Source organism: Tachypleus tridentatus, chromosome 5 (assembly GCF_004210375.1).
Source record: "Tachypleus tridentatus isolate NWPU-2018 chromosome 5, ASM421037v1, whole genome shotgun sequence".
Classification (NCBI taxonomy): domain Eukaryota; kingdom Metazoa; phylum Arthropoda; class Merostomata; order Xiphosura; family Limulidae; genus Tachypleus; species Tachypleus tridentatus.
Genome location: NC_134829.1, coordinates 40347864 through 40403303, shown reverse-complemented (window position 1 = coordinate 40403303; position 55440 = coordinate 40347864). Strand labels below are relative to the sequence as shown.

At 34.7% G+C, this 55440-nt stretch overlaps 1 protein-coding gene and 1 pseudogene across 4 annotated transcripts; both read left to right on the top strand.

The window, feature by feature from the left end:
• The first annotated feature begins 22042 nt into the window (after window positions 1–22042).
• LOC143250988 (protein C19orf12 homolog) lies at window positions 22043–53451 on the top strand. 3 transcript variants are annotated; one of them, XM_076502250.1, is made up of 3 exons: window positions 22043–22162; window positions 40656–40786; window positions 51717–51855. In XM_076502250.1, the coding sequence occupies exons 1-3, from the start codon at window positions 22144–22146 to the stop codon at window positions 51738–51740; spliced, it is 174 nt and encodes a 57-aa protein (XP_076358365.1). In that variant the 5' UTR covers window positions 22043–22143; the 3' UTR covers window positions 51741–51855. The 3 variants fall into 3 exon arrangements, with proteins under 3 accessions (XP_076358365.1, XP_076358363.1, XP_076358364.1); XM_076502248.1 differs by lacking the exons at window positions 22043–22162; window positions 40656–40786 and adding an exon at window positions 46633–46914 and having other exon boundaries at window positions 51717–53451; XM_076502249.1 differs by lacking the exons at window positions 22043–22162; window positions 40656–40786 and adding an exon at window positions 46953–47189 and having other exon boundaries at window positions 51717–53451.
• Window positions 22307–40706, top strand: LOC143250986 (paired amphipathic helix protein Sin3a pseudogene; annotated as a pseudogene). Its single transcript, XR_013028456.1, has 2 exons — window positions 22307–22462; window positions 31099–40706. The product of XR_013028456.1 is annotated as a paired amphipathic helix protein Sin3a pseudogene (transcript).
• Window positions 53452–55440: the final 1989 nt, after the last annotated feature.

The window sequence follows — 55440 nt, the reverse complement described above, 5'->3', positions numbered from 1 at the left end:
TTTTTCTTTGTAAATCTTTTACGTTGTTTAAATTTTGTAATTCCTTTCAAAAAATAAATTGGAACTTGCAAATCGTCCTCTTTCTTCATCTCACCGTTTTATTTGATTACGTATAATTTTTAATTCGACAACAATGTTTCACAAATCAACTTTTTAAGGGAATTTTTCCAATTTACTTATTTCACATTAATCGAAGAAACTTTGTTTAAAAACTGTACGAGGCGGTATTAATAATTAATTTTGGATGTTGTAACATGTTTCATTGATTTGTTACCCCTCATTTGCAATATAATTATAAAATACTTTATAAAAACACCTCTCTGAACTTCTAGTTTACATCATCAGATCAATATAGGAACATAATTTAATAATAAAATAAAAACTCAAAACGTAACTTTTATCTAACGTTCTTATTCATTTTTTATTGATATTTGAATTACAGTAAAGCAGTTTCAGGTCTTCTTTATTAAAAGCTATCCTTATGTTATTATACAGGGTGTTCGGAAAGTCACTGTGCAGTTTTGAAAGCAGCGATAACAGCATTCATTCAGTCTATTTTAAGCCAGCAACTGATAGCGGTGTTTAGAAACAAAATAAGAAGGATCCAAGCCTGTATTGATGCCAACGGGGGTCACTTTCAACATTGTTTATAATTGTCATTCATATTTATCTCCTGTATTCTACATTGAAACTTGTCTGTTAATAAATATATAAGTGCACAGTGACTTTCCGAACACCCTCTATAAATTCTTGCCTCACAGTGGCTCAGCGGTATGTTTGCGAACGTACACACGATAAAAACTTCGTTTTGGTGCTCGCTGTGGCCGCTGTACAGATTTCTGTAGCTTTATGTTTAACTAGAAACAAACAGAAATATTTCCTGGTTATGTATGTATGGTTTTGGCTTTATTGGAGTAACGAAGACATTGAAAGACGGATGGGGTACACTGATAAAAAAGAGCACTTTACAATCGTGTGTGTTTTCTTATAGCAAAGCCACATTGGGCTATCCTATGAGTCCACCGAGGAGAATCGAACCCTTGATTTTAATGTTGCAAATCCGGAGACTTACCGCCGTACCAGCGGGTGACCCCTTTAAAAGTCTCTTGAGGTGAAACTTTTACGGTGCGAAGAAAGAATATGGGTTAAGAGTGATACATGTGGGGTAGAAACCCATACAAGGCAGGTTCTCTTTTATTCATATTCAATCAGTCTTAAAGACGTTTAAAACTTTAAACTAAAACAGCTAATACTTGGGCATTGACGTTTAATAGATATTTCATTATCATTGTTTTTCACTACAAAGTCCTACAAATCTTTGTGTTATATTCATTTTAAAACTGAAATCTCTTCCTTGAAAACTCACAGCAAACAAGATGTGGAACCAGACGCATCTCTTAGTAGTTATAAACAATTTTAATGACTGAGGAAAAAAAAACAGCACTTTGGAGGCATAAGAGAAGGAAGACAGGGATTTGGGTCACCACCTGTGCACGTCACTGCTTTAATGGACTGTTCTTGCCGTTGGACGACGTTTCGGGTTTTGTTTTTATAATTTATGAAGCGTTCTTCATGTCTAACGTCACGAAACTGCCTTGAAGCAACATGTACGTCGTTTGTTATTATAAGGTTCGTAATAAGTCAAACTTAATACATCCAATACATTATTTAATTAAATCTAGCGATAAAAATATTTTTATTTATTTTATTCCTAATTTCCAATGTATCTTATTTACAATTTAATTGTAAAATATTTTTTATCTAGGCCAAAAAAAAAAGATGAAATTCAGCAGAATACTTCAGTTTTCTTAAATCTAAATAATTCAAAGTTTACACTCACTAATCATTATTGTTGACGTAAACATGGTTACATTTTGCACGAGACAAGCGCAAAAATAAAATTAGAATATAATATAAGTTATATTAATTAAACTAGGTGTGCAACTTAGTTTAAGTAGGTATTGGTCTTACTGGCCTAGATAGCGTTAAGGCGTTCGACTCGTAATCTGAGGGTCGCGGGTTCGAATCCCCGCCACACTAAACATGCTCGCCCTTTCAGCTGTGGGGGCATTATAATGTGACGGTTAATCCCACTATTCGTTGGTAAAAGAATATCCCAAGAGTTGACGGTGGGTGGTGATGATTAGCTGCCTTCCCTCTAGTCTTATACTGCTAAATTAAGGACGGCTAGTGCAGATAACCCTCGTGTAGTTTTGCGCGAGATTCAAACCAAACCAAATACTGGTCTAACGTTGCCCTATCACTACAAGTCCAATTTATGATGACAAAATGTTGACCATAACTCAGAGAGATCTCAGTGTACCAGTCACGTGTGTCCATTACCTTAATTATTTCTATAGCTACACCAATGCGCCATTTTCTTTGATTGACTTTTCTGTTGCCATTTCCCGAACTTAATTCATTTGAATATTTTTTAAAGCAAAAGGTTTCAACTCAGCTTCTCAGATTTGTTTTTTTTCTTCCTGTGTTTGTGCTGATAAAAGTAGAGTATTTGGTAGAAATATTGTCCATGCAGTAAGTGAGAATTAATATATATATACATAATACTTTTCTATAAGAAGCGGAATTATTGGGCTTAAGAGCTATAGGGCAGAAAATTAGCCAAAACGTATTTGAGTGAAATTTAAAAAATAATACTCAGGGGCACGTCCTCAAAATCACCTTTGTATACGTGCAAAGTTTTACGTCTCTAGGTCCTTTCCTCTTGGAGTTACGGTGGTCACATATAGACACAGACAGACTCCTTTATTATTATAGAAAAAAAGTCTAAAAATAATAAGCAGGTGCCCACCCTCAGGATTCCCTTAGCATATTTGCAAAGTTTTAGGTCTCTAGGTCCTTTTCTCTTGGAGCTATAACGGTCACACATATCTCTTATAATTACAGATGAGGTTTTCAGTTCGTTTTACCTCACCATATGGAAAGGAAATCTGTAAGATATACACATATACAATCAATAAACAATTGGTCCTTTGAATTTATTATCATTAAAATGACTACCGGTATCTCTGACTAAAATATACTCGAAGAATGATTCACGTTTGTGATTTTAGGGCAGAAATCCTAATAGTACTCAGAAAGTCTGTCATATAATGTCAGTTCTTAAACTATACAAGGTAGTAATGACAACATGAGGATGAACGTACTTACATAAGTGACTCTACATACTACTCAGTATTTTCTTTAAAATATCGGGTCAAAAACAACGTGAAGAAAACATTGTAAGATTTACAGTGTCGAATGATTACTGAAAATTGAAATGTAGCGTATACTTACACTAATTTCAAACTTATCTTGAAGTTGAAACAAATATCCATTTCACGATTTCAAGACTTTGTAGATGTAGATACGTAGAATGCGTAGTCGTGTATCGAAAATATAAATAACATTTAATGAGGTCTTATCGAGACTCGTAATCTGAGGGTCGCGGGTTCGAATCGCGGTCGCACCAAACTTGCTCGCCCTTTCAGCCGTGGGGGTGTTATAATGTGACGGTCAATCCCACTATTCGTTGGTAAAAGAGTAGCCCAAGAGTTGGCGGTGGGTGATGATGTCTAGCTGCCCTCCTCTAGACTTACACTGCTAAATTAGGGACGGCTAGCGCAGATAGCTCTTGTGTAGCTTTGCAATAATTTCAACAAACAAAAAAACAAACTTATCGAGACAACGTCATTTCTACATAGATGTATTTCTGTTAACGAACTGAATCCACCAAACTGTTGGAAGCATAAACATTGAAACATCGTTGTATTATTTTTTAATGTAGTGAGTGATATCTGTAATAATTTTCAGTTGAAGATATCCATGTTAACATAAATATACATCAAATCAACGTAAGCCAAACCAGTTTTAAAATAGAACTAAAACTGGAAAAATCAGTTACTAATTAACTACAGTTTCCACACTTTGAAGAACTCTTAAATCTTCAGTAGTCTTTTTCGCCAAGTTTTCAGTTTTCACAAGTAACCACAAACATCACGAATACAAAACACTTTACTAATAAATGAAAATAATTAAACAAAGATAAATTCCGCGAAAAGATGTAATAGAAAGTTTCTAAGCTAGTTTACATTCGTCTGATGGAATATATAACTTTATTCTGTCAAAAGTTTCTTTATCTTGCTGAAATTTGGACAACACATCCGATATATAACGTATGAAATGTCTATACAATAACTCATTACACTGTTCTCTAATAGCAGTATGCGTCTGGACAGAATCTCTTATGTTCTTGTAATGTCAGAGATACCTGCTGGGGTAAAAATAGAAGCTTCTTTAATGTGATTGCGACTGGTCGCACGAGGGTCGACTATTTCTTTCTGATAATGGGTGGAGAATAGCTAGAATAAACCTGGCATTTCTTGGAATTGTCTAACGATAACCAACTTATAAAATAATATACAGGATTTTCCAACTTGCTGTTAACACGTAATCACTTTGAATAAACAGCATGAAATTAGAAAGTCTAATACATCAGAGCTTATCAGCTCAGAGGGATAACGGAAGGTGAAGTTTAATCCCTTCAGCACAAAACCAAACCAGAATCCTATACTATCTATAAAGATATTGGTAGGCGTGAAGAAAGAAGCCGTGTACAATGTTCATATCCCGCGTTTAATGATTCATAAAAAGAACAAACTATAATGACTCTTCAAAGCATTTCTCAGTTTCGAGTATTAAAAAAGAAAAGAAGAAAACAAGTGTCCCCAAAACGATCCTCCTGTAAAAAAATCAAGTGTCCCCAAAACGATCCTCCTGAAAAATCAAGTGTCCCCAAAACGATCCTCCTGAAAAAATCAAGTGTCCCCACAACGATCCTCCTGTAAAAAACAAGTGTCCCCAAAACGATACTCCTATAAAGAAAACAAGTGTCCCCAAAACGATCCTCCTGTAAAAAAAACAAGTGTCCCCAAAACGATCCTCCTGTAATTAGTTTGCAGAACAATGCTGGTCGCCCTTTTTCTGGCTTTTTACCTTTTATTTGACATTCAGGCTAAGGCAAGAAACCATTTATGATTTTAACAAAAATGTGTTATTAGCAGCAAATTACTGAGAGGCACAAACACGCTGAGGTCAATTAGCAATAGCTTTGGATAATAGGGTGTATTGTTTTATTACCGTTCTCCCTTTCAGTACAAGCCTCCATACCAGTGGCTCACCGGTAAATCTGGAGGGTTGTAACGCTACAAATCAAGTTTGGATACCCGTGATGAACATTGCACAAACAGCCCATTTCGTAGTTTTGTCCTCAAAAACAAACAAACCATTTTGAAATGATACATTTTACATGTTTCGTTTCTCATGTTTGATTTCATAGCTAAATCAGTGAATAGTTCGGTAGGCGAATCTTTTAACTAAAGTTCTTTTCTTGGCAATAGAAACGGTCTACGAAAAATAAATAAATATATATATATACATATATTAGGTGTACTTCCGAGGGCCCTTTAAAGTGTTCTGTTTTTTTCAATAGTAAATAAAAACAAAATTGAGAGTCACAAATATTTGTATTTTTTGGTTTTGAAGTTTATATGTCATGTTGTATGTAGCCTACAGTGTGCGTAATTCTTCTCGTGATTCTTGGTACGCTCACGTTTTTCCTGACGTCACAGTGGCACAAAGTGCAACATTCATTATCAAGACAGAAGACATAAGTCGGCAAAACGCCACTTTAATTTCATCGAAAGGAGGCCGATGGCTACTTGGAGGTGGTCACATGCTTTAATCACTCGCACCGCTTTACAGTAATGTATTATCTGTCAGTCAGTCAGCAGATGCTAAAGTGATGTCACATGGTAGACGCTTAAAGATATTTAGTTGCAGAAGAAATAAACTGAGGAAAGATTGTTTTATGAAATAGTTGGGAAATAAGTTTTATTAAAAGTATCTACCTTAATAGTAATGTTTTACTTAAATCTTATAAACCGATATTTATTTGAAAACATTTGAACGAGTCCATTAATCATTTTTGTTTATTATATGTATATAATGTATCTTCAATATTAAAATGGTTATAGAAATCACCTTTAAGAACTAATCTTGTTGTTCGAAAAAAACACGAAGCTACACAAAGATTTATCTGCGCTCTGCCTGCTACAGGTATCGAAACCTAGATTCTAGCGTTGTAAATTCGCAGACATGCCACTGTGCCACTAGGGGGGAGCAAAAGCAGATGAAGCTTTTTCATGTGCAGAAAATAAATATCCAACATAATTTCAAACATCTAAGATTTTTTGAACAATTTACAGACGTAATTTAACATAATCAGATGACTCATAGCATATACGGATACACATTTTTACTGTGGTTGGATCCAAATATCGTTTATTGATATGACATAAATTAACTTTAAAACGTTATGCGTTTTTTTAGAAAAGGCTAAAAACGTTGTAACTCTATTAATTAAGCATATTATAAAACATAAATATATTGAGTTTTACTTTCAAAATCGTTGGCGATTTTATTATCCTTGGGTCGCGGGTTCGAATCCCCGTCACACCAAATATGTTCGCCCTTTCAACCGTGGGGAGTTATAATTTTACAGTCAATCTTATTATTCGTTTTTAATAGAGTAACCCAAGAGTTGGCGGTTGGTGATGATGTTTAGCTGCCTTCCCTCTAGTCTCACACTGCAAAATTAGGGACGGCTAAAGCAGATAGCCCTCGTGTGGTTTTGCGCGAAATTTAGAAAACAAGAAACAAACAACGCGCATTTTAAATAAATACACGAGGACACGTTGACTTTTTTGTTGTTGTTGAATCTTGGGCAAAGCTGTTCGAGGGCTACTTTATATAGCTGTCCATAATTTTGAAGTGATAGACTAGAGAGAGGACAATTAGTCGACACAACCCACCACTAATTCTTTGGTTATACTTAATCAAGGGACGAATGGCCGTCACATTATAACTCACTCCTCAAAGGCTGAAAGGATGAGCATGTTTAGTGGGACAGATTTCAATCCCGCTATCTACTAGTTGCAAGTCGATTGCCCTAATAACCAGGCCAACAAACTGAGAAAAATGAACCTGTACGTTTTGTGATTAGGTTTATCAAAAATACAGACCTCGAATTATCAGACCAAATTACAATAATATACTATTTTAAACAATCTGTTTTGTCAGCACTTGTTTTGCTACATGAGCACTAAGAACATCTATTATTTCAAATTTAACATTCACTAAAATGTTACTGATCTGTAGATTAGTGTATACTCAATAATTTCGCATTTCCTCTTCTTCTAGGTAGATGTACACTGCTGGCCAAAATCTTAAGGCCAATGAACATAAAGAAAACATGTGCATTTTGCGTTGTTAGACTCGACCACTTATTTGAGTAGAGCTTCGAAAGATGAAAATAAGAAAAGGGAAAATAAAAATAAAAAAAACATTTTAGCATTTAATAGGGAAAATATGAACACCATGAAATTAGCCTAAATACCAGCTGGTCAAAAGTTTAAGACCATACCAAAAAGAAGTCCTAAACAGGGTAGGAAATGCCCAACAAGAGGTCTCAGTAGTGAGTTGCACGGCCGTCATTGCGAATAACTTCAAACATTCGCTTTGGCATGGTCGATATAAGCGTTTGCAGAAGGCTGGCTGGAATGTTATTCCAAGTGGTGAAGGTGGCTTCACGAAGATCATGCATTGTTTGGAATTGACGTCCATTTCTATAGACTTCCCTTGCCATCCACCCCCAAACATTTTCAATGTGTTTCAGTTCGGGCGCATACGCACGCTGAATGGTCCAAAAGAATCACGTTATTCGCCATGAAAAAGTCTTTTGTCCTGCGGGCATTGTGTATTGCAGCGTCGTTCTGCTGAAAGATCCAGTCATTTCCACATAAGCGAGGGCCTTCAGTCAATAAGGATGCTCTCTCCAACATGCCAATGTAGCAAGCTGCTGTTTGACGTCCCTGTATAACCTGAAACTCCATTGTTCCATGAAAGGAGAAAGCACCCCAGATCATGATGGAATCTCCTCCACTGTGTCGTGTAGAAAATGTCTCTGGTGGGATATCTTTATCGTACCAGTAACATTGGAAGCCATCTGGACCATCCAGGTTAATTTTTTTTTCTTATCAGAGAACAAAACCTTCGTCCATTTTTCTACGTTCCATGTTTGGTACTTCTCAGCAAAGTTTAACCGAGCTGCTTCGTGGTGTAGAAGGAGGCGTGGCCTTTGAAGACGTTTACGGTTTTGAAAGCCTTTCTCTCGTAGATGCCGTCTTATTGTTCTTGAGCTGCATTCTGCGTCCGTAAGGGCCTTAATCTGATTCGACGATCGGCTGGTGTCTTGCCGGACAACCCGTCGAATCCTCCTGCTCAATGCTGAAGAAATTTTCTTGGGCCGACCACTTGAAATTCTCGTTCCGTATCCCTCAGGGTCTTTTAAGAAATTTGTAACAGCAATTTTACTACGCCCAGTCTCATCAGCGATGGCACGTTGAGAAAAACCTTGCTTTTGCAGCTCGGCAATTCTGTCACGTTCAAACTCTGTCAACTATTTAGCCTTTGCCATGTTTTTACCCAATGTAACAAAGGAGATGTCAGTGGGAGATGTTGACAACGCTAATGCTTGAACACAAATGACTAAATTTTGTAACGTGTTTACCGATTAACGCTTCTTTTCAGGATGGTCTTAAACTTTTGACCAGCTAGTTTTATAGTGTTCACATTTTCCTTATTAAATGCTAAATATATATATATATATATATGTTTTCTCTTTTCTTATTTTCATCTTTCGAAGCTCTACTCAAACAAGTGGTTGAGTCTAACAACACAAAATGCATATTTTTCTTTATGTTCATTGGCCTTAGTGTATAGTAGTTTTCAAATGCCATAAACGTATGAAGACAAAGGGTTGAGTATTTTATACTACAAAAATTTCAGATATGCAAAATAATAAGTCGTGTAACAACTACAGCCAATACAAAGTCGCGATGGAATATCACGTATCACACGTGCATTTTGACATTGTTTGCCGTTTTCTGAAGGATTTGTAAGAGTCTTTTCAAATTCAATATATTATTACTTAAATCTTTAGACGTGTTCAGAAACAGAATTTAGAATTTCCAAAACGGGAATATCTGTTGTACTTAATGGTATTAGAAAACAAAAGGATACGGATTGACTTGATAAACCAAATCTTGACGTCTTGTGACATGTAAGAATCCATAAACACAAAGTTGAATGCAAGAGCCGCTTACATGCCCCACAATACACACACACACACACATAACTGAATTCTTCAAGATAGGAATCACAATCATATCTCGTTCGTGTACGTCAAGTAGGTTTAAAATGAAACGGATATTAATGTTATTTCATAGAAAGATATACGAATTAAATCGCCAACTTAAATATATTTATTTCTATCCCATCATGCTAATGAAAAAATGCGCTGAGAAACTTATTTTCGTATACTAGACAGATATTTGAAAGTAACTGGAGATGAACGGTATACTTAACAACGGTATACGTAACAACCTTACGATTAAGCCTTTTGAAATGGAAACTTAGCTGCTGGTCTACTGTCAAGACGCACGGTCGTAAGCTAGAGTACGACAGGGTATGACGTCATGAACTGTAACAACGTAGGGTGTCTTCAAAATAGCTTTGACGTAACATACTAAATATTTGCGTTATAAGCCAAGGTTTAACCTTTTGAAACAAATATAACGTCAGTAGAGGATCGTAAACGTTAATTTGAATTAGTCAATGTCTTATCACTGCATCCTTGAAATAGTGTGAAGTTTGAATCTCAGTGGTCCACTGAACTTAAACCTGATAAAAGTCTGACGGTTAGTTTTGGAATGAATAAGTAGTCAGATGTAATCACCAACAAAACGTTAGACGCCACAGTAACCTCTGTTTTCGTGTAAATAGGCTCTAATTTCGGAGGAACGTAAATGTGTAGGCCCACTGTTTCGAAATTATACGTTTTGTTTGCTGTTTTATTATACAATGCCCGCAGTCCAACCCTAATAATATCATATGATGCACCCACTTTAACCGACCCACCTAAGTTTATATAATATGCCCATTGCGACTTTACGTCAGCTTAGATGAGGGGTGGGCAAAATACGGCCCGTCGACACTTCTGTCCTGCCCACCACAACTTCAAGCAATTGTGAAAAGCACACATAACGACAGTTTAATTGAGGTAATTAAATGAGCGGCCCACGACGACTTATCAAAAATCCGTGATGTTGTCCCCATGCGAAAACTGGCTTAGGTAATGCACCCGTACTCGTGTACTTTATACGTGTATTTTGAGACGCACGCTTACCGGCTAACATTCTAGTAAAATGAAAAAAAGAAACGTCATTGCATGACCTGGTGGTTAGGGTGCTCGACTCACAATCTGAGGGTCGCGAGTTCGAATTGCATCCCAAAACATGCTTGCTTGCTCCTCTGAACGTGAAGGTTCTATAATGTGATCTTTAATTCTGGTATTCGTTGATAAAGGGCATCTTAAGACATAGTAGTGGGCGGTTTTCAATAGCCTAGGTACCACTCCAGTAGCTATGAGTAAAGTTCCAGGCGATGAAATCAGAACCTAATGTATCCTGTTGTGTGATACAACTAAGGTGTAAACTTTATATAAAGCCTTCAGAGAAGTATTACTATATGCCTTTATAGTTTTCGTTGATTACAATAGGTTTTAAAACACACAAAATAAAATGTAAGCAAAAAGTAATGACACAATAATGTTTGGAAATACATATAAAGGAAACAATAAGTTGTAATTTTCTGTGTCATCTATCCTTCAAAACCACACATATCCACCAAAATTGAAGTGATTATTTAAATAGAGTTCAAGTAACAAATTTTAGAAAAATCTTCGATACTAATGGACTCGTAGGTGCAAAAAAGTAAGTTAAAGACAAAAATAGAAAATCTAATAACTCGAACACTTTCGAAAGGTTTTCATAAATTCAGCAACAACAGAAAACAGTGGAAACTTACCTTCCAGATTGGTGATGAGGAACAACCCATTTGAAATAAAAATGTATTAACAAAAACCTGAAGATGGCCTAATAAGGTCAAAACGTTGTTATGTCCCTCATTGTAATTAAAGTTTTAATACCCAAACAAGCCGTCTTGAGAATTTAGTGAAGGATAATTATTTCATTTTGAAATTCACATACGGTAATACACCTGTATTCATGCGCCTTAATATTTTTCTAATGGGTACATTGTCCTTCTTCTAACCTTTAAATAACTAGAGAAACCCATTATCCTAATAAAAGGCATTATAAAAATGAAAAATATGTTTTCCAGAAACATCCCGTATTTGACGGGATTGTGTTTGTTTGGTTTCTGAATTTCGCACAAAGTCGTCCCTAATTTAGCAATGTAAGACTAGAGGGAAGGCAGCTAGTTATCACCACCCACCTCCAACTCTTGGGCTACTCTTCAACTAAGGAATAGGGGAACTTATTTTCACATAATAACGATCCCATAGCTGAAAAGGCAAGCATGTTTGGTATGACGTGGATTCGAATCCGTGATTCTCAGATTACGAGTCGAACGCCCTGCCCACCTGGCCATGCGAGATCGAGGATTAATGATCAAATACCGTTATTCGGACAGATGAGAGTAGCATAAAAGTTGGCTTAAGATGCTGCAGACTACCTGTCTTTCATTCAGGTTATCAGTTCAAAATTAGAGATGGTTATGCAGAGAAAGTTTTTGGGAGTTCTAAGCGAAAATTTTAACAAACTGTATAACTAGAAAGGTGATGTCAAAGAGTTGTTGTTGTTTTGAACTAAGCACAAAGCTACACAATGGGCTATCTGTGCTCTGCCCACCACGGGTATCGAAACCCGGTTTTTAGCGTTGTAAGTCCGCAGATATACCGCTGAGCCACTAGGGGTAATATCAAAGAGTGCTTGATGGGGACTTAACAAAATCTGTGATAGAACTGACATAGAATCCCCATTCTTATTTTTTTTAATATTTATTTTCGATGATCATTAAAAATTAAAAAAATCACAATAACGGCATTTCAACCAGGTATATTATAACAGATTTATTCTACAGATATTCCAGGAATGATTTGGTCAGGATTTTAATTCAGAACAATTTGTTATGTACTGAAACAAGGAAAGTGAAGCATCCAATAAACATTTCTCCCATGGTAGTTCGCTTCAAGTCAATTGTATTGTCTAGCAGTAATATAGGCCCGGTATGGCCAGATGGTTAAGACGCTCGACTCATGACCTGAAGGTCACGGGTTCGAATCTCCGTCGCGCCAAACATGCTCGCCCTTTCAACCGTGGAGGCGTTATAGTGTTACGATCAATCCCACTATTCGTTGATAAAAAGTAGCCCAAAATTTGGCGGTGAATGGTGATGACTAGCTTTGGTCTTACACTGCTAAATTAGGGACGGCTAGCGCAGATAGCCTTCGTATAGCTTTGCACGAAATCGAAAAAAACAAACCCACATTATAAACTTATTTGAAATTTCAAATAAGCTTAAAAACAAATACTTAACTATCACGTTACGATTTAAAACAATTTACTTGATAATTCAATTAAAAAGATGAGTTGGGTTTTATAATTTTATGGGTGCGTTGTCTAATATGTAGAGATATTTTTATGTCGAAGGTACGCATATATCCAGTTAATCATATTTTCAAATCTCGGTTTCTTTCATTGAATGATGATAAATGTGTTGTAGACATTTTAATTAAGTTGGATCAATTTAACATAATAATATTATCGGAAATTGTAATTTCCACTGGAAAGTTTGTTTTGGAATTTCGCACAAAGCTACTCGAGGGCTATCTGTGCTAGCCGTCCCTAATTTAGCAGTGTAAGACCAGAGGGAAGGCAGCTAGTCATCACCACCCACCGCCAACTCTTGGGCTACTCTTTTACCAACGAATAGTGGGATTGACCGTAACATTATAACGCCCCCACGGCTGGGAGGGCGAGCATGTTTGACGCGACTCGGGCGCGAACCCGCGACCCTCAGATTACGAAGTGCACGCCTTAACGCGCTAGGCCATGCCAGGCCTCCACTGGAAAGGTAAAAAAACAAAGATATATAAATCCTCCCAATGTATATATTTTTTCAAGTTTGTAACTTATTTTTCTCTCAGATGTGTATCCCTCGGTGGGACAGTGGTAAGTCTATGGATATGAAACGCTTAAATCAGGAGTTCGATTCCCCTCGGTAAAAACAGCAGACAGACCAAAGTGGCTTTGCTGTGAAAAACAACAACATACACACACACACACACACATTCTCTCTCAGATGACCCCCAGTGGCACAGCGGTACGTGTGCGGACTTATACCGTTAGAAACCGGGTTTCGATACCCGTGGTGAGCAGAGCACAGATAACCCTTTGTGTAGCTTTGTACTTAATACCAAACAACAACTCTCTCAGATGTAAAAATTCAAGATCATAAAAAAGATGTATTAAAACAGTCTATGTTTTAAAAGGTTATAACACAAAACATTAACTGCTGCACCAGTTGTAAAATGTGATTCATCCGGAACATGATTGAAGAATTCTGCAAACACGTAAGTAAATATAATATTTTGGAACATATATATCATTCTTATATCACGTTACATCTTTGAAATAGTATATTTAGTAAACCTAATATTGGCCTGGCATGGCCAAGCGCGTAAGGCGTGCGACTCGTAATCCGAGGGTCGCGGGTTCGCGCCCGAGTCGCGCTAAACATGCTCGCCCTCCCAGCCGTGGGGGGCGTATAATGTGACGGTCAATCCCACTATTCGTTGGTAAAAGAGTAGCCCAAGAGTTGGCGGTGGGTGGTGATGACTAGCTGCCTTCCCTCTGGTCTTACACTGCTAAATTAGGGACGGCTAGCACAGATAGCCCTCGAGTAGCTTTGTGCGAAATTCCAAAAAAACAAACAAAACAAAAGTAAACCTAAACTAACTCGAATTTCATTGTCGTTATGATAACATTTACATAGAGATCGGGACTAAGTAAAAAAAACAAAATCAAATGCGCTAAGTCGTTGAGTTATCGAAATATTGTACATTAAAATGAGATCGCAACGATGCACAATATGTTAAATGAATGCTTTAATCAGACTTGTTCTTAAGTTGTATATACTGTTAAATTTTTATTCAGCCGACTGTCGAACGGATAACTTAAGCAAGTCGAATCTTCCTGCAGCTTGAGAACGGTCATGTCATTAAGACTATGTTATTAGTCTTAACTGCCAACTATTACGTTTTCTTTTCTTCATAAATTGTGTATAAATTATTCTAATCGACAAAGTTTTGCTTTAAGATTTCAACTTCATCCAATGAATACTTTTTACCTTGTGGAATCTGAATTTCCAAGGTGTTTTTTTTTTTTATTCTCACGATTAGGTTTACGAAATTACCAATTTTCATTAAAAAATATACTCTTTCTCTTATCTCAACCTTTCAGGTTCAGAAAATTGTTATTCGATTAAGAGTACAAGATTATTTTGAACGTTAGAAAGAATTTTGATGTCGTAAATATCTTTTTTATTAAATCATGTATCTTTCTCCAAAAGTTATAGCTGAAACCGTTGCTAGATAAAACGTTTAAAATGCCCTTTTTCATCCATCTGGGCTACAAGTTAAGTAAATTAAGCTTTATTTTGTTAATTCTTCGAGTTCTAGTGGTGTTATAAAGCTGCCATCCTGAATTCCTAATGGTTTAATATTTTTCCTGGATCTCGAATACTTGATTTGAGTGGAGCATACGATCTATATAAAATACTTATGTTTCCTGTTAAGTTGCGACTATATAGACTTTTAATTTGTTTTACTATTTCTCTACGTATCTTATTGGCAATGCGGAGTTCTAAGCTGGCTCTCTGGTAAAAGATCTTGACTTCGGGGCTTGCAAATCCTGTTGGAATCCGTGGGACAACAAAATAACTCCTCCTGCCATTTAAGCTGTGACTGCGTTATAAGAATGGGCATGGGCAGTGAGGCGCTGCTGAATGGCTATTTTCGTTTTGGCCAGTGCCTCAAAAATTATAGACGGCGACAAATAGCTTTGGTAACTTTGCCATAAATACAAATAGATATTCACTACACTTCTACTACCCCTTTAGTGTTACACTATTAAATTAGGAACGGCTAGCGCAGATAGCCCTTGTATAGCTTTGCGCGAAATTCAAAAACAAACAAACACTTCTACAATGAACATTAACTTAATAAAACACTGATTGATAGTAACACTAAATCACAATAATTATTTAATAACTAATAGAAAAATTTTTATATGACGATTGAGACATCACCTTCTTTTATTTACTAGATTTTTCTGGATGAAAATAGCATTTTATTATTCTCTCTTCTTGCTTCGGATTTCGCGCAAAGCTACTCGAGGGCTATCTGCGCGAGCCGTCCCTAATTTAGCACTGTAAGACTAGAGGGAAGGCAGCTAGTCATCACCACCCACCGCCGACTCTTGGGCCATTCTTTTACCAACGAATAGTGGGATTGACCGTAATATTATAACGACCACACGGCTGAAAGGGCGAGCATGTTTGGTCCGACCGGGATTCGAACACACGACCCTCCGATTACGAGTCGAACGCCTTACCACCCTTGGCCATGCCGGGCCTCTATTCTTGTACTAAGTTCACGAACATTTTGTCAACTTTTGGCCACTATTTGCAAATTGGTAATCTCTGATTACATGAACCTGAAAGCGGTAAACATGCAGTCACAGAGTAATCTTGTTGCCACGATACTTGCATTATACTTAGGCCTACTGACTGATACTTACGAACTATCGCTTAGATCGAAAAGCTTAGAAGCACGCCAATATTAAAGATGTACATTTCGGACCTGTGAATTCAGTATTGTGGGTTGAAAGTTAATGTGAACAAGTAATTCTTGACGGTAGGTTTTAAGCGTTACGTTAGGCAAGGTGATACTTTCACTGTTCTCACCATGATTATCAAATCCTGATTTATGGCGTTTTAAGCCTTTGAGTTTATCGCTGAGCCACCTGGGTGTAACTAATGCAAGAGTTTAGGGACATTCCTTTATCTACGTACTAACATTGCTCTTTTAACTCTCAATATTTAATATGCACTGATTTTTTATCATTAAATGGTAATATTTCGCTTATACAAACAAACATTAATTAGTTCATACTTTTCCGCTGTGGTTAAAGAATTAGGCTTAGTAGTTGGTTTGTCGATCTGTTTATCGTAACGTTCGAAACTCGAAAGGTGAATAAGCTGTGTATCTTCAGCTGTGAAGAGCGTTATAATTGAAATAGTCAGTCCCACTATTCTGTAATAAGCAATCACATGGGTGGCGGATATTACTAACTGACTGTCTTCCCTTTGTTCAAGAGAAGCTGCCTTTCAGTTTTCAAAAAGCTAAATACTTTTAACACCATAGTGACACATACGGGATTAATGTTTAGGCCTATCAAATATTTAGTATCTTAATTACTTATAGTGTAGTTTACTATCTTATTTTTACGTTTCCCTTTTTTTTTTTCCAATTTAACCAAACTAATATTCTTTTTTATTACTTTTGTTGGCACTTCTTTTTTTTTTCTCTTAAATTTTATTATTTTGCAATTTAGGAAAAGACTGCAAAAAAGGTTCAGGATTTCTGTAACGTTCAAAAGTTGTCTATCAATATTTCTCTTCAATTAGAGTTGACCCGGCATGGCCAAGTGGGTTAAGGCGTTAGACTCGTAATTCTAAGGTCGTCGCTTCGAATTCCCGTTGCACCAAACATGCTCGCCCTCTCAACTGTGGGGGCATTATAATGTGACTGTCAATCCCACTATTCTTTAGTAAAAGAGTAGCCCAAGAGTTGGATTTAGGTAGTGATAACTAGCTGCCTTCCCTCTAGTCTTACACTGCTGAATTAGGGACAGCTAGCGCAGATAGCCCTTGAGTAGCTTTGCGAGAAATTCAAACAAACCAATGAGAGTTAGTTTTTACATCCTAAAAAATATTTTAGTGACAAAAGAATTTTTTGTTAAAGCTGATAACGTTTGTAAACTAAAATCAGGGGTTCCATTCCCTTCGGTAGACGCAGCAGATAGTCTAATGTGTCTTTGCTAGAAGAAAAACACACCAACACACACTTTTGTAAACCATGTATCCTAAAATATTTACTTTTTGCCTCAGTTGAAATACAATCCTCAGATTACTGTCCCCCAGTAGCTCAGCGGTATGACTGCGGACTTACAGCGCTAAAAATCGGGTTTCGATACCCGTGGTGGGCAGAGCACAGATAGCCCATTGAGTAGCTTTGTGCTTAATTCAAAACAACAACCTTAGATTACTAGCTTGAGACTGTGGCGTCATCTACTGTTACGTATTGAATGTATATACACCAAGGACTTTCATTTTTCTTCTAGGTAATGAATTGTTTACATTGCTTTTGTGTTGTTAGAGTTGTACTGAATATATTTTGTAAATTAAATGCAGATAAAGTCACTGATACAAGAAACAAAACCAAAGACAATAGGGTGAGTGGGTTCATGAGGTGTTGGACTTGGAAGAAAAAAGTAAGAAATGATAACTGTGAGAGCTTTGTCTTCGGTCTAATATGTGATCCTTTCATAACTTAAATTACACAAATCTAGAAAATAAAAACTAAAATTAAATTAATATAACACAAAGATACACAGATTACTGAGATCTAAACTAAAGCTCAGGAAAATCAAACCCTTAGTAAAAATTACCAGTCTGCTAAAAGTTTCAGAAAACATGTCAAACAAAACAGAACCTAGTTTTTAATACAAGGAAATACAGTAATATATTTTACCAATTTTCACGTGAAACCTCTTTTTTATGTGATCTAGTTGATCACAAAGGCGAGTAAGCGTCAGGCCATTACCTGATTCAACAACGGAAAAGACAACATTATATTCCTGGATAGATATCTCTTGCTATCTTCCCTATAAGAAACGAAAGTATTTGCAAAAGCAAAGTAAACAGGGTACCAGACAGAGCTAGAAAGAAAAGACAATTGAGATGTATATTTAAATAACTTTCCTCGTCTAAACGAAACTCACAGAAAATATGGGGATATAAATATAAAACATTGCATATTAATTAAGGGAATAGAAAACACTTAGTACGATTCTGTACAACTCTTTCCTCAGAACATCTGATCAATAAATAGTACCAAACTTCTCAAAGAATAATGTTAACTAAATAGCACAACATTATACCTTGAACTTTGGACAGACATATTCTTCTAAGGATCAACTTCAATGCGAATGAAGTGTGGATGCCTGAAGATATTTGGTGGTGGTGTAGCATCTATCGAGTCTGTAATTGAATGTGGCAGGCTGTGTTGAACTCATAGACCTTTGCTAGTCTCAGTAACTAACCCTAACTCTATTCGAAGCCGCTAAAGAACACTGAGGAGAGAGTGGATATACCATTTGTGCATGACATCTGTCAACATGAACTTGGTGTAACAGCTTACTGATGAATAAAAACATTTATATAAATCATAAATTAATTATTTAAAATAAATATAAAAACAAACTTCACTTTACACTAATTCATAAGAATCAACAATGTACAATGTATATACAAAAATAATAGTGATTGGCAGTATTATTGCCAACTGAATTTACGAGAATCTCGTCTAATGAGTATAGAAAGTAGCCACTGCAACACGCGGGGAGACAGTTTAATAATATTGTTCGTTTGCTATAGTTAGTTTATTGTATACCTCAGAAGTTATAACTTTGATAAGTGCTTATCAGTCGAAAAACTGCTGATATTTAGTCAGGAACATTTATAGATTTCGAAAATTACGAATCGTTTAACTTTCTTGAATTAGATTCGGACGTTAATATTTCTAAGAGAACATTGAGTAGCGAAAGATAGTTTAAGTGTACTGCACCGAGATCTACATAGAATTAAGTTGTTCATCGTAAATCGTCGACAAAATATTCAGTTCCAGACCAAATAGAACATTCTGTATTGTAACCAAGTTTGTAAAACTTTTGTATATAAATCATTATCTATAATAACCGTTATAATAAATAGTATTATTGTTTATATATTCAAATATACTTGTGTTAAAAAAGAAAATTGTATGAATCAATCTTGTTGGTAGATATCATAAAACTGATACATATTGACTTTCAATTAACCTCTAAATTAAAATTAAAATTTCCGACTGTTTTAAATCGTAATATGTAACGTACCTAACATAATAAATCGGAGACTCGTTCGAGATAAATTATAATACGTAACAATATCAAGTAAGCAATGTTCATGGTTAGTAAAGTATATGCACTTATCTTAAACTAAATATCGTTTATCACATTTGTGGTTCTACTGTCACGTGTATGTTGCAGACAGTGCTTGCTGTTTGTACAATAAAGCCGCTAACTGATACGTAATGAATCTAACACAAATACTTTCAAATGAAATGTTTTTTACATTCCTTGGTGGATACGTAGCTGCATCCAAAGACCAAACAGAGAAGCATCTTGATTAATTTACTACAAAATAATAGTCATATAATTACATGGTGGAATAGACATTGTATGGCAATCTTTCGTGACTTTATCACTTGTCATAGCCTAACAACGGTTTACAGATCAATGGGTTCTCCTCATGTTGTACAAACAAAATGACTAGTCACATTGTTACCGTTGGTTGCCTTGGGTAAATATTTGCTTGTTTTTTGGCAAACTACAGTATTGCCAAATCCGCTTATAACCTGAATTCAGCTGGTTTCGTTTTCTAAAAGTTGCTCTAATTTTCTAAGAGTCGTGCATTGTGTTTCTTTCTATGTGTGTGTGGCTTGTTTTATTTGGGCTTTTTGAAATAGCTGACTTCAACACACAGTCAATGTTTGTGTGAGTGGTTTCGTTGATTAAGTTGGTCAATAAATAATTTATTCATCATTATAATTTTATAATCATCCTATTCTCACTCATGTTCAGTTAAAAACACTCACAGTTGTTAACTCTCTGGGACCCCTTCAAAGTACTCTCCTCCCCAACGCACACACTTATCCCAACGGTGTTTCCACTTGTTGAAACAGTCCTGGTACGCTTCTTTTGTAATGTCCTCCAGCTCCTTCGTCGCATTTGCCTTAATCTCGGGAATCGTCTCAAATCTTCTTCCTTTCAAGGGTCTTTTGAGTTTGGGGAACAAGAAAAAATCGCAAGGAGCAAGGTCAGGTGAGATGGGGGTTGGGGAAGAACAGTGATCGAGTGTTTGGCCAAAAACTCACGAGTTCTGAGGCACAAATTTCGCGCATCTTCAATTTTTCGGTCAAAATCTCGTAACAAGATCCAACTGATATTCCACACTCTTTAGCAAGCTCCCTGACAGTCAGACGTCGAGTTGCCCGCACCAGGGTGTTGATTTTGTCGACGTGTGGGTCGTCAGTTGACGTGGAAGGACGTCCAGGACGCTCATCATCTTCAATGGACTGTCGACCATCCTTAAAACGTTCATGCCACTTGAAACATGCCGTACGCTTCATAGCAACATCACCGTAAGCCGTGTTAAGCATAGCAAAAGTTTTAGTCGCAGATTTTCCAAGTTTAACACAAAATTTCACAGCAAGTCCTTGCTCCTTCAGGTCAATCATTCTGAAATCCGCCAAACGAAAAAATCGCACTTCACTTAAAACCGCGTAGCTAATACACAAATGAAGATATCTGCAATCGGGAAATGGCGTCGTAATCAGCTGATCTGTGCGAACCTAGCGACACCAAGCGGATTCCCCTGGAACCAACTGGAGCGCCCAATTCAAACAGTCCGCGTATTTTTTGAACAGACCTCGTATTTCTCTACAAGTGGGTTTTATCGACATCACTGATTATTATTCCTACCTAGTCAATAGCTCTAAAGCTAATTCAGCTTTATCTGGATATACCAAACTTTCATCCGCAGTATTAATTGGAGTGTTTGATAATGCTAATTTTATCATTTTTAATTTTAATTATTATGATTTTATTATTGACATTGTTTTTTTCTGTTTGTTTTTGTTAGCTCAATATATGCATTTTGACCTAGTCTAAATCTCCCTTGCGGGCCATATTTTGTAAGATATTATCAGTTTTACGACTTTGCGTTCGAAACTACTGTTAACAACAAATGTAATAAATTTATCAAATCATTAATTCTAATCTTTATAATTAAAGAATCTAAGAAGAGTATATTTAATTAGTTATGCTGATTACTAGGTTGATATTTAGTTGCGCTCTAAGTAGATAGCTTTCTGTGATAAAAAAAAATGTTTGTTAAACAATAAAACGTGCATTCTATAGTACGAAAAATGTCCCCACTTTTGCATTTACATTTATCGTTTATAAGGATACCATTAACATAATACAAAAAACACTACCATTATAGATACTCCATCATGTAAAATTAAATAAGAGTTTTTCAATAAAATTTTATATGTTCTTACATTTTCATGATCAATGTTAGCACTAAATTTTACCCTTCATTTTGTTATATTCATTTGTTGTACATTATCGCTTTTTTATTTTACTGTTTTTCTTCTTACTTACTTATGTATACCAAGTTATTCGCTTCGTATCTTTATTTGACGTAATAAGTAATGGTCTAGAAGTTATATTAATTTATGGCATGTACTATTTTGTCATTTTATTGTTTTTAGAAATTCTAACTGAAATTTTTTAAAGAGAGTAACAGACAACAATATCATATAATGAAGAACAAAGTTATAAATCTATTGAACAAACGTTGCTGTTCTTCTTCTTGAAAATCATATGAACCGTGCGAATATTGGCAATATTTTTTATTTCGTTGTTTAACTACTTTCCTGTTACCTTTTACAAAACACATAAATATATGGTTATTGTTCAAAACGACAAACTTTTTCATTACATTTACCTTAAGAATTATTTTATTTGTAATAATTGTATCTTATTTTAAACCATAAATCTTAATTATATAAAGAAAATTATTATTATTTTTTATAACAAGTTGAATTTCAACATTTAAAGCTGTTTATATTTCAAAGCGTTCCCTACCAGATGATTAATGTATTGGTGAACCGCGTAGCTCAGTAGTAAAAGAAATGGTGGTGCGAATGAATGATATATTTGAATTTTAGTACAAAACTGTAAATATCTGTTTTCCAACTGGACATTATCTTTGATGTTATCGAAACTTGAAGGTAATGTTGAAGTAATTTAATAAGAAAATTATAGATTAATTATATTTAGAACAACTGGTAGTTACCTAAAGAATACTAAATAATAATACTGTTAAAAACCAATAGTACCACTACCAATGTATCACACTCATTGGTACTAAGTTCCACTTCTGGACTAGTGAAGTACTGTTTTGGTTTACATGGTGATAGTAGCTATAATTGAAAGTTATTTTGTAAAATTAATAATACCCTGTTACTTATACCTTACAGTTACACATGAAAATAACAAAATACGCACTGGAAACGTTGAGTACTATTGTGGTAGCGTCATACATTTGTTCTTTCTTGTTTTTTAGTTAGAGCTAGGCCTATTTCCTGCGCCTTGGGTTAGGTTAGAGGCAACCTCACATTTATATTTTGAAGCTATATTGTCTTATTTCATACAGTATCTCATGATAATTACAGTTATGTTTTATAATTTATTATTTGTCTAATTGGGCACCATTTCTAATAGCATGTAATTTAACTTTAGTATGTGTCTTATTCTTAAGTTTTAGTTAAACCTGCTATCTTGCATCAGAATGAAAATTCCAGTTAAATTATAAAATATTAATTAGGTCTAAGACTAGTCTGGTATTGTGTTGATGGCTGTTGTTGTATTTAATGATATGGTAAGCTTTATAAATTTTATAATTACCTGGCAATGAACAGGTAAGGTATTAAGACTCGGAGAGTGACTTAGGGGACCAAATCCAAATAGCAACCATGCTACTTCCCTTTCCTGGAGGAACCAAGGTGTGCATGACCAATTTGATTGAGAAAGAAAAATACTGTGGGCATAAAAGACAAGGAGATAGGCTTTTTGAGAGTTACAAGGAGGTTTATACTAGAATATTGAACACAGTAGGACATTCTTTTGGGGCCACCAGTTTATGAAATACATACCAAGTTTGGTTAAAATCAGTCAAAAAATAGACACAGAACTTGTGCCCAATTTTTGTTTTTGGTAGCCAGACTACCAAAACATGTACATTAAGTGGCAAATGCTGTATTTGTTTTTATCCTATATCAAAGAAACTCTTAAATGAATGAATGATATTATGATCTTCAAACTTTTCTTACTCGTAGTACTGACAAAGATTCATTGAGAAACAAAATGATAAAAAAGGAATTTAAAATATAAAATGAAACCCTGCTTAAAAAGAGTGAGAAATAAATTATACTCTAAAATGGTGCTAATGTCTAGTATTCTGCATACAGTGGTATAAAAGGAGTATGGTTGTTCAATTTCATCAAATAAATAGGCTAAAACCTGATATAATTGGTTGATGATGACTGCAGATAAATTATCTTAGATGGTGAGTGCACATAATATTTTTTTTCAGTCTTTATTGAAGCACTCACTATCCAAACTTTGTGTTATATCTCGCACCTGGTGGATTCAGATTTCCACTCTTTGAACTTCTACTTTGTCTTAAAAAGCAAAACATAAATCTCAACAGTAAACCAGAAAAAGTTTCGAGGTACAATGAATGGAAGACAATAGACACAGGTGACATTCAAAGTTGGCCTAGGTTACTTGGTGCTAGATAAGATACAAATGTTGTTTTACAATTAAAAACAAACAAACTACACAGCATAATGTTCTACAAAACTGTAGAACTCTTTTAAATGGCATAAGAAATCATCACATTTTATATTCTAAGTTAAATTCTATAACCATGTTAAATAGCTCTGTTTTGAGTAATAACCTTCTGAAATGTTTTCATGTACTAGGCCTGCACAGTCTAAGCATTGATGTAGAAAAGAAGTAGTGATAATTAGTAGATTCAGGTGTTAACAAGCATTTAATGGACAGTTTGGGAAAGTTTGATGTTCTAAGCTTTTCATGGGTCATTGTTGATTGCTTCAGAAAAAGGCTACAAGTAAACCTGACCCCAGATTTTCTTCCAGGTATGTCATAGATTGATCTGTTCTCCTAAACAGTGTACTCATGACTGGCAGGGGGAAGGAGCTATATTTTAATTTGTGAGAGTTTCATTTGTTTATTGGAAATTATGGTTTATTAATTAATAAACATCACAAGTACAATATGAGAGGATGAGTTACAGAAATTAATGGTCAGCATGGAAAATATTACTGCATTACAACTGGAATATTCCACAGTTTCCTCCTGGCATGTATCTTCTTGGAATCATCTTTATATTTACTGTGTTTATCAACTTTCCTCAAGTCATAAATATTAAAATATTTAACCAATGTTTTTGCAACATGGTGTTCAGCACATTGTGTACATTTTCAGTAAATTTTTCTTTAAATCTGTTTCTGTTTTGTCGTGGGATTATGGTAATACTTTCTTTAATATGTGAGAGTTTGGTTATTGGATTGAATTTATTTAACACAGCTACATGTTGAAATTGGGAACAACAAAATTTGTTGAACTTCTACTTACCTTAGCAATGAAGTGAGTGAAGACTTGTTGATTTGTCATTTCACTAGGAAGTCCCAACATCCAAGGTTTTTGCATCATATAGTTTGCATATTAAAATGGTCTGTAAAGGTACAGCATTGCTTGATAATTATGAGTGCATTTCTAAAAAAGCTGCTTCAATGAGCATAAGACTTTTTTTTTTCATTTTCTTGAACATTTTCTCTGCTTGGAAGATTCTGTGCTCTGCTTTTTTTTTGTTCCTTGTTTTCACTTCCCCACCAGTGGTTATGACTGTCTTTGTGTTTCCTGGCAGTCTACTCTGAAGTTTGTACAACCTTCAAAATCACATTTTTTTAGACCTCTTGTGTTAATTTCTCAACAAACTTTCCAAAACATGAACCTTCTCTTCATCATAGCTCAACCATTTTTAATATCTTTTCTATTATTTTCTGTAATTCCTCTCTCTCTTTTGTTGGTTATATTTCTTGTCTTGATCATTTGTTCTCTTTAGTATATCCTCATCCAGCTTTGCATCTGATACTAAGACAGTAACACAAGTGCACAATTGTACATCATCATGTCCAATACACTTCACACTATGAAACAATGACCTTTTATACTTCATAAACAGTATGATCAAATTTCGTTCTTGTCTACTGCTACTCATCTGCTCTCACATTTATACACAACATTCAACCTATCACCAAGATAACTTTAAATTCTCTGGATGTGACAGTGGGTCCACACAATTTTGCTGTTAACTCAGTATACCCATTTGTTCATCATTACATTTTTTTCCCTTCAATCAGTTCAATTACATAATAATAGCAACCACCAACTCAAGGAATTGTCCATACCATGTCACAAATCAGAGATCTTGGCTAATAATGTTCAAATGATCAACATGATTAAGGACTCTATCTGGTTGTACAATAATGGTCTGGCCAAAAGAAGTGAAAGACTGTTAGCACAGTGTGATTTTCAGCTGTTTTTTCATTTCTCTGTTGTTGTATATAAATACCAGATATTTTATTTATTTCTTATATCTCTATTTTTTATCTTCCGAGCCATGCACAACCACAATTATCCTTGGAATCGTGTGCCTTTTATTGATTCGCATACCACCAAAATATAAAATGGAAACCTTGTTTTATCCATTGCCCTTTCCCCAACATGCACACACCTAATTTAGTAGTTGGTGGTATCTACATGTGTGCTTGTACTTAAATTTCATAACAATCCCTTCCTGTAGTGAGACTACAGATTTTATTTTATCCCCCTTTAGTTGAATTTGAGTTATTTTACTTCCTTTTACAGGGAACATTAATTTTCCTTTCTAATGAAATAGTTGACCATTTCAAGACCACTTTGTTCATTTTCTTGGGAACAGGCTTCAAACATCCTCATTTGCAATATTTTTTGGTCATATATGTCTGCAAAATATGCACATTCTTTCAGAGAAAATTGGAAAATGTGTGTAACCCTATAAATCCACCATATACAAAGTGTAATGTAGCTAATGTTTTGTTAGTGTCCATGTTGTTTGCTTCCACCATGCTGGTGGACATGCTGTACCTGAGAAGTGGCTGAATGTGAGGTCAGATAGTCTCGGTTCATGAACAATTGGATAATGGTAAAAAATTGACTTGATATTTGATGATATCATTGCAAATAATTCTCAATATAACTTTGTTGTTTTCATTCTTGTCTCGTGACATAAATGTGATCTTGTAAAGGAAATAGTCATTAAATTTTGACTTTCATGGGCAGATTTTTAGTGGCCACACAGACCACCCAAGAAAACCTTTGAGGGAACCTGCCACCATTTTTGGTGTATGTTGGCAACAGACAATTATTTTCAGGATGTGACAGATAACACTTCTACTGTACTTGTGAAAATAACAATAAGCATGTTAAGTACAGTTTGAAAAAGAACTGACCAACGTAAATCAAGACTCAAATATTTGAGTTTCTTAATAGGCTTAAGAGGTACAACTATAAGGTTAGTGTAGGGGAAAAAATGAGAAAGTGGCTAGGCAGCTAGAGACAGCTTTATAATTTTATTTTGAAGACATTCTTAAAATATTACATGGGAAATCAAGTAGTAATTTTGTTCTGTTAAGAATTACATGCAGATGTACAACAGTATTTTTTCAGTGCTAGACTATCTATATAATGCACAGTTAAAAACTGCCTAGCAATTTTCAAAAGGACTAAAGCACAACCAAAGTACTGTGAGCTAATATTTGCTAAGTGTTGAGTTTAAAGTAGATCTAATAGGCTTTCTAGCAGAGTTAATTGAAATTTTTTAATTTTAGTTTTGTACATTGTCATGTTTCAGGTGAAATTGTTTTGTACTAAAACATACACACACACACACACACACACACACGTATTCAACAATAAGTTTTTTTCTAAATTGCATAATATGCTTTGCCAAAATCACTTTCAGTTTGCCTTGCCATTAGTTATTTATTAAGCAGAGGTGGGTAGTTAGTTGAATTAGTTGACTAATTATTGGACTCTCTAACCAGTTACATTCAATTAATTGACTACTTTCACAAACTTATTAAAAAAAAAACTAAAACTTCTAATGTTACAAACATTACAAGTTAGATTATGATATCCATAAAAGGTATAGTACAAATAACCCATTTTGTATAATTGTTTTTAATAACAAATATGATGGTGGTAATTCAATTACTTGGATAGTTGGAATAATTTAAAACTGTAATAACTGGAATCCTTTATTTAAATTAGTTATGTTTCAGGAGTTGGGATTATTAATTTAGCTGAATAAATGTGAAATGATTAATAAGGAATAACATGGTGGCAGTATTGTGATTACATGGTAGATGAAATCATGAGAAACACTAATTTTACTTTATTATTTTTGTGGCAATAATCAGTTTAACCAATTTGATTACTAGATAGTGGGAATAATTTGAAACAATTTCAAGTCACATATTGAAACAATAAGGGGTACTTGGATTCTTTCATTCTTTATTTCCAACTCTTGTTATGTGGTATTACTTACAGATAGCAAGGTTTACATTAACCCTGCATTTGTAAAAATATTGGTATTTAATTTTTTCACTCAGTTCTGAAGAAATTCCTTATTAATTTCTAATATGCAAATAAATTATACATATAACAAATATATATTATTACTAAGCTGAGTTTGAGACTCTGACAGGAAGTTACAAGAAATTATAGTTATAAATATTTTATATACATATACCAGAATAATCTCCTGCATAGAAACACAAGAAAGAGGAATCTTATCTCCACATCATTCTCTTAGGGATTCGAGCAGTTCATTGAGCCATGTCTTGAAAACTGGTATTGTTGCAAGGGAAAGGTAGTAATGCTTTGTACTCTGACAATTTGACGGTGGTCTCTTACATTTCCAAGTAAGGAGCACTCAATTCATATCTTTATTTTCAAAGGTAGGATCTCCTCTTTAGGGCCCATAGTCATAAGATTTTTTTCTTACTTGTTATGTTCCAGGTTTAATGAATTTAGTGGCTGACCAATTACTTCATTCTTACATAATTCTCATAGAATGGATGCTTCATCCACAACTTTTTCATAGGAACTGTTTCCATTCTTCTGGTCTCCTGAATCTCACTCTCTGCTTCAGGCATAGATGCTCTTAATTAGGATTGGACAAATTTTCATCATCATGCATACTTCTGGTTCATCTGGTATCCAGAGTTCTTGCACTCATTCACTTTTCATCCTGTTGAGTTATTCTGGTATTACTATATTGGTTGGCTCAGCTTTGGCTCCCACTCTTCCAGTATCTTCAGAAGTACCAACCTCTTCTGTTTCTTCTTTGGCTAACACTTTTATGTCAACTTCAACTGAACATTTTTCATCCAGTGATTACCATTTCAGACTTTACACCTGGCTTTTATGCAATCCATTGCAAAACATCAGCAATTGACTGCTGGGTGGCATTTTTATTAGTGTGGTCTATTTGGCATTCTAATTTTGATGTTTTTCAATGGAAATGGTTTACACATCATCAGTTGTCTCTCAGGCATGATTTTAATTTTTCTCATTCCACTGAACTGCATTTTTTTCAATTTCTGAAATATTTTCAGGTTGTCTATCCTCAACATCATTTCCAGGTTCATAATTGGTATCTAATAGAGGTCCTCCATGCCATATCTTGTCCACTTTTAGAACCTGTATCACCTCTCTTTTTAAGACTTATTTTATCTTTTGTTGTGTTTGCAATTCCTGTTCACAGAATTATTTGCCATTTTATCTTTGCTCTGTTGTATCTAGATAGGTCCTTTAGTGGCTAGAGAAGGGGATAAGGCTTTCTCTTTTAGTCATCTTTCACCTATTACTCATTTATATGATTATTTTATGTTGCATGCACTGAAGAGTTTTGGTGTTGTTGTGATCATTTGTTTCTCTTTGGGACTCCATAGTGTCGTGTGATGTATTCTCTGTCACTTTGACAGGTTGGGTTCATCAATTGGTTCATATTGCTTACTCTAGGTTTTCATTTGTGGAACAGAAACATCTTCAGGTTTCATCTCATCAAGTTCACTATATGTTGATGTCCCTGGCAGCTTAGTTATATTTTTTTTGCTGGAGGAAATTGTACAGGCTGGTATGTAGACCACACCTAATACATTTATATCTCATTATATACATGATTTGGTAGTTGGCATAGTTTTCAGATACATCCCTTGTGGCTATTCTTCACTTCCAAGTTAGATTGTTAGAGATGTTTATTATTTTTTGGATATTGTATTATCCTTTTCATTTGGATTCTACTTACTGGTGGGTGTTGCCTGGTCAGGTATGTTTCCAAATCCACACTAGCTACCAGAAGACCAATAAATAGTTATCCTGACAGCAACAAACTCTTTTGGGATGGATGTTTCATAAGACTACCTCATGACTTTGTGGATTGTAAACATCATATACATTACTGCACTATTACTCATGGACTACCCTGAGTAAAACATAAGGGAATTTTGCTCTTCCTTGTGGACCCAAGAATTTAATAAATTGGGATTAGTTTGCTTTTCAAAATATGGTTCAAAACATTGTTTTTGGAGCATTGTTCCTTGGGACTCTCCAGTTTAAGTTATCCATCCAGTTGGACTGCATTTACCCTACAGAATGATCTCTCTTCCCCTGGGTTTTTTCATTGATTGAGTTGGACATGCCTCTCATAGATACTTTTGCTTATCCCTCTAAAATCAAATGCTTCCTCTCTTTTGTCCTTTGGTCTTTTATCCTGTGGTTCTAACTGTTAATACTCTGACTTGTCTTGCTTATTTTACATGCATATTCCCTCTTTGTTTCCTTGCCTTGGTTTGCAACACCTCTCTTGCTGGATCCTCCTTGGCCAACTGAATCTTGGTTTCTTCTGCTTTCTCATTTGGCAACCAGATCCTTTATTTCTTTGCCTAGTGACTCCTTCCTCTTGCTTCAACCTCGCACATAGCTGTTTCATAGACGAATATCATCCTTCCCTGTGCACTTAGAGGATTTGTCAGAATCATTGCTCATTGGACTGGATTCTTCAATTGTATAGCCTTCTTGTCTCATTTTTCTTGCTTCTTTTCCACTTTGTCAGTTTAAGTTGTTTGTTTATTGCCACTGTTTCCTATACCCTTTTTTTACTCTTGGCCTGCCTAATATACATTATCTTTTTACCTTCTCTACTTGGTTATTTGACCACAAATATTTGGTTATCAGGCAGCATTATCCACAACATTTTGTTTGCCCTTCTCAGTGCCACATAGTCTTTTCTTTCCTTGTTCTCTATTTTATTCCAGTCCTTCTTTCTTCACATGCCTCTCTGTCCAATGGAGAGTGTTGCTCACCACTGAGCCCCAAGATACAGAAACTTCAATAGATGTTTCATGTAGTCCCATATTACAAAGTCAAAGTCAACAGTTTATGCAAGTTCCTGTTATAGGTATTGCCTCTCTGAACAGTCCTTTATACCACCTTTCTGATTACATTTTTTTCCTCCTCATTTTAGTTTGTGATTGCCATCATTCATATATTTATGTATTTGGCTCTTCTTTTCCCCATACTTCCAGTGTACATTTTGTTTCTTCCCTTGTCAAAGAATGAAGTTACCTGAATTTCAAGTACCTAGTTACTGTTCATGGTAGTTGTTACCCTCCTGTCGTTAAAGTGCTTCTGTTGCATGTTGTCATCATGCACCAGCATAGTTCAGGTTTAAAAAAACATGAAGTTAGGTGGATGCTACCTCAAGACTAGTGGCATGTAATCGTAAGCAGATGCTTTAGGAAGATAGTTTTTTGAATGTAGGGGTGGACATGTATCAGTAATACATTTTCAGATTAAGAAAACGTTTAACTTTTAATCAATGTGAATGTATGGCTGTGATGATTGGAGAAGAATTTTCCTATGTTATGTTTTGATTGGTTGAGTAATTTCTTTTGTTATGCTTGATGTTTTCATGCATATTTCATGATATATATGCACATGTTTGATGTGAATATTTTTACTCCTATTTCAGATGTGAATTTGGTAAAGTGATTGCAAATTTTGACTGACCCAAGAAGATTTGTGTAAGAACTCACTGAGGTTTTAAAAAGTACCATCATGCCAACTCTTTCTTTGGATTCCATTAATTCCAGTGCTTCCAGTCCAAGCACAATGTCGCTCACCACTCAGCCCCAAGATACAGAAACTCCAATAGATGTTTTATGTAGTCCCATATTACAAAGTCAAAGTCAACAACAACAGTTTATGCAAGGTCCTGTTACAGGTATTGCATCAGTACACTCATATCCAGCACATGTCAATAATTCTCAGCAAGGTTCTAGTTGTTTAAAAGTTGAAAATGCTCTGTCATACTTAGATGAAGTAAAGATTCAGTTTAAAAATCAACCAGAAGTCTATAATGAATTTTTGGACATTATGAAGGAATTCAAATCACAAAGCATGGATACACTATCTGTGATTCATCAAGTTTCTACTCTTTTTAAAGGCTATCCACATTTAATTCTAGGCTTTAATTCATTTCTTCCTCCAGGGTACAAAATACGTTTGCAAAATTTTGAACCAGTTAATTTTACAGCACATTCTCAGAAGGTGCAACAGCCAATGAAGCCAGATACAACTGAAACGGCAACTGTAACAGCTCCTTTACCCAAAGAACATAGCACCATCATGTCAAGTACAAGTGATCAAAATGTTGCACACGGCAACGTGATCTTATCAACTGCAACTTCGGCTTCTATTCACCCCGTATCTGAAAGCACGCAGAGTCAACAGCTCGTACAAGAATCTCAAAGTAATAAACAACCAGAACCAGTTTCTAATAGGACTGTTAAAGATCCTGTGGGATTTAAGCATGCAATTAACTACGTTAATAAGGTCAAATCTCGATTTCAAAATCAACCAGATGTTTACAGAGAGTTTTTAGAAGTCCTGCATGCTTACCAAAAACAACAAAAGGGGGTAAAAGAAGATAAACAAGGAGGATGTAACCCCCTTCTTGAAATTGATGTTTATGCACATATTGCAAGACTGTTTCAAGATCAAGAGGATTTACTTGAAGAATTTAGTAACTTTTTACCTGAAGTTGTTGCAAGTGAAAACAAAGAAGCAAGTACCAGTGTAGACAACAAAGAAATGTCTAGTAGTGACGTTACCACAGGAGACATACCTACATCCTCAGCAGAGTGTCTAACTACTGATGTTCAGGACAACTCAACAGTTCTAAAAAATGTAGTAACGAGCACTAAACATCCTGCCCCTTCTATGTGGCATTGTTTTCCTAAAAGAAGAAGATTAACCAGTTTTAAAGATGTTTCTTTAGCTGAAGCGGGAAAATTTGGAACACTGAATGAATTTGCATTTTTTGATCAAGTACGAAAAGCACTAAGAAGCCAAGATGTGTATGAAAACTTTTTGAAGTGTTTAATGCTATATAATGAAGAGATAGTTTCTTCTTCAGAACTTGTGTACCTTGTAACTCCTTTTCTGGGGAAATTTTCAGAACTTCTTAAATGGTTAAAAAACTTTTTAGGCTATGAAGAAGGTAGTAAAAAATATGAGACTTTTTCAGCTAAATATTCCAAGAACAGAAAGGAAAAGCTAAGTGAGAATGATATAATGGAAATTGACTATTCTTCTTGTAAAAAAAGTGGTGCTAGTTATAGAGCTTTACCACAGAATTATCCTCATCCAAAATCGAGTGGTCGCACCCCTCTTTGTAAGGAAGTATTAAATGATACTTGGGTCTCTTTTCCATGTTGGTCTGAAGATTCCACTTTTGTATCTTCAAGGAAAACTCAGTTTGAGGAATACATGTATAGGTGCGAAGACGAGAGATTTGAGTTGGACGTTGTTTTGGAAATTAACTTGTCAACAATTCGTGTTCTTGAAGGTGTACAGAAAAAAATCTCAAGAATGACACCCGAAGAAAAAGACCAGTTTCATTTAGATGACACTTTAGGTGGAACATCTGCTACAGTACATCAATGTGCAATCAGAAGAATATATGGAGAAAAGGCAACTGACATCATTGAAGGTTTGAAGAAAAATCCTGTTGTAGCTTTACCACTTGTAATAAGGAGGCTGAAAGCAAAGGACGAAGAGTGGCGTGAAGCACAGAAAGTTTTCAATCAAACTTGGAGGGAGCAAATTGAAAAGTACTATCTGAAATCACTAGACCATCAAGGAGTTACATTTAAACAAAATGACATTAAAGCTCTGAGAACCAAAAGTTTATTAAATGAAATTGAAACAGTGTTTGAGGAATGTCATGAAAAGATTGAAGAAGGGGCTAGAGATGCACCAGTTGGACCACATTTGACTGTAAAATATTCTGATCAGTCTGTACTAGATGATGCAGCAATGCTAATTTTTCATTATTTGAAGAGACTACCGGGACTTCATAAAGATGACAAACGGAAAGTCAAAGATTTTGTGAGAAATTTTATTCCAAAATTTTTTCTTCTACCTTGCCCAAAAGTTGAAGATGAGAGTGAAGATGATGATGATGACTCAACTGCTGAAGGTAAAAGTAATGTAACTGCAAGTGAAGAGCAGTTACATGCCGATGATAAAGGTATCGTTGATTTATCTAATGAAGAAGGGAAAAATGTATTGGCTGAAGGAAGTGATATAAACTCAAAGAAACAGTCAAAGGAAGGACCAAGTATAAATATTCAGTTTCCTACAAATTGCAGTGAGAGTGACAAAGTGGAGAATGATGATCAGAAACTCAAATCAGATGACAAAAAAGAGCAAAAAACTTACCAGCAAGAAATATCACTGATGAGAGATGAATCGTATGCATTGTTATTTGGCAACAGCAACTGGTACTTGTTCTTTAGGTTACACAATATCTTGTGTGAAAGACTGACAAAAATCTACTGGAAAGCTCTACAGTTAGCTGCAGAAGTAGCCAAGGAAAAGAAAGATAAAAAAGAAACAAGTTCTCTTCAAGTACGCCTGAAAACTAAATCAAACACTGAAGTGGAAGACTTTTACCCTTCATTTTTGAAACTGGTAAAAAATGTCATTGATGGAGACATAGAAGGAAGTCAGTATGAAGATACACTGAGGGAAATGTTTGGAGTTGAGGCCTACATTGCCTATACATTAGACAGAGTGGTTCAAAACACGGTTCGACAGCTGCAACATCTCGTTTGTGATGAATCTTGTATCAAGTGTGCAAAAATTTACCAAGAGGAAGTAAAAAATGGTGGCGGTGGAGGTTTGTGTGCAACAATGTTATGCCCATCTACAACAGAAACAGCCTACCAGAAAAAAGTAGAACAGACATTAAATGATGAAAGCTGCTTCCGAATAGTTTTCTACAGGGCCAATGGTATATTAACTTTTGAGTTAATTGACACAGAAATTGAGGATTCCGATGAAGGCAGTGAATCTCATAAGTTGGCTGATTATATTGACAGATACCTCAGTGAAGATGACGTTCCTGTAAGTAAAGTTTTTCTTTTGTGAAACCTGAAATTATGCAAACATTTGGAAAACTACAGAGAAGGTAATTTTAGCAAGTTAAAAAGTAAAAAAGAGGAAAAAACTGCAAACCTATCTAATTCAAATAATCAAGATGCTGAAATCCCAATGTCACATGAAAGGAAATCGGGAACAAAACATTCCAGAAAAATGGAAAATTTTACGTTATGAGGAGAGCTGGAAGGTCACTAAAGATATGGTCATAATTGACGACACCGAGTGTAAGTTTGACCCTGAAACTTACAAAATGTCTTTTGTCTGTAACACTGGGAGTTACCTATATAAACCGATGTGTCTTACTAAAGCTCAAATGTCTCATCAAAGACTTTCTAAAAAATGGACTAAGTTATTTCATTGTTGGCATGAACGTTGGTTGGACTCTTTTGTTTCTCGTGATATGAAATCTGTGTGCAGAAAGTGGCTTTTGGGAGAGGTATTGCATACATATCAGTACTTCAACACTCATTCTGAAGAAGTGCGGATACATGATTTGAATAGACCCCCGTACCGACCGTATAGTATGTATCGTGTACACTGGAAAGATGAAGAACTCTAAAAAAAGAAAAAAGTCAATGACTTAGTAAGAAAGATCTTTATCTTGATGTGTGGTTACCATATCATTTATTTCAAAATGGTTTTTTATGAAACCAAAGGTTCCATATGCCTATAACCAAACAAAGAAAGCATTCTGGTAGACCTTGATTGCTATGCTTTATTTTTGTGTTCTGTAAATACATCACGCTCAGTGTGAAATAGTCCTGAGATTTTCAACAGAAGTTTGATAAAAGCATGTTCGAGGCTTTTATGACTATGTATACCAGTATTTTAATTATCCACAACTTTGTTATATAAAGAAGGAATCATCTTGCACCTTGCAGATAATCAGAAAACCTAAATATCTGGTTTATAGTCAGCTCTAGAGTTACAGTGACAGGCCGTAAGAAATCCAAAAGTAAACTTTTCTGGCTCTCCTTCGGTCATAAGTTTGTTTCTTCTTTACTGCAAGTTTCTTTTTATTCCATGTTGTTTTGTTAAACATTGTACATTATAATGTTATTTTTCTTCTTTTCATGTTCATAACGAATGAAACTAAAAATCAGGGAATTGTAAGTTGTCTTTTAATAAGTGAAACCACACAAGCAAATTTTACCTCAGGATTTTTATTATTTTGTTATCTTGTATACACACAGTAGGAAAAAAAACCCATCAAGAAAGGCTTACGTGTGATCAATTATCAGGCTTCCAAGTGAAACTTAAAATATATGAAAAAATGTTTTTCACTTGTATTTTGTATTTCCTTTATTTTATTTGAATTAGACTAAAAATGAAAAAAAAAAACATAAAAATCTATAATTTTTAAGGTAAACATTATTTAACCTAAAACATTTCAAACAAAATACTTGATTTCATTATTGTAACTGTTTAAAACATCCATAGAAATATAGTGGTCTTGTAAGCATTTTTTGTTATGTTTATGTTTGGGTGGGAGATTAAGATTTCATTATCAGTATTTTCAAAACTTACTTGATAAAACTATCATCACCCACAAAGTATGGATGTCTTCTTAGAAATTTTAGTGATGTGTTTAAAAATTAAAACTTATTAGTCAAATATTATGTTATTTTGGTTTTTAAAATTAAAATTTATTCTCTATTTTTAGAAAAAAAAGAACCTTTAAAAGACCTTCATATTTGCACTCAACAGTCTAAATCATGGTGCAATCCTTACTTTCTCCTCAGTTTAATGAAACTCAGGAGCAACATTTCTAAACAAAAGCAGTTTTCTGTAAAGTTATTACAGAAGTTGTTATGAACTTTGTAGGAGAACAAATGATAATCTTGAAAACATAATATTCTGACTTATCTTTTGCAAAATTATATTGAACTAAAATCTTAATACTGTTTGTATGTTTGCCAAATCATTGTTGGACTTGCATTCCAGTGCCAGCCATGATTGTGTCAGCTTTAAACCACTTGCTTATTTTATATTTGTAACAAAGGTTTTAAAAGCAACACACCAGAGAATCTGCAAAATGTTACTTACTGACTGTAGATAATATGCTTTAATAAATATTAGCAAGAGATAGTGTTAAGTTTACATGCATTTCAGTTCCAAATGCATCTAAGATAATAAGGACTTCTGTTTTCATTTATAGGAGACATCTAAATATAAAATATAGTTTTGAATGGAATGAGATTTGACTTTGGCTGTGATTTTCCAATTTGTGATGTGTATTTAAAACAAAAACAAAAACATGATAATCACAAATATAAGCAGAAATTTATTGGAAGATTAAAACAAAATTTGATGTATGTCTGTGTGTGTGGGCTTTTGTTTGTAGAATTGTAATGTTTTAACTGTTTCAAATTTCATAAGAATGCTTACCTTTGGATGTCCTTGAGGCTTACCAACAGCAGAAAGTGTTGTTGTCATCTTTGGTATCATTATGTTTCAAGATGCTATTCTTACTGTGTACCCTTTATTTTAAAAGTTAATTACAAATATGTACTAAAATCATAATAAAGCTCATGAACTTCTCATTATTGGTTAAAATGTGATTAAGCAATTTCACTCCTGTATTTCAAAAAGATTTGATGAGTTTAAAATGTATGAAATTGACATAAAGCAGGTAGAGGTCTCATGTCATCATGTATAAATGCTTTACTAACACCTGTATGACATGACTTCTTTCCTGTTATTTCTGATCCATCATGCAAATTATATTTTACTCAAACTCTCAATGAATAATTACACTGTGAAAAGTACTGTTATATTTGGTAGGAAAAGATGAAACATGAAAAATATCAGTTTTCCTCTTTATAAGTAATGTTACGAGCTGCAAAGTTTCTCTTCAATTTTCAGTTCATACCAGTTTCACTAAATGCAAAAATACAGTATTAATGCAGTTTAGTTATGAGACTCTAATATTTATTGAATCCAGTGTTGAACAAGGTTAACCTTCTAATCTAATTCTTTGCTTGTTAACACTTTCAACTGATGACAGTTTATTGTGAAAAAATAATACCAGTTTGTTTTAAGGCGTAAAACGTTTTTTAATTATCCATAATGAAACAAGTGTTAATTTTTTTTTATCCTGGATACTAAAACTGGCATATGTACATTTAACATATTCTTGAGTTATAAATTTGTTTTATGTTTGTTTTTTTTCAAACTGTTTGTATTACTTTGAACTTTCCAACACCAAAAACTTTCATGTGCTATGTGACTTAAGTTAAATTATATTGAAAGTTGGATACCTAAGGTCTTAAACTTTTTGTGGTGGGGTTTAAAATTTGCATGTTTTTGAAATCTTTCTGAAACAAACATGTGCATTTTCTGAATAATCAGATACATGTTTACAAAACAAAAGTAAAGCAAGAAAGGAAAAAAATAAACACAATAGTACAGTATAAGCTATCTTAGAAGGTATGTTTAATGACAGTCACCACAGTGTGACATGTATATTCATTATGGTTACTTTTAAAATGGTTTGATATTCTATAGTTTTGATTCTTGGACATTGGATACTTAGAATTGATGAGTTAACAGTTTTTTTCCTCTCTGAAACTACAGCCAATCTGGAACAAAAAACAAATTTCAAAAGAGGGAATATGAAACAAAGTCATAAGAATATTTTAAGTTGTGTTTAATATTAGTTTTGACTTGTGTTACTCAAGTACTGGGTTATTTGTAAACCTACTCCTTGTGAAATACTGCATTTTGAGACTTGCATTACAGAACTCATGCAAAAAATAGTGTACTGTAGTTGTCACAAAAAGTCTGAGAAATATGTTTTTCCCAACAAAAACAAATATTATGAAAAGAATAACTCAGACTTTCTTTACATGCATAGTTACTTGTTTGGGATATAATAAACTTGTTAGTAGTGTGATTTGTTGCTCAGTACAACAAAGTTATCTGAAGGGCTATGAAGTCACTGGGTGTTGAATTACAAATGATGTTTTTTTGTTAGGCTTTGGGTATTGGTTTAAAATGTTTTTTATGTAGTTCAGTTTGTTTTAAGAAACTGTGCATGAAATAATTAAAATTTCAGTTCTTGAAACGAAGGGCCTATGCACTAATTAATGATAGATTATGTTCTAATTGTGTATTCGGTGGATAGTGTATTACCTGTAATGTTTATGTTCAGCTGCATCTGTGTGCATTACACCCCAAAGAGGGTGAATGAAAGCATCTACAAGTATTGTAGGCACTAACAATGTTTTGAGATAAGAAATGAAAGTTTATATATATGTATATACTATGGGCCAAGAAAATAAATATTGGGTTTCACACAGCAACAATGTTGGCAACTATAGTTCATCAAAATTGACTGTTTGATGACTTTATTACATGTTCATTTTTCAGCAGATTTTAATAACAAAACATTTTCTATATCAGAGTTATTCCATAATCATGACTTAATTTAATTGTAGAGTATCCATAAGCATGCCTGTAACTAGTTATGAAGTCAGAGATCCGGACCTCAATTAAAATTAAAAATTAAATGACATTCAATTTTACACCTGTATGGGAAAAAAATATACAATACGTGCTTGTCATTGTTTAAATCTCTGGTAACTTGTCAGTTTGTCTACAGCCACATGTATATGGAATTATATTTATTTTGGATGTCTCAAGTATAAGTTTGTTTTTTAAATTGTCTCAGATAGAATTTATGTTAAATAAGGCTCTTATGATTACTGGCCATCTCTTAAATATGGTTTATATTATAAAACATAAATGCTATATTTTTGTATATAGACAAATGACTAGCTTTTCTTTTATAATTCTTTTTAATATTGAACTATGGAGTAAACACACCTTTATGTGCTTTTGTTTTGTACTAATACATTTCGTTTTTAGTTTAGTTTGTAGCAGATGTATAATGAAACTGAGTAAAATGTATATTTATAATCGTAGCATTTTTTTTTTGAAGAAGTGTAATATGACACGTGTCAGTGATTGGAGGGTTAACACATGAAATATGGGAATATTTCCAGATTATGTAGAATCAGGCAAAACTTCAAATTGTTTATGTATTATATATTGTATACAATAAAACAACTGACCTCTCCAGTATATTGAATCCTCTTTGCATATTACTTGCAGATGGTTACTTACATAATTCAACAGTAATTTTCCTAAAACTAGTTGATGGATAAATACAAGAGGTACAGTCAACTCAATGGGATGTCATTGTAGGGCGTTTACAGCCGTCTTTGGTCATTCCATATATTATTTTATTAGGGAAAATTTCGATGCAATGGGTGCATTTAGCACAATACAAAGTTCATATTCGCTTTGTTTTGGTTTGTTTGAATTTCGTGCAGAGCTACACGAGGGCTAACTGCGCTCTTGTATCCATTAGACTTGCTTTTTCTGGATGCCACCATTCTTTCGCATTTTCCTTAGTACCAGAAGATGCCGTTACCGAAGTGATTGGTTTTTGACAGTTTTCATTACTATGAGAAGTGTCAAAGGGTAGATAATTCAAATCTGTTTGACATAGTGCAATAAAATCATAAATGTTTATAATACTGACATGAAAAATTGTGCATTTGTACAGTTTATCCTCCTGTGTTTGAAATATTTCTTTCAATCAATTCTTAAAAGAAAATACCCTTTGTCTTTTTTTCGTAAAATTCCTTCAAGCAAAATTATCCTTAAGTTTAATTTTTATCAATGTTAATATCGATACGAAATTTCGGGAATTACTAAAAACAAAGGAATAATTTACCTCTTAAGCAAGTTGATATATGTATATTTATATTCCTTATGTTTCGCATCTTTAATTTAGGTCAGATAGTTTAATTAGATAAATCTTGTACTTCCCAGTTGCTTTCGAAAATGTTCAAAAACATAAGTTACAAGTCTATTACCAGTGACCATAAATTGTTTTTTGTTTCTGTTTGTTCTTTACAACTAGTTTAATGGATTTTGTTGATTACAAGTGACTGGCATAATGTCAGACTTTGGTGGACATTTTGTGTGGATGATATTAATATTTTGTTTCTATGTATTTTGAATTTTGGAACGAAGTTTCCTCTTTTGACTGATTTTTTGGATTATTTGTAGAAATAATGCGAAATCCAGTTCTCGTAACAATAAAAAATGGTTATTCCCGAATGTTGGCTCATGCTACCATTATTTGTATTTGTAGACCTATGTCAATAAACAACGTTTTCAACAGAAATTTCAAGACAATGGTAAGTATGCCTAACACACACAAAAAAAAATTACAAATTTTCATTGTTTATATATACAATCAGTCTCGTTTTTAACGTTAAACTGTGAACACTAGTTAAACATATATTAGCTTTTCATTCGTACCTCACTACTCCTCACTAATTACTTATTTATATTTATGAGTAATGTACACATTTGTAGATCCTACTTCACTGATGCAACAGCGGTCAGTTTACGGAATTACAGTGTAAAATCCAGGATTCGATTTCCGCGGTTGACACAGCAGATAACCCAGTGTGTCTTTGCTCTATTATAAACGTTCGATCCTTGACGGGCCGGCATGGCCAAGCGTAATCCGAGGGTCGCTGGTTCGAATCCCGGTCGCACCAAACATGCTCGCTCTCCCAGCCGTGGGGCGTTATAATGTGACGGTCAATCCCACTATTCATTTGTAAAATAGTAGCCCAAGAGTTGGCGGTGGGTGGTGTTGACTAGCTGCCTTCCCTCTGGTCTTACCCTGCTAAATTAGGGACGGCTAGCACAGATAGCCCTCGAGTAGCTTTGCACAAGTTAAACAAAAAAAAAAAATCAATTCTTGACGTCATCGATATGACGAACTCTCACTCTTGAACAACCAAATTTGAACATTGAAAATATGTAGCTTACGACACTGCCCCCTTCTTTCTTGGATTTTGAAGTCCTTTGAACAATCCTAATAAAATAAATACGTTATTTATAATAAATAAATAAAATAAACAATACGAATAAAACTGTCCACTCGCTGAGTCTTTTTAGTGGTTTCTCTCCTGCAGCTTATGGAATGGCCTTTTGTACCTCGACAGAATTTCTGGGTTCTTCCACATATTAACTTCATGCTGACAAATTCTTCTTTCTAGAGTTATTTACTTGGTATTTCTATTACCACTATAAAACGCTGTGCAAAACTGTTAGGACAAAGTCAAAAATTAGATTTAAAACTACTTTCAAAGAAGAATGGGAGGCAAGTTCCAAATGGAACATCAAACTGTTATTAATATTCATATTTAGTACAACAGAAACTAAGTGGAAGTGCTTGAGTTCAGCAAACAATATTTCGCGTGTCCCTTTTGCTTTAATAACTGCTGACAGTCAGGCATTGTTACAACATTTTTAATCCAAATGTCCTTTGGGAATTTACTTCAAGTGTCTAATACAATCCCATAAAGTTCCTTTGGAAGTAACTTTTGATATGTCAAGGTTTTGATCTATCAAATTCCAGATCTCTGGGATTGTTTCTGTGAAACAAATTGCATCATTTTAATGACTCCAATAGCTTCTTTCTTAGCTAAGTAATTTCTGCATAAGGTGGATGAGTGTTTGATGTCATTATCGTCCTGACAGTAAAATCCTTTATCAGTAGTAAGCAAACCACTTGGTATTCTGTGACAGAACATTATCTGGTGGCATTTGAACTGTTCCATCATTCCATCTATTTTGCAAATATTTCTTGTCATCTTAGCAGAAAAACACCCCCAAACCATCATACTGCCTCCGCATGTTTCATGACAGGTGCTATACATTGAGGTAAGTATTGTTCACCGAACGGGCAACTGTATAATAAAATGAAATATTTCAAACGTGGATTCATCCGTCCATAACACACTTTTCCAATCACTAACAGTTCAGATTTTGTACGTTTTAGAAATTTTCAGCCTCTTGACGATATGCAGAGATCGAAGTAATGGCTTTTAACGGCTACATGGATGAATATTTCATTCTCGTTCAGTATTCTTGATAGGTAGACCTGGATACTTTTCTATCATCAGGTACGTTGTCGTTAATCTCATGATTGAAACTAGTGACGGTCTTCCTTCCATCACTAAACTGCAAAAACAAAGATAATTAATGTCAATATTATTGAATTTAGGTGTTCTGCCTCTTATTTTCGTATTTTCAATTTACCTGTCTCAGTCTTCCAATCTAGGGTGTACTTGACAGTCTCTGAGGAGCATTTCAAGTCTGCAGCAGTTCATCAGAGCCCAACCAGCATCACGTAAAGCTTTTATGTGAACTCTCTACTCTACTGAAAAATTTCTACGCTCTTCGAGCAACAGCATGACAAAACTTAAGATATAGTGTTAACCATTGATTTTTATCAAGGTTTATTTGTGGAATGCTATCAAATTGACTTCTAGCATATACCGATACCATATATTAGCACATTGCTAGGTTCTTTTTATATAGTTAAGATATTGTATGGAGTACCATGATGGTTATTTCAGACTCCATATTTCACCAGTATGTTCATTCAAGCAGAACCCTTGTGATATGCCCTTGGAAAACTATATGGAAGTTCTAAAGAATGATAAATATTCTCACACTGGCTCATTCAATTTCCAACAGGGATCAGTGAAGCATTACCATAGTGTTGACATTCATATTTTTTAATGGCATGGACGAATTAGCCCCATAAAATGGAAAGAATGACAAAATATTCTTTTGTTCTAACGTTATTGCAAACTACTGTACTTCCAAAGATGGTCAAGGTAGGTTATCTTTGGCTTGGACTGCCTGTCTTTACAGATTATCCATATCACACACATCATTGGTTATTTTCAGTGTAACATATTGTTCTTCCAAGCTACTTGTTTTCCTTATCTACTTTGGAACTCGTCCTTTCATCCATACCATGTCACTTGACGAAATTCAGTTTTATTAACGTCAGAGTTACTTTTCACTTTATCACAAGCTGATTGATGTCTTTCTTAGGTGATGTCATGTATCACATCTTTATTCTTCAAATTCTCGAAACACTACAACCCAGTCACGAGATATGTATTTATTTCTAGTAACTCTTGGTATAAGTGCTTCATTTCTTGTCAGTACGATGACCATCCTCTCTGTTGTCACTAAAAGTTTAACCTCTTATGTAGTAATTGCCATTTAGTATGCAGGGATTTCCTGGTCGTAGAATGTGACGCCATTTGAAGCTACTTTAATTTCAGAGGTCTGTGAATTAATTCAATATCCAATATGCACTTATCTTTAATGTAAATTATCCACACATAATGAGGTGTTTTGAAGCTTCCTACAGTTAGTGTAAATTCCAACTTCTCTCTTTCAGAAGTTTATGTCTATCTTCTGATTACAATAGTCTCTCTTCTTTCTTCATCTCTAAAAGCAGTTGACGACCTTTCAATAACGAATTGAGTCGAACAATTACAGTTGTACAACCAGTATCGACTAACGTACTGCTCAGTTTTCTGTCGATAGATACATGGACATGTGGATGGTTTTCCTCAAACAATGAACTCTTATACCATTTGAGGCACATGGAATATTTTCAGTTGAATTTTATCCAATAAATATAACTAATTGAATTTTTATACTTCTGGTTATCTTTTTGTTATTTCTTTAATGACGTTAGGCTTTAAGACAAACCCCAGGGTATTGCTTCATTGACTTCATAACAGATATTGATTCCTTTAAGTCTTGGTTTTTAATGGCCAGGTATCCCACATTTATAACAGTTCTTGTATCTTTTGAGAGGAGCTTTTATTTCATGCAGTCTTTTTCCCCTACAGTTCCTGGTAACGTTTTCATTCAAGTTACACTTCAAACGTGATTTACTTTCTCCATTCTGTGTAACTTGTTCAAAAACTAGTCTTTAGTTTTTATCTACAACTTCAATTAATTCATGTGCCTTTTCCAACTGGAGAACTCCTTATAAAGATACATATCTATTTTGCTTAACTTTATTTCTCATAACCTCGTCTTTTATGGTATCTATGATTGTTCCATAGCCAATAAATCCATTATTTCACAAGGACCATTCGAGTAAAATAATTGGACAAGCTTTTCCAAATCTTCTGCATGCTCGACTAAATTCATTTCTCTTTATCGTGTTCTGGAAATTCTGTAACATTCTGGTATGTTACAAAAGACAACTACCAACAGTTGATAGTTGTTTTGGTTCTTAACTGGAAGGTTGATAATTAAAATTGATCCTCTTAAATGAGCAGCAAGATGGATGAATTGTTGCTCATTATTACATCTGCTTACTCTGGAAATATAATCGGACTGCGCCAAGTATGACGTCCTTGGTTGTTTTCCATCATAGTCCATTTATTTATTAGTTGACCAATTTTTATTTCATTGTATTGTTTGCGACATGAATTTCGCGAAAAGCTACTCGAGGGATATCTGCGCTAGCCGTCCTTAATTTAGCAGTATGAGACTAGAGGGAAGGCTACTATTTTACCAACAAAGAAGGGGATTGACCGTCACATCATAATGCTCCCACAGTTTCGTGCGACGAGGATTCGAACCCGTGATCCTCGGATTACGAGTCGAGTGCCTTTAACCACCTGGCCATGCCGGGTCATTTCATTGTATGAAGTTAAAGCCAACATAAAACTAAAACGTCATGATTCGGTGGAACATGCTCCATGATATTCGGGAAACAGGAAGAACATGCAACATTTCATTTATATACTGACCCCCGCTAGTACAGCGGTATGTCTTCGGATTTATAACGCTAAAATCAGGGGTTCGATTCCCCTCGGTGGGCTCAGCAGATAACCTGATATGGCTTTGATATAAGTAAACACAAAATTTACATGCAAAATTTGCATATTGTCGCCTCAGAGGCGACACATTTACTTTCGTGGCATCAGGACTAAATCTCTACTAAAACTATTTTGTTGTTATTTTTAGCAGTTTCTAATGTTTCTCTTAAGTATAATTAATGTTTTGACTTTACTTTGTAAAGTATTTTGCTTATTGCATTAAGTTGTTGGAGATGTTATACCGAAACATATAGAGTTTGTAATTGATCGCAGCAGTGGGTACAGCGCATGTATCTCTTTTTGTGCAACTTAACAATAACTAAACATTTAATACAAAGTTTGAATTTATTTTCTTTATTTTTGGTTACTCTTGAATAATTAAATTAGTGGGCCAATATGGTTAGGGCACTCGACTCTCCGTCACACCAAACATGCTCGCCCTTTTAGCCGTGGGGGCGTTATAATGTAACGAACAATCCCACTATTTGTTGGTAAAAGAGTTAGCCTTGGGTGGTGATGACTAGCTGCCTTCCCTCTAGTCTTACGCTGCAAAAGTAGGGACGGCTAACACAGATAGCCCTCGTGTAGCATTGCGCGGAAATTCAAAACAAACAAACACGGTGAATTCCACTATTCGTTGGTAAAAGAGTAGCACAAGAGTTGGCGGCGGATGGTGATGACTAGCTTCCCTCTAGTCTTTCACTTCTAAATTATGGACGGATAGAGTATATACCCCTCGTGTAGCTTTGCATGAAATTCAAACCAATTAGATTTGTTGATTTTTTTTGTATGCTTGTTTCATTTGTATTTAAGTTGCAAAATATGTACCGTGTTTCTCCGAAAATAAGACAGGGCTTATATTAATTTTCACTCCAAAATATGACACTAGGGCTTATTTTCGGGGGATGTCTTATTTTGATATATTAAAAAAAATGAAGTTACAAAGTAAAACTATTAAACTAACCATTTAAAATAAACTATTATTAAACTATTAAACTAACTGATTAATACTTAAACAAACTAATTAACTAACTATTAAACTAATTAATAAATTATTTTTTTTATTTCTTTCCTCTTCCTGCCACTCTTAACTAGGGCTTATTTTAAGGGTAGGGCTTATATTAAAACTATCCCCAAAAATCACACTAGGTCTTATTTTATGGGTAGGTCTTATTATCGGAGAAACACGGTACTTATTCCTCACCGATTATTAACTGATATGCTCTTGACTTTTTGTCTTTGTACATTCTGTGGCTTGCGATTAGATTATAAAACGTGTAATCCTCGAATTTTATTGGCTGTAGAAAACAAAACCATAACTAAAAAGTTACTTTGAATACACTTGTTACGGTACCTGAGTGCAGTCTAAGCACGACTGAAACAGAATCGTCCAAGTTTAGTATAAAACAAATAATTTAATTTTGTAACTATGCTTAAATTACAATATGTCAATTTTAATGATATACTGGATATTTTGATAAAAGTATCATCAGAAGAAAACTTGACGGTAACGTTGAAGGAACCGGTAAATGGCGGTGTCGTTATGGGAGCTTCCGCGTTTCTTGGAGCGTTACTTCTAGGCCCACCCGGTTTAGCAGTTGGTATGTGAACCTAGTTTCACGGAAGTAATATTGTTGGATAAGTATAACTTTTATTTTTAAGAGTAATTTTACACTGAAGTAGTCTACGACTCTGATGCTTTTGTAGAATATAACATAAAATCGACACTTGGAAGGCACGGGTGGATAAGTATTACGTGAGTAGTAAACTCACGTGATTCATAAACTTTCCGCGCGTATCCTTCTGGTGGGCCCGCGACAATAAGATTACGAGTCGAACGCCTTAATCCACCTAGCCATGCGGGTGCTTTATCAAGGTCGGTATAGATATATCTGTATGGTATAACTGCGTGTACTTGTATATATTTTGTGAGCCACCAGAGCGACTTCTGTATCTAAGTCGTTAACGGATACGTCTGTGTGTGTGTGGGTGTGTATAATATAAGCATATAAATATCCGTATATTATCGTGCCTTATTTTTTTGCTTAACATCAGATGTGCTGTCACTGGAATTCTTTTCAATAATACGGAAGTTTTGTCGCAAAGTTACGAATTTATCAGTCATTAGAAGACTTGTTTGTTTGTTCTGAATTTCGCGCAAAGCTAATCGAGGGCTATATGCACTAGCCGTCCCTAATTTTGCAGGGTAAGACTAGAGGGAAGGCAGCTAGTCATCACCACCCACCGCCAACTCTTGGGCTACTCTTTTACCAAGTTGGCTTGACCGTTAGATATATAAGGCCCCCACGGCTGACAGGGCGGAATAAGTTGCGAAATTTATGAAAAAAAAAAAACACTAAGTATTAGAAGTAAGATTTCTTAATTTCCGTAGTGATTTGTTGTTTAGTTGTGACTCATTCTCTGAAATTAGTAGAGCTACATTGTATTTTCTGTTTAAAAGTCTACAGCAGTGAGTGAAAATGTTTGCTGTTATGGAACAATCATTGTCAATTGCACCGTGATCCTCAACTAAGTGTTCAGCCACATCACCGACTTTACTGTCTAAGGAATTCGTTTTGTCCATGGTAGTTCTGCCTGTTTCAGCCAGGTAGACAGAACCACAAAAACAGAAAATAAAAAAGTCCGCATATCAACCTGTATACAACATTGTTATGATTACAGTTGCCTCATAATAATGACTTACAATCTGCGCATTTGTTTGTGGATTTGTTACATGGTTTTGGGTTAAACTTTAATTTTGTATTTTTCAAGGTTCAACTTCGTTTCTCTGTAACATCAAGACTTGTTTGTTATAGGCTTGTCTAATACGAGTTGTTATCTTAGGACTAATATATGATATGAATTTCGTGTGGAAATGTTTCTGCATTGTTACTTTGGGCTCTGTTTTAATATCTTCGGAAAGTCTCAACAATAAGTGTTTTAGGACATTAATTAAAATGTTTAATTTATGTACAGGTTCTCTGTCTCTTTGGATTTACCGTTAGTAGTTGTACGAGTCTTATTATTACGGTTTGGTTGTCCAATAATAGTCGCACGATTAAGATGTAGTGGATGACATGAGAGGTACCGTAAAAACACCGGTTTGTCACAATACTTTTGATACAGTTCTGTGACAAGTTGGCCATCTTTTGGGATAACCTGAACATAAAAAAACAACAACAGTATATTTGATTATTTGGAACGCGCACTAGTAGGATGGAAGTTATTGAGGAAATCATGAGAAAGTAGTACAATAATCTGAGCTATTCCAAGTATGTCGTCTATATTCCGTATTTTACGCCTTGTAGGGACGCTACATCGTGGAAGACGCACCCTAATTTTGGAAAGATATTTCTGAGAACAAATATTTTGATTCAGTAACCAACAGTAAATGCAGTCAAATACATCATATTCGTCACAGTGTATCGACAATAGTTAAATTGAATGTTTTATGCTATTAAAAATACATGTAATTGGTAAGTAATGAGATTATGATGTGTATGAGAGGTCGTTATGAGTAGACCCTAAAATAACCTCTTGGCTTAACCCGTCACTTTTGTCTTGGAAGACGCATGGGAATTTTCAAGGTCTTTTTAAAGAAATAAAATAGTGCATCTTACAAGGCGTAAAATACAGTATATGATCCAGACGTCAGGCTTCTTGTGCGATTTTTTTATGCCAGTGTTGTAAAACTGGTCTTTCTTACATATACCTGTAAATAATGAAAAAGTTAGGGCTAAGCGATTACCTACAACAATGCCTGATAACTGTTGATATTAACTCTCGTTAAACCAAAAATAATTATTTTGCAGCACCAGATATAACAAATTTCGATTTTCTGAATTGTGTATCCTGCTAAATCAACATTGTCTTTATGATTATCTACATATTCCGTAACCAGTTCGACCCCTTTATCAATAAGAATGAAGAGTATTGAGTATTTACATTGGATAATATACTAATGGGACTGATGCTGTTGCTTGCAGAATGGATGGTTCTAAAAAAGTATTGAGGACTTTTTATGTGTTTAAGAATCAAATTCTAACAGTTGTAAAGTAGTCTACCAACGAGCTACCGTAGTTTTTCGTTGGCGAGTCAAAGGCTAACAGAATGGGTCGAAACGGATATCTTCTTTGTGGTCCGTCGGGGAACCATAGAGTTCCGGTGGTCTACTGTTGTTGAGAATAAGGTTAATTGTTATGGAGTGTTGAGTTTTTACACAGGTTTAATTGAATCTTTACATTTTTTCTTAGTGTTATTAGTTGGATCTCGCTGCAGTTTTTTACAGTTGTTATTAGTTGTTGAGATGGTCATTTATTTTTTTACACACACGTGTCTTGTAACAGATTTATTGTTATGCATTTATTTCAATATCTACATTTGTTTCAGTTTGATGCATGTTACCTATGTTGTTAAATTTGTATTAGGCAAGCCCAGCCTGTTCTCTAAATATGTAGAAGATTCTGGACAGCAAGAATCAACAGTATGTGATTTACGAAAATACTAACATGTTTTCGAATATTGTTGAACGTTCGAAGATCTCGTGTGATGTGGAAACACAGTCTTAAAATATTATTATTGTTTTGTTTCGTCAGCTGCAGTCAGTATACTATAAGCCTCGGAAGCTATAATTGTGATTAACGCTTATTTAAGAACATTATGAACCGTTCAACTTCAGGGAATTAACTTTAGATGTTAGTATTTCTACAAGAACATTAGATATTTATCTTCCCCTGCGAAAAGTGACCTTGTAAACCGTGTTAGGCCAAAGAGTAATAGAGCTAACTAGCATTCCTGTCAACTGAAGTGTAACTGTGTATCAACATAAAAGTAATTTGTGCCTCGGGACGTGAACCGTCGATAAAATATTAAGTTCCAGACTAAATGGAGAACTAAATATTCTTTGTGTCTAAAAATTTTGTATAAAATTAATTATTTGTAATAATCGTTGTCATAAATTGAATAATTATTTGTATATTAAAATATATTTGTGTTAAGAAAGAAAACCGTGTATCAATCATGTTGTGAAATATCATAAGTTTTATACATAACGAAATTCAAATAACCTGTGAAATTTCCAGCTGTTTCAAATCATAATACATAACATACGTTACGTAATAAATCGGGGATTTGTCTAAGATTAATTATAATACGTAAAAATCTATAACTACAAAACCCTAACTTGTATCAGAAACTTCTATAATTAGCTTATCTTTATTATCTTTCAGGCTGCTCAGAGCTGTCTTTTCTGAAAAATTTAAATTACCTCCTTGTCTATAATCCATAATATCTGTTAGTAAGTAGTCTATTTTGTATTCAAGATTATAATATGTTATCTTCCTTGGTTCATGTGAATTTGGTGTATCTCAGTTTCTAGTGATGTTTGTCTTTATTATTATTGAAAAAAAAACAAACAAGTAGAACGTTTGATGTATTTGAATTTCGTGTAAAGGTACTTCAGGGCTGTCTGCGTTAACTATCCCTAATTTAATAGTAATAAGACTAGAGGAAAGACAGTCAACACCATCTACCGCTAATTCTTGGGCTACTTTTTTATCAACGAATAATGGAATTGGCCTTCACTTATAATCCCAAAACGGCTGAAAGGGCGAGCATGTTCGGTGACAGGGACCCACTGTTTGCGGGGGAGCACCATAACTGTCAAAGAATTTACTAAAGTTACCAGAAGAGTTTCTTCGCCCTGTGTATTTTGAATACATGGTCATATTGCAGACCAGAGATAACTTGTTCTTACACAATTCGAGGACTGAAATCATCAGAGTAAGCTTCACATATAAATTACTTTTAGTACCAGTTACTAACATCTCATAACTACTGAAAAATGAGAGTTAGTGAGTTTGCTTTTAATATTCGGCCCGGCATGGCCTAGCGCGTAAGGCGTGCGACTCGTAATCCGAGGGTCGCGGGTTCGCGCCCGCGTCGCGCTAAACATGCTCGCCCTCCCAGCCGTGGGGGCGTTATAATGTGTCGGTCAATCCCACTATTCGTTGGTAAAAGAGTAGCCCAAGAGTTGGCGGTGGGTGGTGATGACCAGCTGCCTTCCCTCTAGTCTTACACTGCTAAATTAGGGACGGCTAGCACAGATAGCCCTCGAGTAGCTTTGTGCGAAATTCCAAAACAAACAAACAAACTTTTAATATTAACCTTAAGTACGCTATAACCGAGCATAGTACTAAACCGAGCAGAAGTTTAGAATGACACGATATTTGAGCGTTGTTGTATATAAGTTAGTAATAAAAAGAATATATTAATAAGGGTAACCCTAGAATAGCAACGAAACATTGAAACTTTGACATGTCAACTGCTAGTACGTATTGTATTGTCCGGTTTTGCATAAATGTTTTATTGTTTATTCAATAATATGCTTGGTAAATATTTTTAGGTAGCGCTGTTGGTGGTTGTATAGTATACTACAGAGGAATGGGCAAGTTCAAGTCCGTTGTTGAAGTCATACAAGAAATGCCGTACGAAAAGAAGAAAATCTTAGTGAACGCTGTTATGGATGCAATATCCCATCTGGATATCACTGATCTAAATAAATTAGCTGCTTTGGTTTTTAATAAGGACTCAGTGAAAAAACTGATAATCGATGTTCTTGTTTTTTTCCTGGAAAGGACATATAATTATAAAGTAAATCATTAATAATTTCATGAAGCCTAATACCTCCTGCAAATATTGAGATAAAAACACTTCTTGGTGGGTTTGAAACATACATTGAATTTGTCATTAGTACAGTGAAGTATGGAATTCGTTATCAGATCACCGTATTTTCTTCTACTCCTTAAGATTCCTGTCAGTCATTTATTAAACCTTGAAACCACTTTAAATTACTATCACTTGCAATAAATCATAATTCAAAGCAACTGGTCCTCTTCAGGATTTGGACATGAGAAACTTACATGATTAATCTCTGAAATTTCTGGAACACCACCTAGTGGCACAGCGGTATGTCTGCGAAAATTTTTGTCGTTATATTCTGACGTTCGATACTCTCATAAGACAAATAAATTCTGGAACATAAATTTTTCTTGTGTGCTTTAACGTGTATGACCGATGTGTTTTTTAATTTTGAAATATAGACTTTCCCGTTGTTCTACAGGATACTATACTTCGTTTTTGATCTATTTTTCAAGTTTAAGATACGTTATTTTATGTGTATAAGAAAGGAAACCTCTTTTATGTGTTGCAAAACAACCAAAAACTTGAATAAAAGTACTTCACATATATTGTAATGGTGTGAACGCCTTTTCTAAGCTGGCGTAACATGATTATAATTAGTTACGCTTGCTCCAAAACATTATGTTAGGCCTATTATATTTTCGAACAATACATTATCTATCAACTTCCTTAGGATTTTTAAATAAGAGTGTTTGACAATATCCTAACCACACAATTTCCACTATATCTGTTAATAACGAAATACTTTGGTCAGTGCAAGTACAATTAATTCTAATTATGTTCATAAAATGCGTTCATGTCGTAACAGTAGCTGTTAAAACAAATGGCCCATGTCAATAATGTCACGACCCCTACTGTGTTCTTGTTGTGTTCATTTTGTTTCCGCTGACTCATGTATCAATCGAAACTTGTCACAGGCAATTAATATGTCGATGCTGTGTGAAAAGTGTTTTTTAAATGTCATCCAACAGTTAAACTGAAATATGCAAGGGAGCGGTCGTCGCGAGTCGCATAGTATAAGATCTGTGATTTTAATTTTTTTGTTTAATTTGAAGAAGTTATTTTTTTCTCAAGGTTATTTGGAGAGTGGCTATTGTGTCACTGATTGTGCTTTCTCTTGGTCAGTTACTATAACAAACATATTTTTTTACAAATCTCCAGTGCAAAGAAAGCAAAATAAAAAATAGAATATAAAGGTTGAAAAGATATCAGAATATTTAACTTTCGTAAAAAGAATTATTTTGTGATGTTTCTAAGTAATACACGTGCCATCGGCTACAAGTTAAACTTGAGTTATTTAATCACTATACTTTTGTATGCTCTTAAGTAATAACCGAAACCCAGTTGTTTAAAGATATTTTCTTTTTTAATATCAAAGCAAGATTTTAAAAGCTAAAGATTTTTTGAATTTTTTCATTAAATATAATAAGGTGCAAATATTCAAACGTGCAGTTTGTATACACGCTGAACATGTATCCATAATTTCACAATTACTTCGGTGCTTTTTATGTTCGTAAGGTGATTAAAGAATATTTTAATATGTGAAGTAACAATGGTTCTATTTCTATCTCGACGGCTTAGCATGGCCAGGTGGTTAAGACACTCGACTCCTAATCTGAGGATTACTGGTTCGAATCCCGTCACAACAAATATATTCGCCTTTTTAGCCGTGTGGGTGTTATAAGGTGATGTTCAATCCCACTACTCGTTAGTAAAAGAGTACTCCTAGAGTTGATGGTGATGACTAGCTGCCTTCCCTCTAGTCTTACACTGCTAAATTAGAGACGACTAACGCAGATATCCCTCGAGTAGCTTTGCGCGAAATTCAAAACAAACCAAACCTTTCTCGACAAGCATGACATAATAATTAGATCGTCGCTACCTAACAGATGGTGATAGCAGTTATCACTCTACCTGTATGAATTGCTTTCTTTATTACATATTTGAGGAATTTATAGCTCCTAATAAGGAAAGTCTTTTCGTGTCTTTTATATGAGAGCATATCGACTGGTGAAATACAATAATATTTGTACGTTTTTCACTCTGATGTGTGTTAAATAAGTTCTGGTTTGGTTTTTTTAATTTCGCGCAAAGCTTCACGAGTGCTATCTGCGCTAGCCGTCCCTAATTTAGCAGTGTAAGACTAGATGGAAGACAGCTAGTCATCACCACCCACCGCCAACTCTTGGGCTACTCTTTTACCAACGAATAGTGGTATTGACCGTACCATTATAACGCCCCCACGGCTGAAAGGGCGAACATGTTTGGCGCGACGGGGATGCGAACCCGCGACCCTCAGATTACGAGTCGCAAGCCTTAGCACGCTTGGCCATGCCGGGCCAAAATAAGTTTTAAAAAGTGTTTAAGTTTTTATATAAATACATTTTGAACGTACAACAGGGCCCTAAATACTGTACAGAAAAAAAAAAAAAACCTACAATATTTTATATTCGATTTAACAATTTTATTCAATTTTATAAAACGCGGACATATCGGCACATTTGTTAATTGTAAAATACGTCATTAAAACGTGAATATAAACAAGAAGTTAAACAGAGAAACTGTTGGCATCGTATTAACTGCACAGCAAAGCACTAACATAACACCAAGCTGATAATTATAGCAAACTTCACAAAGCAAATGGTTTAACTTCAAACAGTAACGAGTCCTTCTCTTTCCAGGACAGCTTTCAGAAGATGTTTCTAGAGCATGGTTGACTTTCGTATATAACGTGAATGGAATGACAACATACTTAAGACATTTTCCTTCTCCACATTTGACTAGTTCTTTTATTGTTGTTGTTATGTCCATAACGAGCACGAAACATCAGTTATTATACGATTCTGATTATACAACAACGGGAAGACTACTGTGACAGTTACAGTCCCTGTCTGTTGACAACGTGTAGTTTACAATGTCCCTGTCTCCCTCTCCTCTTTCCGTTGAAATGACATCCATGAAAGAAACACAGGTAGAGCTCATTGTACGTACCAACAAACAAACAAGTATTTACTTTGATATTCCGTATGAAATCTCTTAATGGCTTTTTATGTACATGATTATTGTGTATGTTATAACGAATACTGTCAATTAGTGGTATATAGTACTTGAATAGAAAAGTATATGATATGGAAAGATAAGTCTGGGAACGAAAATGGTTATAGGAACTATTTGCCACAAAAATTAGCCCGTTAGTCTACATTTCTGACGCATTAACCAAGCTAATCAGAATCGACCACGTAATATTTTCAGATGAAACAAAGCTGGAGCAGTGAGATACGTCTTCAAAATTGAAGGTTTGACAAGATACTTATTACCAAATGGTACTGAATTCTTAAATCTGTTAAAGAAAGATATGAACATAAATTAATGTGCAAACATAAAAGTAAAATAAATGATTAGTACTCTAAAGCACAGTTTACTTTCTT

Bases quoted from the DNA above. Each gene is read 5' to 3' on its own strand.
- LOC143250988 (XM_076502248.1), top strand. From the start codon at position 46,743: ATGCTTAAATTACAATATGTCAATTTTAATGATATACTGGATATTTTG. The intron at 46,915-51,716 runs GTATGTGAACCT...AAATATTTTTAG, and splicing joins CCCACCCGGTTTAGCAGTTG to GTAGCGCTGTTGGTGGTTGT.